Raw genomic sequence first — 65,175 nt, 5'->3', positions numbered from 1 at the left:
GCTCAGCACTGTCCCCATGACTTGTCCTACCTGCCTATCTTCTTTTCCACCTATCCACTCCACCCTCCTCCCTGACCTATCACCTTCATCCCCTCCCCCACTCACCTATTGTACTCTGTGCTACTTTCTCCCCAACCCCACCCTCCTCTAGCTTATCTCTCCACGCTTCAAGCTCTCTGCCTGTATTCCTGATGAAGGGCTTTTACCCGAAACGTCGATTTTACTGCTCCTTGGATGCTGCCTGAACTGCTGTGCTCTTCCAGCACCACTAATCCAGAATCACCAACTTGAAGGGCATTTAAATGGTCATTGGATAGACATCTGGATGAAAATGGAATAATATAGGTTAGATGGGCTTCAGGTTGGTTTCACAGGTCAGTGCAACATCGAGGGCTGAAGGGCCTGTACTGTGCTGTAATGTTCTATGTTTTATGGACATAGAGTCATTGAGTCACAGTCATACAGCATGGAAACAGACCCTTTGATCCAACCAACCCATGCTGAACATAATCCCAAACTAAACTAATCCCACCTGCCTATTTCCTGGCCCATATCCCTCCAAACCTTTCCTATTCATGCACTTATCCGAATGTCTTTTAATCATTGTAATTGCACCCACACCCACTACCTCCTCAGGAGGTTCATTCCACACGTGAACCACCCTCTGTGTAAAAAATTTGCCACTTGTGTCTTTTTAAAATCTCTCTCCTCTCACCTTAAAAATGTTCAGACTTGTCTTGAAATCCCCATCCGAGGGGAAAGAAACATACCATTAACCCTATCTATACCCCTCATGATTTTATGAACTTCTATAAGGTTACCTCTTAACCTCCTATTCTCCAATGAAAAAAGTTCCAACCTATCCAGCCTTTCTTTATGCGAAATTTCCTTAGCCTTCTGAGGAAGTTATTCATGGATAGAAAAACTGGGAAAGCAGTTCAGTGGCTCCTGTTCACAAGGATTACTGAGATTATTCTTATGATTCTTGTGCTGGTCAGAACACTGCTTCACCATCGTCCTTCTCTGGTTGCTTCCATTACTTTCTAAGAGTCATGGGATGGTTGGTTCTCATAAAATGTTTCTAATTTATCAATTAAAAGTCACAACATACAGTAACTGTTGATGGAAGGATAAACTGATCTTCTTCAGGCTTAAAGTGGCATTTATTGTAGAAAACAGAGAGGGTTTCTGAGCTGTTGGAGATCTAAAAAGCTTTTCTTTTTCTTGTTCACAGCCCCAAGCTGATCAGCTACCTGAGAACTAATCAAATAGTTGTTGGAAAATGGAAGGCCATTGTCATTGAAAACTGGTAACAAGTCCACAAACCAATCAGCTACTTGTATTAACCACAGCTCTATCTGTACACACTTCAGCTCCAGTTTGTCTGCAACCACACTTCAACCACTGCTCAAATATGCAGCTGTATAAATGATGCTTGCATTGAGTGCCTGGTTACTTGCTTTCAAAAAAGAATCAAACCGTTCAAAAACAGTTCTTTTCTCACTTTAGTCCTCAATTAGAAATACAGGAAAAATATAAAAAGATGTGGTCTTTACTGAAGTTTTGAGTATATGCTGCACTGTTAGAGGTGCAGTCGTGTGAATTAGATAAATGGTACCATGTGGCCTTGCAGGTGGATGCAATGGACCAGATGGTACTATTTATTTTGAAGAAAAATTGGGGTAGAGTTCTTCCCACTCTTCAGGGCAATATTTATTTCTCAACCGATGCTACAAATGTTGTAAAAGGGTGTAACAACCTAAAGGGTTAATATGAAGGAGTGCCTTAAATACCACCCACAATTATGATGTTATGTGGACTTGATGAGGTCACAGCTTATGATCTTGAATGATTAAGACTTACCGTTTAGCTTCTCCTCATAGTTTCTGCAACAATGTCTGTCATCGCAGTGTAATGTGTAATTAGTTGCTATCATGCAACAAACTACATCATGTTTAAGACAAGAGCATCTTCTCATTAGACCAGGAAATACCTTTCTTCTACCTTGCCTGTAAATCTATGCCCAGAAAGAAGATGGTGGCAGGAAAGTGAACCAATGAGCAATAGTGCAGATGGCCTCATACAACATGCTGATCTGCAATGAGGATTGCTCATACTAAATGGTCAACCCTCATGTTGTTTTTGGGAGCTTGTTGTGCGCAAATTGCTGCTATGTTTCCTCAACCGTAACTAGACTTCATAAGTACTTCATTGGCTTTAAATCATTGGAATTGGGATGGGTGGAATGGCAGGATCTTGTGAAAATAACAGAAGTGTGAAGTTACAGGAAACAGGAGATGAAAGTAATGGTCAGAATAAGATCAGAAACAATGTGAACATAAATGGTCAGGGAACAAAAACATTTATAAAACTGAGCTGCCTAAGGAATGCTAAAAATTAAGTCAAAGTAGCAAAATATGCTGTCTTTCCAGCAATTTAGACAGCATTGGAAATAAAATTTGGGGAACTGGAGGCAATAATTTGCACCAAGAAACCAAAAACATGAAACGTGTCTACATGAAAAGTAGGGCTGACAATAAAATATTAAAATAAAATATGAAATAATCAGAAATGATGAAGAAGAGGGATTAGTAGCTGTACGAATCAGAGGTAAACTCACGGCAATAGAAAAAATGAATGCCACTGACAGAAGCTCAAACAGAATCGACATGAATTGAATTAGAAGGTGATAACAAATTGATCTCACCCTCAGAGGCATACTACATGATGCCCAATCCTGACAACTTGATCTTGTCAAGTTTTGTGCACCCTCGTATGGTTACAAATGTCATTGCAATATGTAAAAAGCAATTCTTGATAAAATATACTTTTTTGTTGAATGTTTAAATATCTCGTGCATTTTTTGACGAATTAAATGTAAATAACATTTTTAAACATCTCCAGCAAGGAAATTTTGATAAGTTTACTTTGAATCCCCCTTTATCAACCCCTTGCTTAGGAGATAAGTTGATTCCCTTTGTAACCAGGCTGCTTAACCTTTAGAGTCATAGAGACGTACAGCATGGAAACAGACACTTCTGTCCAACTTGTCCATGCCAACCAGATATCTTAACCTAATGTAGTCCCATTTCTTCTTTCATGAGTCCTAAATTGCTCAGGAGCTGAGCAACCTCTTCCTGGACCGAGGTTACCAAGCCATCTATGTTTATTGTTGAGTTTTTTTTGTATTTTATAATAATTCCAATACAGCATGTTTCTGTTCTTATATTATGTCTTTTACTCTACCTTTGATTTTCTTTCTCTTTTCTCCCACATATTTTCTCAGAATGTGAGCCTTGGACACTGAGATTAGTCTGCACATTAGCTCAAAGAGCTGTATTTCTACTATTTAAGAAAATGTAGATTTAAGATGATTTGACCAAGATCTATAAAATGACTGTGCTTGCACAGACAAATTGTTTCAACTGGCAAGTTTGAAAAGACCAGGTCCTCTCAGTTTCCAGTTATGTAAGAGTAGAATTAAGTTGGATGTTGAGTAATTATTTGCTTGGTCATTTATCACATTGCTGTGTATGGAACTTAATGTGTGCAAATATATGTCATATTTCTTTACATTACAACAGTGACTACTCTTCCAAAAGAAGAACTGTAAAGCATTTGGGAAGTTCTGAGGTCATGAACGGTGTAAGACTTTATTTTTTAATTATGAATCATTTTTATGTAGAATTCTGGTTTGTGATCATTGTGCACAGGAACTCTGTGTAAACCACAGACTGAAAACCCCAATGTTAGTAAATCCTCTTTCCAGGGACAGTGCAGGTGAAGCTCTGATCTACCCACAAGAGGAAGCAAGAGTCTATTGTCCTACTCTGACTCATCTAATTAGAGAAATAATTTTCCTTCAGGCCATGATGCAGTAATTTTGATTTAATCATAAAATTACACATGATTATACGTGTTGAGTTGGCTACTTAAAGACCTCAGTTGACCCATGTGTGGGCATACCACTGCTAGTAAAATTGTAGTGTGGGTGGACAAGGTAGTTGCAGGGAACAAAGTACATGGAAATGGCACCCAATTCCAAAGCCTCCACTATCTGCCAATTCTCCTTCGTGTGTGGAGCATTTATCCCCATACCTTAATTTGGGGCCTAATATCTGTTGTAGTAGCCCTCACGGGAATTGGTTTGGCCTAGGTCGATCCAGATGCCAGGCCTAATGTATTTAGAACTTCCAAGCATGAATGCAGTTGCCATAAAATAAATGCTATCACACTTCAATAACCTCTCCAATCAACTGCATGGCGCTCCTGAGGGCCATTGCTAGCTCTGATTGGTCCCCTTACTGTTGTCTGCCCTCCAGCCTTAAAGCATCTACCTGGTTGCAACTGACAGTGAGGCAAACAGTCCAAAATTTGTTTTGGAGCCTAGACATTCTTTTGTATTTAAACATTATCTTAAAATGGACAGTCAGAGGAATCTCTCATCCCAGCTATCTATGCTGGACTCAAACCCAGTTTCTGGAAGTAAAAGGACAAGTTGTTAATCCTATGTACCATTCTGCACCTTTTCTACTCAACTGAACCCATTATTAGACTCAGACAACTTCATTTGGTATGATGACCCTTCCAGTTCTTTATCAGATACTTGACAGATGATGTGTAAGGTGAGCTTTATTACAGTTTGTTCACTACAAAGTTTCAAATGTTAAAGGAACTTAATGAAGAAAGTAAAAAATGCACATGCTTTGCAGCTGTGAGATTAATATATGGAAAGTGTCATATTTCCAGAGGTCAAAGCAAAATTTCTTGCAGATTTTTAAAAACCTTTTAATTAATTACCTTCCAAAATCAAACTAATAAGTTAGAAAACAGTGAGGACAAAAACATTTTTTTGACAAGGTGATGAAGCTGAACTATTCCAGAACAACCCGTAGAAATCCCTTTTGATTTAGAAATCTAAAATCCTTTAGCTATTGTGATAGTCACTAGCATTGGTGTAACACCACTTCATTTTATCCAGCCAAGCCTCAAACCACTTTTTCATAAAACTTCCACCTCTCAAAAACATTAATCTCTGGAATTATCTTCTGAAGATAATAACAATTTTCTGGAATGTCCATCAACTCTCTGAACTATACCCCACAATCCCCAGTGTTCTGATGTTCCGAAGGGTTTCCTGAAGGATGTCCAAAGACACGAGCCACCAGAGATGAGAAGGACTGAAATCTCTCAAGTGTTCTAAACAATGTACAGTTCAGCTCCCAATCTCTGATCTTGTGTATCTTGACAGGCCTATTATCCGCAGCAACTCTGTCTATGGTCCTGTCATCTGCGCTGCTGTCCGAGTTCTAAAAAATAACAAGTACTGAACATTAACAAGACAGCAAAAATTACCCCAGTAGCACAGCTAATGTGATATTTTGCACAATTTGAATTACATCACACAGTAAATATCATGGATGATTTAGCCATTTGGAAACTGGATGGTGCAGTTGGGCTAGATGCTCCACTTTCACCTCGGGGATGTGGGTTTAGATCAATTCAGGGTGAAGTGATGAAGTATCTCCTCTCTGTTTGTTGAAAGGGTTCTCTATTTGGCCAGCGTGTGGAGGTCACAGTACAAAAATTAATAAAAAATAACTGACATTACAAATGGTTCTTGTTAGTATTCAACCTCCTTCCTCTTCTGGTTCATAGCACATATTTTGAATATGAGACACTTGATTAAGAAGTATATGGAATAGAATTTATTAATATCAAGTTTAAGTGAAAGGCTTAACTAGACACAGAGTGTGGCTTTCAGTTTCTGTATCATTCAGCTCTTCAAAGGTCTTATAAATACCAAGCTTCTCTGTGCATCACATTTTTCCGATATTAAAAGTACAAATCACTGAAAAGAGCTCATGCCGTGTTTTCCCAAATGCTTTCTGAACAACCTATTCATGTCGTAGTTGTCTACTTCAAAGCTACTTCCGTCAAACAAGACATCCTGCCCAACCTTTTCTTAATCTTGCCGAATGAAGAATAGATTTTATAAACCATTGTCAATGGATCTCTAATATGTTTAATACATCAGCCGCTAAAGTTTGACGTCCGTCTCTCATGGCTGATTTCATTACTCTCACACTTTCTTGCACAAGCATTTTTCTAACGGAACATTGAGATGCTAAAAGCAGAAGGTGAGCTACGGTTTCTTTTCACCACATTTGAAAGTCATTCTGTTTATATGTATTAGAACGTTCGTTGCTCCAAGATACAAAGGATTTTGATTATTAACCTCTAATTACGCAAGATGTCTAACATACAAACGTCCAACAGTTACTCTTCGAACGACTGTTCTCCATTCCTTTCAAGCCTGCCGTCATCACTCCCCTCTTCAGAAAACGCACCGGCAATATTTCCTTTAAAATATGTTGTGGGTGATAGTTTTATTTTTAGTGCATGGTCCATTTAAACTTTGTGCGTGGCTACGCACACATACATCACAGCACAAGGCCAGCGTAGTACCCTGCAGGCAGCTTAGTGGCCGCGCACATATGCAGCAGCAGCAACATTGCCTTCCAACCTCCTAAATGATAGAAAATAACATTACCTTGATTGACTTGAGGAGATCCAAGATGATTTTAGAAAGATTATACGCAAATTTCCGCATGTCGCTGTTGTGCATTGACTCTTCCACGTTTCCAAGTTGGCTGAACTGATTGCGGTAATATGACAGGCCTTCTTTAATTTTCTTAAGGCACGCCTGAAAGAGTCAGAGGGTAAAGATACTTTGGTGATACCAATCTTCGTGCTGTAAGCGTTTGTCTGTAGTGATATACATTTCTACTCAAGTCCCGTTATCCACAGTAGTTTGGCCCATGAACTTTTCCATAGTTGGCATTTATCATGCCGCGCTCTGATGGTTTAGCAACACTAAGATGACATGGATGAATGTCAAGATCTCTGAAATTGCTGGAAAAGCTCAGCAGCTCTGGCACCACCTGTGAAGAGAAATCAGAGTTAACGTTTCGGGTCCGGTGACCCTTCCTCAGAACCAATTTTTATTTTTGTTTCTGATTTACAGCATCCTCAGTTCTTTCGGGTTTTATTGGTCGGTCACATGGCTGAACAGCATCACAACCACAACACCTAACGTTGCCTTCATCTAACATTCATCAGAGCACACTACACAAGCCTACCGGTGTGGCCCGGTGCTTTAGTGATTGGGACTACTGCCTCACAGCGCCAGGGATCTTCGGCGATTGTCCGCGTGAAGTTTGCACGTACTCCCCGTGTCTGTGTGGGTTTCTTCCCACAGTCGAAAAATGTCACTCATGGGAAGTGTCATTTATTATAGGGTGGGGGGGGATGGTGCGGTGGGTCTGTAAATTAAGAGAAGTTTCCTTTCATAAAGCATATTGAGTTTAAGGACAATCCAACAGTCACTTTTACTGATACCAGCTTTTTAAAAGTTCTCAAACTGCCAAAGCGGGTTTTGATGACACTTTCTGATGCATTATTCATCCAGCAACAGAACCACTGAGTTGCCATACATTGTCAGCGACTGCTTACCTCTGGAACTGTCCTGAGTGTGATGGGGTCACAGTTATCACTGACTTCGATACGTGGGATGTCCTCACTGTCATTCAATTTAAAATTTCTCGGGCAATGCTCCTGTACAGAAAATCATGGTCGGATCATTATATAAATAGCTTTAACACATTATCATATTTTAACTTCACCAATTTTCGTTTGACAGCCATTTTATGCCATACTGCGGTGTCTTGATGCCCTCGTTACTCATTCCCAAAAAATCTGTCCACCGCTGCAATCCTGATCCTATTGATACAGGTGCCGCGTTCCCCTATTTTTTCTTACTAGACTACACGCAGCATTCCCAGCAGAACACAACCCCAGCAGAATTCAGCACATGCCAAAGTTTGAACCGGGAACTTCCCTATGTTCGCCAGGCGCATCCTCCAGCCGATTGAAATTGGACGCTGGATGTATAAAGCCAGGAACAGGTATCACATGATCAACTATGGCACAGCAAAGGTTTAAGTGCCATGCTAGTCTGTGACAGTCAACTGTTGCGAAAGGTAAAAACAATGACTGCAGATGCTGGAAACCAGATTCTGGATCAATGGTGCTGGAAGAGCACAGCAGTTCAGGCAGCATCGAGGAGCTTCAGCAAAATCGACGTTTCGGGCAAAAGCCCTTCATCAGGAATAAAGGCAGAGAGCCTGAAGCGTGGAGAGATAAGCTAGAGGAGGGTGGGGGTGGGGAGAAAGTAGCATAGAGTACAATGGGTGAGTGGGGGAGGAGATGAAGGTGATAGGTCAGGGAGGAGAGGGTGTGTTGCTAAAGACCAAGAGAACATGAGGTGGAATTTTTTTTTTAAATTACGATCATTGACGTGTCTCATTTCCTGTTGTGCAAACACATGTTGATGCAATGCATTCGACCCCATTTACCTGCGCCTTCTGTACAAACTGTATTTTGTTTCTGCATTCTCCGGGACAGTAATAGGTTCAATAGTTGACATTTGTGGAAAATAATCCTTTCACAATTGAATTGTGAAATTTATTTTTATAAAGATGAATGTCTCTGTGAAGTTCTGACTTTTTTTTACAACTGGAAGTTTGACTGTGCAATGTTCGTGTGCCAGGTTCGCCTTCGTGACAGTTACCACCTCATTAAACAACTTTAGCTGACGCAACACAAGAACTTGTCGCCTGTTAAATTCCGGCCAAACACGATGACCCACGGTTTATTTCTCCATTGGCCTGTGTGTTTGTGGACAGTGCGCTCGAGCCAGCATTTGGGATTCGGGGAATGGTGTGGATGGGTGAGAGTATGGAACTATTAAACGGTGTACTTCTAACAGTCGTTTGTAGAATGTAAATTATCGCCAACAGTTATTCAATTTGAGGGAGGGGATGACAACAACTGCACAGAATATTTCTTTCTAACCAACTCCTTTCATGAGAAGTCCAGAGATGCCTCTTTACTATTACAGCGAATAATTATTCACCAAGAGGCAGTACTCCTTTTGGCATTTCCTCAGCGTCCCTGCAGTTAGGCGATGAGACGACTTTAAATCTTGCGGGCCTGTTGACGGAATTCAATTTCTCATTCACTTTAACGTGAGTCAAGGTGATGTGAAAGGAAATACGAACAAAAAAGGCGGAGATAATGATGATGAAATACCATCGACCCAAAACGTTTATTCTATTTTTTTTCCACAGGCGCGACCTGATCTGCCAACTCTTACTAACCTCTCTAGGTAGCTAAAATTTATTCAATTTCCCATCCCGCACAGGATTCCAAAAATTAAGGATTTCCTCATCCGTGGTTCTTAGTTAAACATCACACAACACCAGGTTATAGTCGAACAGGTTTATTTGAAAGTACTAGCTTTCGGAGCGCTGCTCCCTCATCAGGTAGTTGTCGTGATTTTTAACTTTGCCCATCCCGGTCCAACGTCGGCACCTCCACATCATGGTTCTTAGTGTAATTGTACACGGGGCTAAATTAATTCTAACCTATATCTTTAAAAGGACGCGACATTGAATTGAAAATAGAGCAAAGAACTGCGGATTTTGGAGATCTAAAACAAAAACAGAAATGGCTAGAGGAACTCAGCAGGTCTGGCAGCATCTATGGAGGGAAAGCAGAGTTAATGTTTCGGTTCCGGTGACTCTTTATCAGTCCTGCTGAGTTTCTCCAGTAACTTCTGTATTAAATTGAAAATGTTCGGCTGAGTTGTGCCACTACTACCTGGAAGTAAGTGTCACAACATCGGATACCGGCTAACTCAGTCCAGGATGATGGGGGAATCTAGGTGCTTCCTGGTAAATCCAGGACTCGGTACCAAACTACTGGTACACTTATCCATGGAACCAATCATTCGAAGATTCAAGAATTAGGATGTGAAATTGTTTGGCCCAATACTTGATCATTATTTTCTGATGTGTACTTTTATATTAATTATACATTACTAAAACTTACACTACTGAGCATAATTGTAGCTGGAATTTGATACAAAAGAGTCAGGGTTTGTGCTTACCAGAAAATATTTCTGAAAATATGAATTATTTTGAATCGTACAGTTACCACCTGTAAGAAACGGCTTATTCTATACTATCGGAGGAACATGTTTCCCTAATTCTCCCATTAATAATCTTGTCTACTGGATATTTAATATAAGAATTTTGCTGAAAAGAAAGACACGTTGCCAAAGCTTTTCGAAAAGGGTGCTGATCGGTTGATAAGCCCTCTGACAGACCAAGACTTTGCCGTGTCTCCTATTGTGTACTGTATTTGGTGTGATGGTCTGAAATGTGGCAGTCTTGCCTGTAACCAGAGAAGTGCGCGACGAGCTTTGCAACATGTCTGTCTTTCAGAAATATTCAAATTCGAATTTTCTTGGCTCCCTCCTCACATGCAAAAGTCTATACACAGGGAATCCCAGCCTCAGCTCTACTGTAAATGAAGGTTTTCGTGAATCACTATCGACTCCTTTATGCAATATCCATAATTCAAAGGTTTGAGAGCCTTTATACTTCTGTTGGTTCTCATTTTCTTCAAACTGCACTTAGAGCTTCAACCTGCTTTTATTTTGATGTTTGTCCAACATTTCGTTAATATTCGCTCTAATATAAATTACTACTCACAAACTAAAGATATAAAGAAACTAGATTGCGTTAAAATAATGATAAAATATTTGCACCGAATTATTTACAGAATGTGATCTTTTTATAGATTCAGTCCCTGTCCAAAACAATTCGGCTTTTCAAAATGCTGTGTAGATTTCTTTTACAAGCTAATTTTACAATATTTAATTCTTATAATGTCAATACTTTACTTGGAGCTACCTGCCTTAGAATAAAAGGCATTTGCAGAGTTCATAGCTTTTTTTTAATCATTGGATTACAGTTAAATAAACTGGGAAAGTTTTAAAATAAACTTTTGCAGTGACTTACCCATCCATGCATGTAGTTAAAAGCCTTGGAAGTGAGGTTCCTGGAAAGAATTCGACAGGATGTCCAACTGGACAGTTGATCGGGGACTGAGCTCGTGATCCCAGCCACATTGAGCAGCAAGATGAGCGTCAGCAACTCGCCACATTTTTTCATGGCTCACTGAAAATGTAGCAGCTCAGCACTGATGTACAGCAGACTGTCAAGCACAATCGACTACAAGACACAACAAGTCATGCCTTTATAGGGTTTGGTGTTAGAGCGGGATTTCCCACTTAAAATCCGAAGAGAGGAAGAGTGATTCAATGCAAATACCTCGGCCAGATTACCTGTCCAACCAGAATACTGGACATAGGGTAAGGCTCGTTTTTCGCATACATAAAACAGTTTCCACTACGGAATCCTCGATTCGAAAGGAACCAGATAGTTTCACCTCGGTGGCGGAAAAGCTTTTATCAAACATAATTTGGGACAAAGTTAACTGTCACCCGGGCAAATGTGGATTAATTAAGACCATGAGGTAACAGAAAAAGTTGGTAGGGTAATTCGTTTGATTTGCCTACATGGACTTCCAACAAGTGTTTGATAAAGTGCCACACAACAGGTTTATCAACAAACTTGAATCCCCTAAATAAATGTAACAACGACACCATGCATATACATGAATGACAAGAATACGCTGCAGACAAGAATGCCCTGAGGAATGGTACATTGGTGAGACTGAACAGAGGGTCTGGCAATGGGTGAATGGACACCGCACAACAATCACCTGACAGGAGTGTTCCCTCCCAGGTGGGGAACACTTCAGTGGTCCGGGACATTCGACCTCAGGACTTCAGGTGACCATCCTCCAAGGCAGACTTCGGGACAAGCAACAACACAAAGTGGCCGAGCAGAGGCTGATAGGCAAGTTCAGTACCCATAGGGATGGCCTTAACCGGGACCTTGGGTTCATGTCACACTACAGGTAACCCCACTGCACTACACACGCTCTCTCTCACACACGCTCTCTCTCTCACACACACTCATACAGACCCATACACTCACACAGACCCTCTCATACACAAGCTCTCTCTTTAAGTTTGTGGGGTGAATTTGTACTTGCAGAATTACATTTTATTTTGCTCAAAAACTACATGAATCAATGTAAGATTCTGTAAATCTTTTTTTTGGAAATAGAATCAGTCTGAACATGGGCGCAGCTAGCCTCACACAGGGCTCATCACACCTTCAATGCATTATCTGAACTGACATGGCATCAATTGTTAAAGTTCACTTGAGAGTGTAACTTTAAAAAAAAAGTTCTGGGATTTATATATGAAAGACCTGAAACCAACATGGTCATTCTAAAAGATGAGAGACTTAACACACAATCCAGCTCTTTTTCAATATATAATTTCAGTAAACTTCTGCTATGAATTCTGTGTCTTATGATCTTATACTCCACAACCACCTGATGAAGGAGCAGGGCTCTGAAAGCTAGTGCTTCCAAATAAACCTGTTGGACTATAACTGGGTATTGTGTGATTTTTAACTTTGTATACCCCAGTCTAACACTGGCACCTCCAAATCAAGAGTGCAGGACACTTTCAAAATCTGGAACTGACTCAAAACATGGAGTATTATGAACTGTGAGAAGGATAGTGATAGAATTCAAGAGGATAGAGGTTGGTGGAATGGGCACACCTGTGGCAGATTAAATTTAATGCATAGAAACGTGAAGTAATTAATTTTGCTGGGAAGAATGAGGAGAGGCAATATCATATAAAGGATACAATTCTAAATGGAGTACTCTTGAGGTGCAGTGCTATTGTCTCTACCTCTGGGCCAGAAGGTTTGCATTCAAATTCCACCTACCCCAGACCTGTGTCACATGACTGACCAAACTGATAAAAATATATGCAATTCTAATAGATGTGCAGGAACAAAAAGACCTAGGGATAAATATCCACAAACCGTTAAAGGTTGCAGGTCAGAAGGCATTGTGACCTTTACAAATAGAGACATAGGAGAATTGTATGGAGTTTAATGGTTTTTGTCCTCTGGCAGGAGAGGTGTGAAGAGGCTCGCATTGCCCCCTTTGGGGTAGGCCCACGGAATTACAAGCCACTAGTGGGTTTCCACAGAATCAGGACTCCAGGGGAAGAATGTCCCACCTACCAAGAGCTACTGGCCAATTTGCTCAGCAGCATCATTGGGAGAATGGTGACTGCTAAAGAATGACAGCAGAGACCCAGGGTCAAGAAAGTGATGACAGGAGGGGTTTCATAGGGTGGGGATCACAGGGGGAGGAGTTTATAGGGGTCAGCAGCAAGAGAAGGGGGGTTGATGGTCTCCCTTGCCAATGTTGCATCCCTTAATACTGAGTGCCTTTGAACAAGGGATCTCTCCCTCCTCCCCTCCAGGCAGAAACTCAAGCAACTCACACAGGTTTACATGTTACGCATCCCACATGGCAACAGGCCATATGCTGGGTTAATACCAGTGGTGGGAAGAGGCCATTAATTGGGCATGAGTTGCTTCACATGTCAACAGCTCCCTCTGCACAATTAAATGAAATCACTGCCTCCAAACACACAGGGGGGGTTGCAAAAAAAGGAACTGTATAAGATTATAAAGAGTATAAATAGGGTGGATAGAAAGACATATTCTCCATTAGTATAGGGGTAAATAACTAAGAGGCATAGATTTAAGAGAAGAGGTAAATTTGAGGAGTTTATTTTTCACTCAGAGGGTGGTAGAAGTCTGGAATTCACCGCCTGAAAAGGTGGTTGAGTCAGAAATTCTTGTAACATTTCAGCAATATGTAGAGATTCACTTCTGTTGCCATAACCTCGAGGGTTATGGTCCAAAAGCTGAAAAATGGTATTAGTGTAGGCAGACCTTTGTTAATCAGTGCCAACATGATGGGGCTGATGATCTTTTTCAGTGTGTACGTGTCTATGAGTCGATGAGCCTGGGTTATGATGAACCTTTATATTGCAAGTTGTAAGAATTCTGCAGTTGACAATCTGACAAATAGATGTTAAGGAATCATGGGATCATAAAGATGAACAGCATGGAAACAGACCCTTTGGTCCAACCTGTCCACGCCGACCAGATGTCCTAACCTAATCTAGTTCCATTTGCCAGCTTCAAACCCTCCCTATTCATATAGCCATCCAGATGCCTTTTAAATGCTGGAATTGTACCAGCCTCCACCACTTCCTCTGGCAGCTCATTCCACACATGCACCACCCTCTGCATGAAAAAGGTGCCCCTTAGGCCCCTTTTATATCTTTCCCCCCTCACCCTAAACCTATGCCCTCTAGTTTTGGACTCCCCCACCCCATAGAGAGTGAGGGTGTAGCTCCCTAGAATGCAAACAGGTTAGCAACATGACATAATCCAATTTTGTCTATCCTATCCATGCCCCTCACGATTTTATAAACCTCAATAAGGTCACCCCTGAGCCTCCGATGCTCCAGGGAAAACAGCCTATTCAGCCTCTCCCTATAGCTCAAATCCTCCAAAACTGGCAACATTCTTGCAAATTTCTTCTGAACCCTTTCAAGTTTCACAACATCCTTCTGATAGGAAGGAGATCAGAACTGCATGCAATATTCCAAAAGTGGCCTAACCAATGTCCTGCACAGCCACAACATGACCTCCCAATTCCTATACTCAATGCTCTGACCAATAAAGGAAAACATACCATACACCTTCTTCACTATCCTGTCTACCTGCGACTCTACTTTCAAGGAGCTATGAACCTGCATTCCAAGGTCTATTTGTTCAGTAACACTCCTTAGCACCTCACCATTAAGTGTATAAGTCCTGCTCTGCTTTGCTTTTCCAAAATGCAGCAACTCACATTTATCTAAATTAAAAGCGTCTGCCAGTCCTGAGTCCATTGACCCATCTGATCAAGATCCCACTGTGCACTACATCTCCAATTTTGGTGTCCTCTGCAAACTTATGAACTATACCTCCTATGCTCACATCTAAATCATTTATATAAATGACAGAAAGTAGTGGACCCAGCACCGATCCTTGTAGCCCTCCACTGGTCACAGGCCTCCAGTCTGAAAAACAACCCTCCACCACCACCCCCCTGTCTTCTATGGCAAATCCTTAACCCTTTCACAGTAATTCACATAGAAACTGTGGGGCTTATAGGTCAATCTACATCTTGGAGATAATGATGCTGAGTTTGACCTTGCCAAATCCTCTTGCACCACTCACCATGGGTAGAAGTAACCATTACCAAAGCAATCATGCATAAATTAGGACGAGTGATTGATTGAATTAATAAATCAGTTTTTTTAACTAGATAATAGCAAGAGAAGTTATATAAATCACTGCATTAACAATTATTTATTAAATTCAAAAGTATGATTAGCAATATTTAAACTTAAATATTCAACATGTAAACTGCTGTTAATTGATATTATTGTAGACAGGGTTAACTAATAAAATGAACTAAAAAGCTTATACATGTAGTGATTCAACCTTAAATGAGTTGATCTTGTTATACATTATTGTTATTATTTATTATTGAGATCTAGGTACATGAAATTTCACAAATTAATGTATGATTTGAAAGATTAATTAAGGGTGTAGCTCTCTAGAATGCAAACAGGTTAGCAACATGACATAATCAGACTTTAATTTATCCAATTAATCTAATACTGTATACTAATGGTTTGCAATTTTTATAACTTATACAACTTTGTTTTTTTTGAGCTAAGCTATTGAGTTGTGTATTTGCCACCTTTGTATGTCCATATTAACTTTTGGTATGTGGGAGTGATGAACTTTATTCTGTAGGTGTGTTATCTGTAATTCTCCGAAATTCTGCTCTGATTAATTCCACATTACATATTAATATCTGTGTCTGGACTGTTGGCTTTCAAAGTTCATGATAAAATTTGTGATCCTTGTGAAATGCTGACAATCTAACAAATGGGTTGTCAAGCTGATGGCTAGGGTCTATGGGGGAGGATTTTCTTTGGTCTGCATTTTCCTTTCCTCTGAGTATTTGCCTTCCTCTTTATTTCTGAAAAAAAATCTTTATCAATTTTCAAACAATGTGTCTGGGGCATCACCGCTAAATATTGTCATCCTGTCAATGCAAATGAAAATGAGGATGGATATATAACAGACTGATACTGCATCTATTGCTCTAAATCAAAATTAACTGGGTGAAAATCATAACATCAGGTGAAAATGGCTGTGTACTGTTCTAGTCTGATTTCTCCACCAATTAAACCCATGTCTCTTCACCAATTAGCAGTTCAGGAAGTAAGAGTTCTTTTGGTATGAGTTGAATATCAGAGAGTTTCTGCATTGCTCATGGTCAATACTGTATATCTCCCTAAAGGAACTGAAGCAAAATAGATTGATTGCTCATTTATTTCATTTACTGTTCATGGGATCATGCTATGTACAAATTGGTTGCCACGTTTGCCAACAGTCACCATACTTTAAAAGCTTTCAATTGGGTGTGAAGCTTTTTCAGACATCCTGGAGATGTGAAAAGTGTTATTTAAATACATGTTAGCACTTTCTGTCCTTCATCAATGAGATAAATCATATCAATTCACTTACAGAAGAAACAGAAATGATACAAGGATATGTTAATCAATCCCATACTGCTTTTATCAAAGGGACTGAATCAAAAATTTGTGCTGAAATGTCATGGCTCCACTGCAAACATGAGCAGTCTTTGAACACTGCTCTCACTGGAGCCCAGGTCTGTTCAGTATACCCTACACTATTTGTCAGATCCCAATCAAAATAAAGTTTGCCAGCTACTTTTATCAGGAAGACACTGCCCCCCCTTTAAATATGATGTGGAGGTGCCGGTGTTGGAATGGGGTGGACAAAGTTAAAAATCACACAACACCAGGTGAGAGTCCAACAGGTTTATTTGGGAGTACGAGCTTTCAGAGCGCTGCTCCCTCATCAGGTAGCTTTGGAAGAGGATCATAAGACACAATTGAAAGCAAAAGATTACAGTGTCATGCAACTGAAGAGATATATTGAACAAACGTAGATTGCTGTAAAGTCTTTCATCTTTTAGAATGGGTTGAAGGTTTTGGTTCATTAATATGTAAATCCCAGAACTTCTTTTAAGTCACATTCTCGAGATAACTTAAAGTTTTATTTAAAAAAAGAGACATCTCAGCACAGACAATGCATTAAAGGTGTGTGGTTAGAGTCTGTCTGTAGCCCAATCTTGAGTCAGACTTGTTCTATTTCCAAAGTAGGAATTTATAAAATATTACATGGATTGACTGCCTGCATTGACTGTCAGCAGACTGTGTGCTTTTTGAGCAAAATAGATTGTATCTGAAAATATAATTCTGCAAATGCAAATTCACCCCAGAGACTTATATGTGTGCGTGGCTGCATGAGAAAGAGAGAGAGTGAGTGTGTGCATGAGTGTCAGTACGCATGAGAAAGTGTGTGTTACCATGTGTGTATGCTTGGTAAACTGTGTGTGTGATGGAATATGCACCTGTGAGAGGGTGTGTGCGTTGGTGTGAGTGTGGGGGGGGGGGGGTGTATGTGTGTGTGTAATAGAGTCAGAGAGAGATATAGAGATGTACAGCATGGAAACAGACCCTTCTGTTCAACTCATCCATGCCAACCAGATATCCCAACCTAATATTTGCCAGCACTTGGCCCATACCCCTCTAAACCCTTCCTATTCATATACCCATCCAGATGCCTTCACCACTTTCTCTGGCAGGTCATTTCAGACATTCACCACCCTCTGTGTGAAAAAGTTGCCCCTTAGGTCCCTTTTATATCTTTCCCCTCTCACTCTAAACCTATGCCCTCTATCTCTGGACTCCATCACCCCAGGGAAAAGACATTGTCTATTTATCTTATCCATGCCCCTCATGATTTTATAAACTTCTATAAGGTCACCCCTGAGCCTCCGATGCTCCAGGGAAAACAGCCCCAGCCTATTCAGCCTCTCTCTATAGCTCAAATCCTCCAGCCCTGGCAACGTCCTTGTAAATCTTTTCTGAATCATTTCAAGTTTCATAACATCTTTCCAATTGGATAGACTAGAACTATTCCACAATAATTCCACAATATTCCACAAGTGGCCTAACCAAATTCCTGAACAGCCGCAATATGACTTCCAACTCCTGTACTCAATACCAATAAAGGAAAGCATGCCAAACGCCTTCTTCACTATCCTATCTACCTGAGACTCTACTTTCAATGAACTATGAACCTGCACTCCAAGGTCTCTTTATTCAGCAACACTCCCTAGGACCTTACCATTACGTGTATACGTCCTGCTCTGATTTGCTTTTCCAAAATGCAGCACCTCACATTTATCTAAATTAAACTCCATCTGCCACTTCTCAGCCCATTGGCCCATCAGATCAAGATCCCATTGTACTCTGAGATAACCTTCTTCGCTGTGAACGACACCTCCAATGTTGGTGTCATCTGCAAATTTACTAACTATACATCCTATGTTCACATCCAAATCATTTATATAAATGACGAAAAGTATTGGACCTAGTATCAATCCTTGTGGCACACCACCGGTCACAGGCATCCAGTTTGAAAAACAACCCTCCACCACCACCCTCTGTCTTCTACCTTCGAGCCAGTTCTGTGTCCAAATGGCTAGTTCTCCCAGTATTCCATGAGATCTAACCTTGCTAACCAGTCTCCCATGGGGAATCTTGTCTAATGCCTTACTGAAATCCATATAGATCACGTCCACTGCTCTGCCCTCATCAATCTTCCTTCTTACTTCTTCAAAAAACTCAATCAAGTTTGTGAGATATGATTTCCCATGCACAAAGCTATGGTGATTATCCCTAATCAGTCCTTGTGCTTCCAAATACATGTACATCCTGTCCCTCAGGATTCCCTCCAACAACTTGCCCACCACCAACATCAGGCTCACTTGTCTATAGTTCCCTGGCTTATCCTTACCACCTTTCTTAAATAGTGGCACCACGTTAGCCAACCTCCAGTCTTCCGGCACCTCACCTATGACTATCAGTGATACAAATATCTCATCAAGGGGCTCAGCTTCCCACAGAGTTCTAGGGTACATGTGATCAGGTCCTGGGGATTCATCCACTTTTATGCATTTCAAGACATCCAGCACCTCCTCCTCTGAAATATTAACATTTTTCAAGATGTCATCATCTATTTCCCCACATTCTATATCTTCCCTGTCTTTCTCCACAGTAAACACTGATGCAAAGTACTTGTTTAGTATCTCCCCCATCTCCACACAAAGGCCACTTTGCTGATCTTTGAGGAGCCCTATTCTCTCCCTAGTTACCCTTTTGTCCTTAATTTATTTATAAAATCCCTTTGGATTCTCCTTAACTCTATTTGCCAAAGCTGCCTCATTTCCCCTTTTTGCCCTCCTGACTTCCCTCTTAAGTGCACTCCTACTGCCTTTATACTCTTCGAAGGATTCACTCGATCTATCCTGTCTATGCCTGACATATGCTTCCTTCTTTTTCTGAACCAAACCCTCAATTTCTTTGGTCATTCAGCATTCCCTACACCTATCAGCCTTTCCTTTCACCCTAACAGGAATATACTTTCTCTGGACTCTCGTTATCTCATTTTTTGAAGGCTTCCCATTTTCCAGCTGTCCCTAGACATTCGAACATCTGCCCCCAATCAGCTTTTAAAGTTCTTGCGCAATACTGTCAAAATTAGCCTTCCTCCAATTTAGAACTTTAACGTTTAGACCCTGTCTATCCCTGTCCATCATGATTTGGAGATGCCGGTGTTGGACTGTCACAATCACCTGATGAAGGAGCATCGCTCCGAAAGCTAGTGCTTCCAATTAAACCTGTTGGACTATAACCTGGTGTTGTGTGATTTTTAACCCTGTTCATCACTATTTTAAAACTAATAGAATTATGGTTGCTGGCCCCAAAGTGCTCCCCCACTGACACCTCAGTCACCTGCCCTGCCTTATTTCCCAAGAGTAGGTCAAGTTTTGCACCTTCTCTCATAGGTACATTCACATACTGAATCAGAAAATTTTCTTGTACATACTTAACAAATTCCTCTCCATCTAAACCCTTAACACTATGGCAGTCCCAGTCTATGTTTGGAAAGTTAAGATCCCCGACCATTATCACCCTAATATTCTTACAGATAACTGAGATCTCCTTACAAATTTGTTTCTCAATTTCCTGCTATTAGGAATACAATCCTAATAAGGCCTTTCTTACTTCTCAGTTCCACTCAAATAACTTCCCTGGATATATTCCCAGGAATATCCTCCCTAAGTACAGCAGTAATGCTATCCCTTATCAAAAACGTCACTCCCCCTCCTCTCTTGCCACCCTTTCTATCCTTCCTATAGCATTTTTATCCGAGAACATTAAGCTCCCAGTTCTGTCCATCCCTGAGCCATGTTTCTGTAATTGCTATGATATCCCAGCCCCATGTTCCTAACCATACCCTGAGTTCATCTGCCTTCGCTGTTCGGCCTCTTGCATTGAAGTAAGTGCAGTTTAATTTATCAGTCCTACCTTGTTCTCTGCTTTGTTCCTTCCTGCCCTGTTTGACTCATTCCCTTTCCCACCTGTACCAGTCTCAGATTGACCTCTTTCCTCACTATCTCCCTGGGTTCCTCCCCCCCGCCCCCCCCTTACTAGTTTAAATCCTCCGAGTAGCTCTAGCAAATCTCCCTGCTAGTATATTAGTCCCCTTCCAATTCAGGTGCAATCCGTCCTTCTTGTACAGGACACTTCTACCCCAGAATAGATTCCAATGATCCAAAAATGTGAAACCTTCTCCCGGCACCAGCTCCTCAGCCACGCATTCATTTGCTAGATCCTCCTATTCCTACCCTCACTAACTTGTAGCACTGAGAGTAATCCAGATATTACTACCCCCAAGGACCTCTTTTTTAAATTCCTGCCTAACCTTCTATATTCTCCCTTCAGAATCTCATCCTTTTCCCTTCCTATGTCGTTGGTTCTAATGTGTACAATGACCTCCTGCTGGTCCTCTCCCCTTTGACAACATTCTGCACCCTCTCTGAGACATCCTAGATCCTGGCACCAGGGAGGCAACACACCATTCTGATTTTTCGCTGCTAGCTGCAGAAATGTCTGTCCGTGCCTCTGACTAGAGAGTCCCCTATCACAATCAATCGCTTGGATCCCAATGTACCCTTCATTACATTAGAGCCAGTCTCGATACCAGAAACTTGGATTATTGTGCTACATTCCTCTGAGAGTCCATCAACCCCCTCCATTTTCCAAAACAGCATACTTGTTTGAAATGGGAATAGACACAGAAAACTCCTGCACTACCTGCCTACCCTTCCTACCTTTCCTAGAGATAACCCATCTATCTCACTGTATCTGTGGCTTTTTGCCCTTCCTATAACTGCCATCTATCACATCTCCTAGCTCTTGTAAACTCCTTATTTCTTCTAACTGTCGCTCCAACCAATCCATGCGATCTGATAGGACTCGCAACCAAAGACACCTCCTGCAGACATAATCATCAGTAACATGAAAACTCTCCCTAAACTCCCACATCCGACAAGAAGATCATATCACGTTACTAAAGGCCATCTTTGATCCTTTCCAATCTACAGACCCAGAAAATAGCACTGTCTTTTTGCTCTAAAAAACAGTGCTCCAGGCTAACTTAGTACTTATGGTTTATATTTTTTAAATTTAATCAAGAGACAGATTTCAATAAAACACGTAATCAAGAAAGAACCCACTCTACTCACTACTGCAGACTTACAGCCAGGTTACACATTAAAAGCTATGTACTTATTTGTTCCTGTGCTGTGAGCTCTTCCACACAGGTTCCTTCAAGGTCAGCTGTGAATTTCGCTGCTTGTTAATTTTTCCTTGATGCATTCTGACGTCCAGCAATATATGAACTCAAACACAAAGGCAGTAACTGTGCAGATTCACTGCTGTGTCAGTTAGCAGTGTTGGTTTCTTTTTAACTCACCCTCATTGACCATGTTCTCACTGCCTTTTGTCTGTTTTTCTCCCTTTTAAAAGTGCCATTGTTTTGACTTGCTTTAAATTCTGTGTCTTATGATCCTCTTCCAAAGCTACCTGATGAAGAAGCAGCCCTCTGAAAGCTAGTACTCCCAAATAAACCTGTTGGACTATAGCCTGGTGTTGTGGGATTTTTAACTTTGCCCCTTTAAATAGATATGCTAAGCGGACAGGTCAGCAAGAAAGGAGGAATGGACAGTTTGAATTGCTGCTCATAAAAAGGAATTGATGACAACTGATAGACCCTTCCGCAAGTGTTAAGAGAGTAACAATAGGAACTGTGGGTTTATCCAAGAGGAAGTCATGTTTGAAAGTGGCAGGAGAATAGGATGGCTGAAGAGTAGTGATGAGGTAGGGTTTGTCAGGAGGAGTTTTGGGGACAGACTGTGTGGTTGGAAGTTAAAGGGACTGAAGAGGGGAGAAGTGAAAGATGTCACAACTGGGCAACAGGAAGGGAAGGAGAAAGGAGTGAATGGTTCAAAAATTGTGAACAAGAAAAAAGGAGATAGAAATTTAAGGCTAAAATCTGAAACCAAAATATGCATGTGAATGAGCAATGATTAGGTAAATCAGTTATTTAAGATACAAACATTGACATTTTTACATTGTTAGCAGCAGTTAATGAAGCTTAACTCAAACGCAAACTTCCTTGGCAATTGTCCACACTTACTTCAATTAGATCAAGAAGGGTGATATTGATTAATCTAGTGTCACCGGGTCAGAACTTGACACTACTCATGCCCCTCAGTCATAAACATGTATTAGCTCATACTCATCATTTTAATCTCCATTTTGCCAGTGAATTAAGATAAAAGGTTTTCTAACGATCTTCCGTTCTCTTTTGTGCTTTTCATTAATTCTGTTTTTTATTCTTATTATCTCTTGTTTGAAGCTCTTTTTTCTTCCTCTCTTAGTTTTCTCTCTCAATACCTTTATTTTCTCTCTTCAATGCTCTCCACTTATGTTCCATTGCTTATAGAATCCCTACAGTACAGAAAGAGCCCATTGAGGTTGCATTGACCCTCTGAAGGGTATCCACCCAGACCTACCATGGCTAACCCACATAAACTGGACACTAAAAGGCAACGTTTGGCATGGCAATTACCCTAACTTGTACATCTTTGGACTGTGGGACATATCTGGAGCACCCAGAGGAAACCCACGCAGACACGGGAGAATGTGCAAACTCCACAGAGACAATCACCCAAGGCTTGAATGGAATCCGGGTCCCTGGTACTGTGAGGCAGCAGTGCTAACCACTGTGCCACTGTGCAGCCCTGCTGTCCTGCTTAAGCCATCTGACTGTGATGTGAAACAGAGAAAATTTAGTAAGCGAGAGAAAGGAGTGGTATTATCTTGCTTCTTCTATCGATGTTCAATATCTTTTCTGGACAACCCACAAAACATGAGTAACATGTTTCAGGACATTATCTGTTATGTATAACTTCTGAAAATTAAACTTAGTAATCTGACAACTTCTAGGTAGAACAGATAATTTCCTTTAAGTTTGTTTAACTCAGATTTACAATGTATTGTAAGATCGTTTCTCTGATTGTCATACCAAATGTTGCCTCATCTGGTTGGCCCATAGAGATCTAATATCTTGTAGATTACAGTGTGACTGGTAAAAAAACATACTCAAACAGCACACATAGATACATATATTTTAAATATTCAACATTCCATGAATTCTATGTTCCCCAATTATGGCCTCTTGTGTATCACCCGTACCCTTGCCCCATACATTGATGGCTGAGCCTTCAACTGTCTGGGACCTAAGTTGTGAAATTCTCTATTTAAACCTCTCCACACCATTCTCTCTTGCCTCAAGATCCTCCTTAAAATGTCGTTTTTGACCAAGCTTTTGGTCACTTATCATGATATATTCTCATGTGGCTTAATTGGTGTCGAATATTGGCTGATTACATTATTGTGAAGCACCCTTGAGGAGGTTTTAGTGAGTTAAAGATCTAGGAGCAGTAATAGTCAAAGAGACTATTTAGTTATCGAGTCATTTAGTTATAGAGTCACACAGCATGGGAACAGACCCTTTGGTCCAACCAGTCCATGCCGACCATAATCCCACCTGCCTGCACTTGGCCCATATCCCTCCTAACATTTCTTATTCCTGTACTTATCCAAATGTCTTTCAAATGTTGTAAATGTACCCGCATCCATCATTTCTCTGGAAGTTCATTCCAGACACAAACCACTCTCTGTGTAAAAAAAATTGCCTCCATGTCTTTTTTAAATCTTTCTCCTCTCACCTTAAAAATATGCCCCCAGTCTTAAAATCCCCCACTCCAGGGAGAAGACACATGCCACTCACCTTATCCATACCCCTTATGATTTTATAAACCTCTATAAGATCACCTTTGAACCTCCTGCATTACAGTGAATAAAGTCCCAGGCTCTCCTTATATCTCAAGCACCCCATTCCTGGTAAATCTCTTCTGAATCCTCTCCAGCTTAATAACATCATTCCTATAACATGAAGACCAGAACCGGACACAGTACTCTGAAAGCGGTCTCAGTAATGTACCATATAACCTCAACATTGTGTCCCAACTCTTATACTCAAAGATCTGACTAATGAAGGCAAGCATGCTCAACACCTTCTTAACCATCCTATCTATATGTGATGCAAAGTTCAAAGAATTCTGTACCTGAACCCCGAGGTCTCTCTGTTCTATAACACTGCCCAAGGCCTACTTTTTGTTGTAGAAGTCTTGTCTTTGTTTGTTTTGCCAAAATGCAATACCTTGCATTTATCCAAATTAAACTCCATTTGCCACTTTTCAGCCCATTGACCCAATTGATCATGATTTCTTTGTAATCGTAGATAACCTTCTTCATGGTTCACTTTACCACCAATCCTGGTGTCATTTGCAAGCTTATTAAGTTTCTGTATTCTGTATTCATGCTTTCTGTATGGCCTTAGGAGAGGACAAATTTCCAGCTTTTCTTAATTTTTAAAAATATAATTCATTCGTGGATGTCTCTGGCTGGACCAGCACTTATTGCCCATCTCTATTTGCCCAGAGGGCAGTTAAGAGTCAACCATGTTGCTATGGGTCTGGAGTCACATGGAGGCCTGCAGAGTTCCTTCCCTAAAGGCCATTAGTAACAAGATGAGTTTTTCCTGACAATGGTTTCATGGTCATCGTTAGACTCTTATTTCCAGATTATTATTGAATTCAAATTCCACTATGGTAGGATTTGAACCCAGGTCCCCAGAACATTATCTGGGCCTCTGGATCAATTGGCTTGTGATAATAACACTAGGCCATCACCTACCTCCATATTACCTGAGGGGGGGAAGACAGGACTTTATTTTAATATCTCATCTGAAACAAAGAACTAACTACAACTGAGCTCAGTTCTGTCCTTAAATGACATGTGTGTCAATACAATTCACTTTCCAATAGTGCTAATTGGGGAGAGTAATATAATTTTCCTGATAAGCTGGAAATTCCTCTTGATTCTGCACACTTTTCTTTAATCACAGAAAAATTGAAGTTTAAATTGCATATGTTGGTTCCTGGTTCCCACACACTTAAGGACATAAGAAAGTAGACAAGGGCTGTATCTGACCAAATATTCATGGCCAGTTTTTGGGGAAGTGGTTGCTAACACTGAGTTAGCTGGAAATAAATTTCAATAATACGATAAAGAGGCCATGCTGATGAATGAGCTCATTCCCCTTTGTACTAAACTCTCAACAAAGTTATTTTCTCTGACGTAAAGACTAAATGCACAATTTTCCAAATGACATAATTAATGTGATGTTTTAGCCCATGCTACACTGTACCCACAATGTCCGCATACACCATGCGGACTCCAGTGGTTAAAGAAGGGGCTCGCCAACTTCTCAAGGGCAATTAGTGGTGTGCAATAAATGCTGAACTTGCCAATGATGCTCACATCTCATGAACAAATGATAAAAATATAAGGAATTAGCTCAGCTCTATGAACTGAGGATCAGGCTTCTCGTCATTTGAAATTTGTCACAATTTGACAGCCCAGGATAATCCCACAAATTTCTACACTTATCATGGAAATCCAAGTTTGCTCCTCACATACCACAGTTTTGCAAGAAGATACCCTAACACATTGAAAGCATTGGGCCAGGATTCTCAATTGTCCATCAGGTAAGATTGATGTGAGTGCACTTTGAAAAGCACACCTGGATGGCATGGCAAAATTCCAACACTTCTGGACATGTTGGAATTTTGAAAATGATGGAGGTAGGAGAAGTTGGGAATGCACTTGCCTCCAACTAATGGCATAGAAGCTCCATGGTGAGCTTGTTAATGGGCTGGAAGATGATTTTTGAATTGCAGATTGGTAAAATTGAACAGTCTATATTTTTCTTATATTTTTCTAAAGTTGAACAGTCTATTGCATGTTGGTGTATAGCTGTCAGTTTCAGTGTTGGGACCAATTAAGTTTTCTTTTGTGATGAAACATTTTTACCATAAGGGATTTTGTTTTCTTGCAATGCTGCTCAGTTGGCCATTTGGCTAATTTTGTGTATGGTGAAACTACTTGCTCTCCAGTGTGTTGCCTCCTGTTCTCTGCAAGATAGCAGCAGGCAGGCATCATCATGGCTGCCGTCTCCCTTTAAGCTTAGTGCTTTGCAGGTAGAACTCAGTGCTGCTAACTGGGCATTGAACTTGGCATAACCCAATTAGGACATAGCGAGTTTTGAGAAGATTTGTAGCTCAGGTTGAGGTTCTGGATGTAGGTTTGCTCACTGAGCTGGAAGGTTTGTTTTTCAGATGTTTCATCACCATACTAGGTAACATCATCAGTGAGCCTCCAGATGAAGCCTCGTGGACATTTATATTTGAAGGTTGTGTCACATAACCAACAGTTGGGATCTGGGAAGTTATTACCCTAGATTGAAAGTTAAGTTTCTGGTATCTCTGGTAGTGAATAATTTTCCACACGTGTTAATTTTTCAAAATATTTATTCACGTCATCTGGATGTTGTTGGCTCGGCTGTTCTGAGTTGCCTACAGGGCAGTTAAGAGTCAACTGCATTTCAGTGGATCTAGAGTCACATGTAAGTCAGACCAGGTGAGGACAGCAGACTTCCTTCCCTATAGGACATTAGCGGACCCAGATGTTTTTTTATGACAATTGATAGTTGTTACATGGTCACCATTAGGTCAGCTCTCTGTTCCACATTTTTTATTGAATTCAAATTTCTCCATTTGCCATGGTGGGATTTGAACCAATTTCTCTCAAAGGAAAAGCTAGGACTGATTTGTTCGATTATACATGAAGAAATGCTCATCTTTGATTTTGTTATGCAGAGAAACTATTAAACTGGAGGTAGAAATTTGGAGCTGGGAATTATAGAGAAGTAATTTGCCCCCTTCACACTTATTCCAGTGCTAGTTCTTCAGATGAATCTGTCTACTCTGATCCCAATTCCCCCATCATTTATATGGTTTTACAAATACATTTCCAAACCCCTTTTAACTTATGTTAGAATTTCAGTCACGAGAATGGTAATGTAGTGATTACCTTACTGGGCTAGTAGGCTGAAGTTCTGAAGAAAAGTCATGTTGGACTTCAGATGTTAACTCTGTTTCTCTCTCCACAGATGCTGCCAGACCTGCTAAATTTCTCCAGCACTTCCTGTGTTATTTCAGATTTCCAGCATCTGCAATATTTTGTTGTTATTATAGGCTTGAACTAATAATCTAGTCAGAACATGAGGTCACACCCTCCCAATCAGGTCCACACAGCCAGGGTAGCTAAATAATGACCAGGAACAGAAATCGTGATTAATTACTTCAAATATTGTGAAGCATTACTGAACAGTGGAATTCCCTGATAATCTACATGTATCAGAGTACACACAATTAATAAATGAGCCTTGTGTGTAGGAATATTCTGACTGAGATCACCCAAATGCCTATATGTGAAGGAAAGGGTTTACAAGTGACCCTCGGCTGTGTTTAGACTGCTGCTGCTTTGGGTTTGAACAATTATCACATCAGACTTAGGTTCAAAGGTTTATGACAAATATGCAATCGAAGTTGTAAGGGCCTTTAATAAGGTAAATGGGAAAAACAAATTATCCCCATTGGTTGGTGAGTCAGTTATGAGAGAACATAGGCTAAAGATTGTCAGCAAAAAAAAGGGAGAAGAAAGGGGATTTGTTTTTGATGCTTAATATTTTGAGAATGTGGGAAGCTCATCCAGAAACAGTGAAGAAAGCAGAATCTATAGTAACTTTTAAAAGGGAAGTGGGTAAATAATTTTAAAATTCTTTTGAAAGGTATTTTAATTGCATAACCATAATGCTTATTCAAGCCTAATCTTGATGATGGAAAAATGTGCATTTATTCTGTGCCTTTTTATCACAGAGTGCTTTATGCCCAACAAAGTACTTTTATAGTGCAGTCATGCTGGTCATGTAGAAAAACAGAAACTAATTTTCAGATACCACGCTTCTGCATTGGAACAATAAGTTTGGCAAACTAGTTTTAGGCGTTGATTGAGAGATAAATATTGGTCAGGGCATGACAAAGAATTCTAGTCCTCATTTTTAAATAGTTCCTTTGGATCTTTTATGTCCATCTGAGAGAATAGGTTTAATAGCTCATCCAAAAGACAGTATTTCAAACAGTGCAATGATGCCTCAGTGACTGAATTTTGTGCTCAAGTCTCTGGAATGGGATTTGAACCCACAATATCCTGACTCAGACAAGTCAGAGTTATTCATCATCAAGGCTCAAACATAAGGAATAATGACAGGGGAAAAGGTGATGGTGGAGTACAAGATATAGTTGGTGCCAGTAAACCTAAATTGCAGCAAATGATCAGGCACCTTCAGAAGAGAAGGGGTAGATTGGGGCAGCAGCAAAATATTACAAAAAGAGAAATCAAAGTTAAAATGTAACAAAGCAATAAGCAATTCTCACCAAGTCCTTCCAAGTTTGCATCACAGATTCCCAAGTGGTTGCACAATTCACTGATAGACACAGGTGTCTCAATTATTTCCGTGTCTTTTCCAAATGTCATAGTTAAGTGTTCAGAGTGATCATTGCCAGTAATTTTCCATCAGATGAGAGACAAGTTATGTCATGAAAATTTTTTCTGGGGGCTACTTCTGTTTGTGACGCATTTCCAAGAACTGGATCGTATTTAGCTGTACTTATTTTTGCAAATTGCCACAGGGCATAAATGCTTGTAAGATAGGTCAGCTCATCTTCCTTCATTGCCAAAATAATTTGTAAGTAAATAGCATCTTATTTCACTTCTCAGAAACATCTAATGCACTGAATTATTTTGAAGTGCTATGAGTGTTATGTAGGAAAGTGCAGCTGCCAAGATACCAAACACAACAAATTATGTGATTGACCCATGAATCCACTTTTGTAGGAAGAGCTAATTGTGAGATGAATGCTGACCAAAATACTGCTTTTCTTCAAATAGTGGCGTGGGATCTTTAACATCTACCTGAAGAACAGAATTACAAAGAAAACTTCAGCAGTGAGCAAAACAAGTTTCATCATTAACTCTGATTTACTGTCCCGTGTTATGGAACTGTGTTTGACTTTATGGACCTAACCTAGGGATGGCAAAAACCAACCAGGACTCTGTTCCAGTGACTACTGCTGGAAAATGTGTATGTAGATGCCAGAGAAGGACAGAATCAAATTTGCACATATAATTTCTCCATCTTCACCTGCTTATGTTTACTGCCAGGACTATTAAGTGAAGAATGTGTTGTTTGGTGAGGCAGTGAAGGGTGCTAGTGCTATAGATAAACATTTCCAGAAGAAATAATCAGAAAATAAAAATTATGTCACATATTCAGCTTTTTCTTTATTTCTCCAGAAGAATTTGTTTTACATTTTAATACAAATTTTCTCTCCTCCAAAGGCATTAATAGGATACAATTCTATAGGGACCATGTGGTCACAAATGACACATTCATTCGTGATATGGTAGTCAGATTTTCCACCATAGTGAGGCTTAGCAACATGGAAATGTCTGGACAAAAAAGATCACAAACCTTTGCCAAAAATAATTGCACACCAGAGTACTCCGATTTGCATGTATTAATGAAGTCCCTATAAATTTATCATTGCTACTTACAGGATATTTCAAGTGAAGAGTGGCTGTCACATTTCCTCACAAAGTAGTCATTGAACTTCAAATAAACTGCAAGCAATGTGTTTTGAGATATTTTGATGCATGTAGCTCTATAAGTACATCCACCATCATTTCACCAGTGTCCCCCTTTATTTGAAAAGGGTAGGAGGTCATTTCACTAATTCCTAGAATGAAGGACTTATCTTATGAAGTAAGATTTAATAGGTTAAACCTTTACCTATTGGAGTTTAGAAGAATGAGTACTGATCTTATTGAAACATATAGAATCCTGAGGTGACATGGTAGGGTGGATACTGAAGGAGACTAGAATGAGAGGACACAATTTAAAAATAATAGGTCACCAAAGTTTGGGTGAAGATTTGTAACTCGGGTGCTCGTTGTTGTGGTTCTGTTTGCTGAGCTGGAAATTTTTGTTGCAAACATTTCGTCCCCTGTCTAGGTGACATCCTCAGTGCTTGGGAGCCTCCTGTGAAGCGCTTCTGTGGTGTTTCCTCCGGCATTTATAGTGGCCTGTCCCTCCGGCATTTATAGTGGACAACCGGAAGCAGCATGGACAGGCCACTATAAATGCCGGAGGAAACACCACAGAAGCGCTTCACAGGAGGCTCCCAAGCACTGAAGATGTCACCTAGACAGGGGACGAAACGTTTGCAACAAAAATTTCCAGCTTGGCGAACAGAACCACAACATAATAGGTCATCCTTTCAAGATGGAGATGAGGATTTTTTGTTTCTCAGAGGGTTAATAATGGTTTGTGGAATTCTCTTTTCCAGAAAGCAGTGGAGGCTGTAGTTATTGAATTTGTTCAAGGCTGAGTTAGATAGATTGCTGATCAAGTTGGGAATCAAGGGTTGTGGGGGACAGACAGAAAAGTGGATTTGAGACCACAATCAGGTCAGCCATGGTCTTATTGAGTGGTGGAGAAGGCTTGAAGGGCCGAATGGCCTACTCTTGCTCCAAAGTGCTTTGCTCTCCGCTGTGATTTTTTTCCTTTTCCTGTACAGCCATGTCTAGTCTCAACTCATTGCTTTGATCTCATGATCAGGCTTAGATCAAGAATTTATCAAAGCAAGGAATATCCTTGGCACAAATATACATTATACATTCAGAAGTACAGTTTATCATTGTTCTACCACATTCTTCTGTATCATTATGTATGCATGTTTTCAATGAATCATTCTGCTGTGTTAACTAAAATTAATGGGGTGATTTTAACTCACCCTCACTTCATAATAATCAGATAGCTGAATAGTCATAATCATGGCTGAAAACTTACTTAACTGTTTCCATTGCTGCCACCTTTAACTGAGCCCTTTTGTTGAGGCAGACTGGAGCCTCATCAGTACACACAAATCTGAGTCCTTAGGAGCCCAATAATATTTTAATTGTTTACTGATTAGAGTGCCCAGAGACCTAGTCTGCAGGAAGATCTGTAGGTAATTATTAAACTTTACTTTATGGAGTCATAAATATCTACATACATGCATGTAAATCAGGAACAGATATTGGCCATTCAGCTCCTCAAAGCTGCTCTGCCATGAAACAAGATGATGACTGATCTGTTTGTGTTTCGAATTTTGCATTCACATCTATTGCCAATAATGATTACCTGAACCACCTCCAACACATTTACATCCTTCTCTAAATCAAGAGACCAAAATTGACACAGTACTTGAGCTGCAATGCCCCATTTATCTGAGTTCTAAGTTCAATTCTTCTTGTCATAACAGCCCATTAGTCTTCTTAATTACTTGATGTACCTGCATACTAACTTTTTTGACTCATGCACTAGAACATCTCGATCCCTGTGCACCTCAGAATTCTACAGACACTTTCCATTTAAATCTACTCTGCATTTTCATTCTTCCTGTCAGAGTGAACAATTTCACATTATCCACACTATACTCCATCTGCCAGATGTTTCCGCACTCACTCAACCTAACTATATCCATCTACCACCTCCTTATGTCTTCTCCACAACATGCTTTACTACCAATTTTTGTGCCATCTGCAGGTTTAGCTGCCATGCTTCACTCTCCTCATCTAAGTAATTAATATAGATTGTAAAACGTTGATGCCTCAGCACAGACCTCTATGGGACCACATTCATCACTTCCTGCCAATCAGAAAAAGACCCATTTATGCATACTCTGTGTTTTCTGCCAGTCAGTTAATCTTCTATCCATGCTAGTATGTTACACCCTACACCACGTGCTTAGTAATCTTTTATGATTAGATTACTTACAGTGTGAAAACAGGCCCTTTGGCCCAACAATTCCACACCGACCCTCCAAAGAGCAACCCACCCAGACCCATTCCCCTATATTTATCCTTTTACCTAACACTACAGGCAATTTAGCATGGCCAATTCACCTAACTGCACATTTTTGGACTGTGGGAGGAAACCGGAGCACCCAGAGGAAATCCACACAGAGAATGTGCAAACTCCATACAGACAGTTGCCTGAGATGGGAATTGAACCCAGGTCTCTGGCACTGTGAGACAGCAGTGCTAACCACTGTGCCACTGTGCCATCCAGCTTATCAAATACCTTTTGGAAATTCAAGCACAACACATCAATGAGCTTTCTATTATCCACAGTGTATGTTACTCCTTCAGAGAACTCCAATAAATTGGTTAAACATGATTTCCCTTTCACAAAACCACATGACTCTTCCTGCTTACTTTGAATTTTTCTAAGTGCCCAGTTATAACCTTAACAATAGATCCTAACACCTTCTCCATGACCTACATCAAGCTAATGCCTATAGTTTCCTGTTTTCTACCTCCTCCTTTTTAAATAGAGAGAATATGTGTGCTATTTTCCAGTCTGATGGAAGCTTTACAGAATCTAGGGTACTTTAGAAAATCAAGACCAACGCATTTACTAAATAAAACATGAAAGAATTGCGGATACTGTAAATCAGAAACAAAAATAGAAATTGCTGGAAAAGCTCAGCAGGTCTGACAGCATCTGTGGAGAGAAATCGCAGTTAACATTTCAGGTCAAGTGACCCTTCCCTAGAACTGCATTTACTACCTCACTAGCTCCCTTTAAAATCCTAGGATGAAGTCTGTCAGGACCCAGAGACTTGTCATCCCACTACTCAATCAGTTTGCTCAGTACTGATCCCTTGGTAATTGTAATTTCACCAAGTTCCTCTCTTTCTTCCACCTCCTAATTTACAGCTATTACTGGAATGTTTTTTTTCTGCTATAGTGAAGACAGGTCAAAATATTTGTTAATTTCATCCACCATTTCTTTATTATTGATTTTTTAACACCTCAAGTACCAACAGTTATTTTACCTCTCATTTTACATAGAATCCCTTCAGTGTGGAAGCAGGCCATTTAGCCTATTGAGCCCACACTGATTCTCTGAAGAGCATCCCACCCACCCCACCCCTATAATCCTACATTTCCCATGGCTAATCCACTCGCCTGCACATCCCAGGACACTATGGGCAGTTTAGCATGGCCAATCCACCTAACCTGCACACCTTTGGACTGTGGGTGGAAACCCATACAGACACGGGGAGAATATGCAAACTCCGCACAGACAGTTGCCCAAAGCTGGAATCAAACCCAGGCCGCTGGCGCTGTGAGGCACCAGTGCTAACCGCTGAGGCACCATGCCACCCTTTTTAAATACCTATATCAGCTCTTGTTACCCATCTTTTACATTTCTAGCTATTTTCCTCTTATATTGTAATTACTTTTTCCTGATTAACGTTTTAATAATTCTCTGCCATTCTTTATGTACTGATCTATAATCTGACATGCCATTGTTGCAATTTTAAGCATTTTCCTTAAGTGTGATGATTTCCTTAATTTCTTTAGTTAACCACAGATGGTGGATCCTCCCCTTGGCACTTTTCTCTATAGTAGGAATATACTTATTCTGAGTATCCTGAAATATTCTCTTGAATGTTTACCGTCGTTTCTTTATTGAGCTTTCTCCTAACTTAGTGTCCCAGTTCACATCAGCTTTTATGCCCACATTGTTGCCTTGACTTAGTTTCCCTTAAAATATTAGTGGAGAAAGTGAGGACTACAGATGCTGGAGATCAGAGCTGAAAATGTGTTGCTGGAAAAGCGCAGCAGGTCAGGCAGCATCCAAGGAGCAGGAGAATCGACGTTTCGGGCATAAGCCCGAAGAAGGGCTGAAGAAGGGCTTATGCCCGAAACATCAATTCTCCTGCTCCTTGGATGCTGCCTGACCTGCTGCGCTTTTCCAGCAACACATTTTCAGCTCTTAAAATGTTAGTGTTAGACTTACTCTTCTCCCTTTCAAATTGGATGTAAAACTCACTCGCGGTTGCTACTCCCTTTGAAGTTCCTTTACTTTGAGGTAATTAATTAATCCTATCAGAAGGAATAGGAATACAGATTCTAGTCTAACAGGGAAAATCTTGCCCTTTAACTATGTGACAAACATTTGAATTAAATTTTGGGTGATGAGGTGATGGTTTGCATGGACAATGGTTTGTGATACTAGCGTGTGCCTGCATGTCAGTGCTTTTTGAAGAAGCATGTGTCAAAGCATGAATTGCTTCTCAACTTTGCTTTTCATTTAGAGTACCTGTCCTGGGCTGGCATAGTGCTACATGCTCTTCTACAAAGCATGATGTACTTCCTCCATTGGAATTTATTCTGACAACAGCCTAGCCCCTGAAGCTATAACCTGTTAAAGTGAGATTCCAGGAGTGTTTATACTTCAGCCTTCCAGGTACTGACTTTATGATAGTTTTGTCCCATTACTCAGTGAACTTCCTTCACTAAAAATTTCTGAAGTTCCTCTCCTGTTTGCATTGAATCATAAAAAAAACCCACTTACAGGCTTTACTGACTGGCTTTAGCACCCTGGAACTCCTGGTTTACCCCACACTGTAACTATAGTATTGAGTAGGATAGTTTGGAACAGGTTTACATTTTTTAATGAAAATTAGATGATGGAAGAATTTCACCTTCTTTGTAGTGGTATTATTTTATTCAAGTTGTATTTCTAAATAAGTATTCCAAAGCCATTCATACTCTTCCCCTTGCTCTCTGCCTGTAATTTCCTTGAAATACACAACTCATATTACAGAAGTGGGCATATACAACAATAATATATGCTTTAATTTTTTAAGATTCCTTTGACGTTTGTTCCTGTTACAGCGCCCCTTTAAGTGGCTATTGATATTTATATTTATACACTGCCTTTAATGTAATAAAACATGGAGAAAGTGAGGACTGCAGATGCTGGAGATCAGAGCTGAAAAGTGTGTTGCTGGAAAAGCGCAGCAGGTCAGGCAGCATCAAAGGAGCAGGAGTATCGACGTTTTGGGCATAAGCCCTTCTTCCTGAAGAAGGAAGAAGGGCTTATGCCCAAAACGTCGATTCTCCTGCTCCTTTGATGCTGCCTGACCTGCTGCGCTTTTCCATGTAATAAAACATCCCAAGGTGCTTCAAAGGAGCATTATAAAACAAAATACAACACGGAACCATACAATGAAATATGGTCGGATGACCAAAGGTTTGGTCAAAAACCTAGGTTTTAAAGAGTGTCTTATAAGAGGAAAGTGAGGAAGAGAGGAGGCCGAGATCTAGGTAGAGTATTCCAGAGCTAAAGGCTTAGGCAACTGAAAGAGTAGCCAGCAATGGTGGAGTGATTAAAATCAGAGATGCTTGAGAGGCCAGAATTAGAGCAGCTTAGATATCTTGAAGGATTGTGGGGCAAGAAGAGATTAAAAAGATCGGGAGAAGGGAGAGGTGAGGAAATGGGGGGATTTGAAAACAAGGAGGAGAATTTTAAAATCAAGACTTGTCTGACTGGAAGCCAGTACAATTCAGCAAGCACAGTCATACAATAGAGGCTCTTCAACCCATTGAGTTTATGTCGACAAATAAAAGCCTATTTACACGAATCCAACTTTCAAGTACTTGGCCCATTGCCTTAAATGTTACAACATTTCAAATTAGAGAGAAAAAAACTGCAGATGCTGGAATCCAAGGTAGACGAGGAGGAAGCTGGAAGAACACAGCAAGCCAGGCAGCATCAGGAGCTGGAGAAGTCAACGTTTCGGGTGTAACCCTTGTTCAGGGCAGTCCAGTCCTGACATTTCAAGTGCTCATCCAAGTACTTTTAAAAGGTTGTGAAGTTTCCGCCTCTACTAACCCCCCCAGGCAATGCATTCCAGATTCCCAGAACCCACTCAATGAAAAAATATTTTCTCTAATCCCCTCTAAATCTCCTGTCCTTCACCATAAGGGGAACAGCTGCTTTCTATCCATCTTGCCCCTCATAGTCTTATATACCTCAGACAGGTTCCCCCTTGAAGAAAACAACGAGTTTATGCAGTCTCTCTTCATAGCTAAAGCAGTCAACACCAGGTAACATTCTGGTGAATTTCTTCTGCATCCCATTCAGTGCAATCATATCCTTCCTATAGTGAGACGACCAGAACTAACCAAAGTTTTGTATTGCTCCAACATAACCTCCCTGCTCTTATAATCTGTGCAACGACTGATAAAGGCACATGTTACATATGCCTTCCTAACTACCCTATTTTCCTGCCGAGCTGCCTTTAGGGATCTGTGGGCAAACATCCCAAATCCCTATGTTTGTCTGAGCTTCCTAGTGTTCTCCCATTTAATAAGTACTCCCTTGTCTTGTACTCCTTCCAAAGTGCATCACTCCACAGTTTTCAGGGTTAAATACCTAAGACCTTCTTACTCACTATTAACCACTTGGCCAATTGGTGTGTCATCTACAAACTTAATTATCCTCTCTCCACCCCCACATTCTAATCTATTATCGTTTATATATATCACGAAAAATAAGGGACCCAATGCTGATCCCTGTGGTATGCCACTGGACACTGGCCTCCAGTCACATAAACAGCCTTCGACCACCACCCTCTGTCTCCTACTACTAATCCAATTTTGGATCTAACTTGCCCAATTACCCTGGATTCCATCATCAGAAATTGCTGGAAAAACTCAGCAGGTCTGGTAGTATCTGTGAAGAGAAAGTTAAATGTTTCAGGTCCAGTGACCCTTTGTCAGAACTGATTGTGGCTAGGAAAAGGTTAGAGGAGGCATGAGGCCTAAATAGAGAGAAAAACAGTTGGGCAGACAGAGCTTGGGAGAATGAATAGCTGCTACTGGGGACTGTTCGGGCTGACAATGGGTTGTTTGTGGTAGCAAACCATGTGATGACAGGGCCAGGTGTATGGGGTTTGGAGTAAGGAGATAGGAGGTGCTCAGTCCCTAAAATTATTGAACTTGATATTGAATTCAGAAGTTTGCGGAGTTCCCAAGCAGAATATGAGGTGTTGTTCTTCCAGCTTGTGCTAAGCTTGCTCCACCACTGTGTTTCCTGGCCAACATCTCTGTCTTGGGCTTGCTACAATGCTCTAGCAAGGCTCAGCTCCCCCTCTCCCATCCCTTTTCTAATATATATATATCAACCTTTTCCTAGCTACAATCAATTCTAAACAAGGGTCACTTGACCCAAAACATTAACTGCTTTCTCTCCACTGATGCTGCCCAGAAAAGCTGAGTTTTCCCAGCAATTTCTGATTTTGTTTCCAGTGTCTGCAGTTCTTTGGTTTTTTTGCTTCGTGTTTAACTCACTGCCACATCTCTTCCAGGTATGCTCACCTTGAAGAAGTTCTGCTCCTATCTCCAACAGAATTTCTGTTCTCGTCTTTTTTCTTGTTCGCAGTCTTTACTTTTATTGTCGCTCCCAAGTGTTTGGCAAGGTATTTACCAAAACTTCTTTCCACAACTACATCACATTCCTCAGTGACTGCCTCAGGCTCAGACTCTCAGATCCAATGCTGACTTTATAATTAAGCCAGTCGACAAGGGTGGGGCTGTTGTCTGGCAGACTGACCTCTCCATTGTGGAGACTGAGTGCCAGCTCTCAGATATCTCCCCCTGGACCATGACCCCACCAAGGAACACAAGACCATTGTGACCACAATAGTCATTAATTTCATTTCATTTGGTGATCTCCCCCTACTAACTGCCTCCAAGCTCATACTCGCCCAACCCTGCAAAGTCCGCTTCTACTTTCTTCTACCTACAGGACTGCCTGGACAGACCCATCGTTTCTGCCTGCTTCTGCCTCCCAGAACTCATCTCATCCAACTTCGACTCAATTTTTTTCTATGCTTGTCCAGTCCCTTTCCAATTACATCCACAATTCTTCTAATGTTTTCTGTCAGTTTCAGAAATCCCAGTTCACAGGGTCCTGCCACATCTTCTTCATTATGGACGTGCAATCACTTTACGCGGTCTCATCAGCATGGTCTCAGGGCTCTCTGCTTCTTCTTAGAGAAAAGGCCTGAACTGTCCCTGTCCACCACCACCCTCCTCCACCTGACTGAGCTTGTCCTCATTTTGAACATGTTCTCCTTTAACTGCTCCCATTTTCTTCAGGTCCAAGGGATCGCCACAGGTACTCACATGGGCCCCAGATATACCTGTATCTTTGTGGGGTATGTGGAACATTCCTTATTCTAATCCTGCTCTAGTCCTCACCCACAACTCTTTCTCTGGTACATCAATGACATCATTGGTGTTGTTTCCTCTCTCATCCAGAATTTGAAAAATTCCACAATTTTGCTTCCAATTTCCACCCCACTCTCACCTTCATCTGGTTCATCTCTGACTCCTCCCTTCCTTTCCTTGACATCTCTATTTCCATTTCTGGGGATAGGCTGGCCACCAACATCCACTACAAACTCACCCACACCCACAGTTACCTTAACTATACATTCTCACACCCTGCTACCATTCTCCAGTTCCTCTGTCTCTGTTGCACCTGATTTGATGATGCCAACTTTGACAAGGGGCCTTGAAATAAGAAGGGCTTATGCCCGAAACGTCGATTCTCCTGCTCCTTGGATGCTGTCTGACCTGCTGCGCTTTTCCAGCAACACATTTTCAGCTCTGATCTCCAGCATCTGCAGTCCTCACTTTCTCCTTGAAATATCCACCTTCTTCTTCAACCAAGTATTCCCCAGAACCATAATTGATAGCGCCCTCAGCTGGGTCCTACTCATTTCCTGCACCTCAGCCCTCACCCCTATCTTCCCTATGTCTATTCCAATTAATGTTGGGAAGTTGAGATCCCATAATTACCCTATTATTATTATTATTTGTATACTTCAATGAATTGTCTACATGTCTGTTCCTCTATTGTTCTTTTCCTCTCATTTAATATGACTTAAGACATAGGCAATAGAATTTCTGATTAGCTGAGGTATAAGGGGGGATAGAATGTAGGAGACCAGCTAAGAGAGCTTTAGAATAGTCAAGTCTAGAGATAAGAAAGGCATAGATGACTGATTCAGCATGAGAGCTGAGAAAGGGGCAAAATTGGGCATGTCAAGAGATGGAAAAAGGCAATTTTGGTGACTGTGTGAGTATGAAGTTGGAAGCTCATCTTGGGGTCAAATGTGACATGAAGGCTGTGAACATCTTGACTTCCTCTCAAACTGTTATCAAGGAGAGGGGGAGAGTTGGTACCAAGGGAACAGAATTTGGACTTCTTGTGTATACATTCTTATCAAACCAGAGAGGAGCTACACCTGGAGTAAAAAGCCATTTTTTCTTTTTATTCTAAATTAATCATGGGAAATCCAACTAATTCTAGTCAATGTTATTTTATTTTAGTTTTTTTACACCAACATTGGAAGGGGAGGTTTACCTTCAAATGAGCCAGTTCCTCTTTATCCCCCATTGGTGAGTCTCCATTTATGGATTATTTACTTTTAATAAACAGGATTTCTGGAGGAGATATGAAACCTAACATGTGTAATGCATTTCACACATCAACTAATATCTAAAAGTACAACAAAATAATAAGTTCATCCATAATAGTAACACTTAAAGGTTTTTAGCACATGACTGATGCTGGTGTGGCCAAATTTATTGCTTTCCTCTAATTCCAAGCCACTCACCATCCTGACTTGGAAATATATTTCCGTTCCTTCAGTGTCACTTGGTCAAAATCCTGGAATTCCTTTTCTAAGAATCTACCTACAGCAGATGGACTGCAGCGGTTCAAGGTGGCAGCTCACCATCACCTTCTCAAGTGGCAACCAGGGACAGGCAATAAACTGCTGGCCAGACAGTGATGTCCATGGCAAAAGCGGGTACTGCAGATGCTGGAGATTACAGTCAATATTTGAGTGGTGCTGGAAAAGCACAGCAGGTCAGGCAACATCCAAGGAGCAGGAAAATCGATGTTTTGGGCAAAAGCTCTTAATCAGGAATGATGTCTATGTCCCATAAGTGAATTTAAAAAACTGTCATATTGAGAGCCAACCAGGTAGTGTGAGACTGGCGTCCCAAGTAGCATGGACCACGTAAGGTTGACAGGTTTTCTTCTTTGAAGGGATAAGAAATTTTCCTGGCACCTTTCTAGTCATGCCAACCTGCAAATTACCAGACTTTTTAATGATGTGGAGGTGCCGGTGTTGGACGAGAGTGGACGAAGTTAAAAATCACACAACACCAGGTTATAGTCCAACAGGTTTATTTGGAAATACTAGGTTTCGGAGTGCTGCTCCCTCATAAGGAAGCTGTAGAGCAGGATCATAAGATACAGACTTTATAGCAAAAGGTTATAGTGTCATGCAACTGATATGATATATTGAACAAACCTAGATTGCTGTTAAGTCTTTCATCTTTTAGAATGGGTTGCAGGTTTAGGTTCATTGATATGTTTAATTAAAGCAGTCCTATTAGTGGAGATGTTGGCCTTCCAAAGCTGTAGGTTCTCTGCTTAGGCCTGCAGCCTTGGGAATCTGCCCACCATAGACTGTTGTGGTCAAGCCCTTTTATTTATTCACTCATGGGATGTGGGCATCACTGGCTGAGCCAGCATGTATTGCCTCTTCCTACTTGCCCATTTATCTCCAATGGAGAATATTTTCAAGGTGGGAAGATTCTGCCCAGTGTCTCCAGAAATTAGAATGGCAATGGTGATTGACTGTGAGAGAGTAGTTGTTCAACTAACTTTTGGAAAACAATGTTCAAGTTGGTTTATTGAAAATCCCAATGTTATTCCCCCACCCACACCACCTTTTGGATTAAAAATCCACTAAGACCACTACAAATGTGAAGAGCCAGAATGGATCATCTTTAAAACTGACAATTTCATAGGGGACGTTTCAGAGCCCCGAAATGCAGGACCTATTTTGTATATTCAAAATTTGAAATCCCCTTCAAGTTTTCATATACTTAAAGAGTTTTGTATATAATTTGACACAACATCAGACACAACATCACTTTGACACAACATCATTTGTGTCATTTGACACAAATGACACAACATCATTTGACACAACATCAGAACCTGACACAACATCAGAATATTCTAGGGTGCTTGACAACCAATTACGTACTTTTGGAAATGCTGCCACTATATAAAGTAGGAAAAAATATATAAAGTAGGAAACATGGCAATCAATTTGTTCAAAAGGAAGCTCTCACTTACATCAGGGAGGTAATAATCTAATCATGTGATGCTGATTGAGGAATAAATGTTGCTCAGGATACCAGGAGAACTCTCCTCTCTTCTTGAAATAGTCTACTTGATCAGGTAGCTGGAGCTTTGATGGAACACTCATCTGAAAGGTCGTAGCTTAAAACTGCAGCAAGGTGTCAGCCAGAATTATTTCCAATTTACATTTTCTTTTTCTACAAGTAAAGGAATGACTACACTTATAGCATAAATTATGTCCAATTGCTTTGTGTCATAGGTTTATAATCTGGGCTATTTTTGAGTTTGCTTTTTATCTGGGGATAAGTCAAGAACACAAGAAATAGGAGCACAAGCAGGCCTTCAAGCCTGCTCCACCATTCAATAAGATCAAGGCTGATTTGATTGTGGTCTCCACCTACCTGTTTGTCCCCCTTAACTCCTCGGTCAACCAGAAATCTATCTAACCCAGTCTTAAATATACTTAATGACCCAGCTACTACTGTGGAAAAGCCACTCTCTATGGAAGAGAATTCCACAGACCAATGATCTTCTGTAAAAATTATGATTAATTTCAATTTTAAATGGGAAACTCCTAATTTTTAAACTGTGTCCACTAGTTCTAGACTCTCCTGAGAAGGGGCAACATCCTCTCAGCATCCAACCTATGAGCAGTTAGCAAATTTATGATACAGAATGATGACAACAGCATGAGTTCAATTCCCACACTGGCTGCAGTTATCAAGGACTCTCATTCACAACCTCTCCCCTTGCCTTGGGTGTGGTGACCTTCAGGTTAAACCACCACTAGTTGTCTCTCTCTTGAATGACAGTGGTACTATGGCAACTTTACCTCCTGACGTAGCGGTGGCATCAGCAAATATAGTAACCATGCATTCTGTCCCTTCATCCAAATGATACAGATTGTAAATAGTTGGGACCCCCACTTATCTCTGTCGCACCCCACAAATCATTGCTTATCAACCTGAAAATAAGCCATTTATGCTTCCTGTTTACTAACCATTCCTCTCTCCATTTTGCTCAGGAGAGTGCAACCACAGCAAAGTTGGAAGCAGTGTAAGCTCAGGTATATGGGATGGGAGGGAGAGAGAAATAGAGAATAGAAGAGCAATAGTGAGAGGGGATTCCACTATTAAGGAATGAGACTGGAGTTTCTGCAGCCAATGATATGACTAGAGGACAGTATGTTGCCTTCCAAGTGCCAAAGTAAAGGATGCTACAAAGTGACTGCAGGGGAGGGTGAGGTCATGCACATTGATATCAATGACTTATACAGGAATAGGGATGAGGTCCTGAAAGTGGATTTCAGGGAGATATGTAAGAGACTGAAAGGCAGGTGGTCTCAGGATTGCTGCCAGTCCCATATGCCGGTGAACATACAAATATGAGAATTAAGAGGGATTAGATTATGTAGTTGGTTTATTCAGCTAGTAGGGACATACTGGATTGAATGTCCTCTTTCAGTGTTTCTATGTAAGCACCAGAGACCCGGGTTCAATTTCGGCTTGGGTGGCTGTGTGGAGTTTGCACATTCTCCCCATGTCTGCGTGGGTTTCCACTGGGTGCTCCAGTTTCCTCCCACAGTCCAAAGATGTGCAGGTTAGGTGGATTGGCCATGCTAAATTGTTCATAGTGTCCGGGGATGTGCAGGCTTTGGTGGGTTAGCTATGGGAAACGTGGGCTTACAGGGAGTGTAGGCCTGGGTGTGATGCTCTTTGGAGGGTTGGTGCAGTTTCAATGGGCTGAATGGCCTCTTTCTGCACTGTAGGGCTTCTATGATTCAGTGTTATCCCCTATGCTATTAGACCTTATTGTGTGTAGCAACCTTTGATGTGGTACCTTATTAAATGCTCCTTTGGAAATCCAAGTATATCAGATCTGGAGTTTCCCATAAGAACATAAGACATAGGAGCAGAAATAGACCATTCAGCCTATTGAGTCATGCTCCATTAGATTATGGCTGATCTGATAACCCTGAACTCCACTTTCATGCTTTTTCCCCAATACTCTTGATTCTCTTACTGATTACAAATCTGTCTACTCCAGCAGTGAATTTACTTGATGAACCAGCTACTACAGCTATTTGTAGTAAAGAATTCCACTAGATTCACTACTCTCTGGCTAGATGTGGTGATGTAGTAGCTCTGTTGCTGAGCATGCAAACCTTGAGCTTTGGGTTCAAATTCTGGTGCAAAATCCAATCTGAGGATTAAATGAGATACTTAAGGAGGTGCCTTGGCTTAGTGGTGCCTTGTAACCATGAGATTCTGAATTTGAATTTCAGTGGTATCTTTTAGTCCAAAGGGTCTTAACCTGATGTGTTAACCTCTGAGCCAGGAGGCCTAAGTTCAAGTCCCACTTGTTCCAGAACCAGGTAATAGCATCTCTAAACAGGTTGATTAGGACAAAAATATTAACTACCCTCAAAGAAGAAATTCCTCCTAATTTCTACCCTAAAGGCGTGATCCATTACTCCCTCTGGTCCTAGACTCTTCCACAAAAGGAAATAACCTTTTGATATCTACTCTGTCAAACTCCCCTAAGAATCTTGTATGTTTCAATAAAATTGCTTCTTATGTGTCTTAATTCCAATGAATACTGACCTAACCTAATTCGCCTCATAAGAAAATCCCCCCTTGCCTGGGACCAACCTAATATGCCTCTTCTAGTCTGTCTCCAATGCCAACAAGTCATTGTCTCCATTGTCCACTTTTTTTTACTTCTTCGAAGAATTCTGATAAAATTAATCAAACGTTTATGAGCTTTAAGTTGTGACACATTTGCTTTAGCCAAGTCCAAAATGAGATTCAGCATTTGAAAGATGGATAGGGTTATGAAATAGTCTATATGCAATAATGGAACTGCCCTTTCATTCAAACGAAAAACAGAAATTGCGAGATAAATTCAGCAGATCTGGCAGCATCTGTGGAAAGAAAACAGAGTTAATGTTTTGAGTCCAGGATGACTTCTTCAGCCCTTTCAATCATCCATCTGTCAAATACCAGATTTTATGACATACTGTGTGTATTGCTTTTACATTTGTAACCGCTTCACATTTATGCATACTGTTTTGTTAAAATTCACCTTTGCAAAACACCAAGCTGCTTTAAAATTGTACCTCTAAACTGTGCCTAGTATTGCGAGCTCTGGCTGTATATAGTACTGGATAAAAACAATGACTGCAGATGCTGGAAACCAGATTCTGGATCAGTGGTGCTACCACGTGATACTTGACCCTAAGTAACTTCCATAAACTGCCTTTTTCACTCAGTTTCTCCAAAATAATTGAAAATGTTCAATTTTTTAAAGCTATGTTTTATTCCGAACAGGAATTCATCTTTAATTCCTGGAGATATAGCAACAATACTCATACCCATCATGAACCAGGCTGAGGAGCAAAACTACTGCGGTTGTACCTCAAAAACGAATTTAACTACAAAGATTCGCATACCAATGATAAGAATTTACATCAAGTTTCCGCAACCTTCTTGTACTGCTTCCCTCGCGCGTTATGCTCTTCTGGATCTACTTTCGATTTTTACTTTGCTTGAGGAACCAAGCAGCATCCGTACACAGCCGGGCTTGAAACCCCGCCTCCAACGATTATAGATTGGGTGGAACGCTTGCCCATCAGAATAATATGGCTGTTGCAGTGGATTGTGGGTAGTATTGTTGTTGGGCTTTTTTGAGCTTTGTTTTAATGGTAGTTGGTTATGTTTTTGTGTGTAATGTGAAACGATAAATGATAAAAAGGAAGTGCTGGTAGGTTCAATATTAATGCGTGATAAGTGAGCCATGTAATAAGAATTTAATGTGAAGTAACTGGAAAAGGCAATCAGCATGTTGGCTGGGCCTGGCTGACGTTTTTTTTCAAATCCCTGTTTTAACCATCGCCTATGGCTGTTGAATATCGTCGAAATGACAGCCTGACGATAATTGTTTGAGATTACGAGTTTAAAAAATGGAAAACAGCACAAATTATAGCAAACTAACTCAGTCAATTTTCGCCAAGGGGACTACCTTCCACCTGCGCCAGTTCTGTGTGAAATACTAGAATGGCTAGAAGACTTCATAAAAACGTTAACGATCAGTGAAAAGTTTGATTGCTAGGTTAAAGTTTATTTTGTCTTTTATGGTGTTGGTTCCCCTTTTCTTTCCCCATGGTATGTGTTACTCGGGAGTCTGCTTTTAGGAAATACACAAAATAGCCTAGTTTGCTGCACACTCTCTTATTTTGTTACTTCTTGGTTTTTGGATTTATATGTTCTATCTTCCTAATACCATGCCATGAATTATCATTTGATTCATTCCACATAAATACATCGGGAATGTAGGGGTCCTGGATAGCAGATACATCATTTAATTTGTGACTTCCTGTCCACAAAAACTGTCCTCTACTTGGCCTGCCATAAAGTTTCGTTTTGGCATTTGAAAATTGACATGAGTTTTTGCTTCAGCGAGTTTCCTTTAATCTGTTTTGTACTTTGAACATCTAATTCCTGCATTGCAATATTGATGAAATTGCTACCAAGAGAAAGTATTGTTAAATACATTGGGGCAGCATTAAGTTTTAGTTACAATTTTGGTAATACGCATTTGTGAAAGAGAACAACTCCTGAGTCTGTGTCATGTAATCTCAACCAACAATTTTATGTCCTATATGAGATTTGAATTTCCAGTAACTTCTATGTTGTTGATCATCTATCAACATTAAAAAGAGAAAAGTTGGTCAGGATTCTCACTGCTGTTCACTATCCAGTTATAATTGTTGGAAGTAGGTTGTGATGTCCTGCAGGATTAAGTTGCTTGTCAGCATTTACTATTCCAAAATGAATGGTGTTCACTTGGATTAGGGGCCATCATGTGCCCAGCAAGGGATCAATGTCTTTTGAAAAAGAAGTTTTATAGGATTTGTGTTTTACTGTAACATTGGAGAAATCCTCCTTGTTTAGTTTGGAAAAGTACTTCTACCAAAGTGGTTTGGATATGACTAATTAAAAATGGGTGATAATTTGAAATTATGTTTTCTTTGCATTATTTGTAGCTTTGATATTGTCATAATTGGAAAATTGGATTTTAGAAATCATTGGTAAGTGTAAGCCGAATGTTTTGTGTGTTATGTTTAGTTTGATAATTGGATAACAGTACTAGAATCACCTACAAAAAGGCAGGTTATTGTGTGCTCAGATTATGTTGATATTTGAGGTCTGTTATGGACCAGACCAGATCCCCTCAAAATATTTTTAAGAAGGTAGCCTAGATCATAGCTTTTTCTTATTTTAAAGACAGATGTGAAGTGGGTGTTCCAGGTATGATGCGACTCATCAAACCACTCAGCTTAAACAAAACAATTTACTTAAACACAAACAAAAGAAAGCAGAATTTAGAATAACTTAATTATTGGCAAACTTAACTAACCCAATACAGTAACTGTTACCAATTAACTGTTCCAGTACAGTAACATCCCATAAACACACCCCTTGGCAAAACGACAAATTCAAACACCGATTCTTACTGGCAGGAGGGAATAGCATCATGAGAGAAATCTTAGAAGAAAGTCAGAGGTTCATTGTTAAACGAGACTTTGTTATTTGTTTGTTTGGCACCTCTGCCTTTATGACCTCTCTTCAAAAAAAACAAGGACAAGAAAACCTTTTTAAAATGACAGCATTATCACGGGTTTGGTTGAATCCCATCTGCCTTGTCCTAGAGGCACTGGCCTGTCATTTTATGTACTACATCACTGGAGTTTGGAAGGCGTTTTGTGATTTTCTAATTTTAATCTGAGTATCTTTCATTATGAACTTCCGGCTTCCGTGTTCTGCAGTATAATTGTGTATTAATTTCGAATTTTGTTGAATGTTTTCTGCACATTGTATGGTGGCTAGCAACCATTTGTAGTCATATAAGACTTTTTGAAGTATTTCCAGCTCTCTGGCACAGGCTTGACGAATGTAACCTTTCTACTACATGGTGTAGTAACAAGAGAAGACAGGATGTTTTCAGTTGGGGGAATAAAGTGGAAATGATATTTGTTTTGCATACATGTTTTGGCTAAGATGGGTTTAAATAACTGCCACATAAATTGGAACTTATTTCTCTCCCAAGTACTTCTATTCTTTTCATCCCTAGAATAAACCATGAATTTTGATGGTCTTGATTCTGGCCTTGGGGAATACTCACCATCCCTGCATCCTGGCATTGACCCTTCCCTGGACAATTCAATTGAGCATTCCCTGGACCCACGGCTTGACCCCAACTTACTGCAGAATGTGGAACTGGAAGCAGATGGTGTCCAGCTGGATGGCATGCCGGTCTCAGTATCTGAATCTGTACACCTTGTGGAGGGAATGTATTCAGCGCTGCACAGGGTTGTTGCAGAAGTCGGAGTCCCTGTAACTGCATCACATTTTGACCTTCAAGATGAATTGCTCTGGGTGGGAAATCATGGGGTAAGTGTAGTACATTAACCTCCAATCAAGTAAAGTAATGGGTCTCAGTTCTAGGATAGAGGCCTTTGGGTATACCAGTGGATAATTGATTGGTATGTTGTATTTGTACAGCTTACAGGTCACTTGATATAACAGGGATGGTCCAGAATCTGCTGATGAGTCCTAACCCACTGAGTTGCAATTTGACTTGTAAAATTTAAAAGTATGATAAAAAGATTGATTTTGAAGTTAGTTGTCGGGTGTATCTGTTTAAAATAATCCGACTATAATCAGATAAAGACCTATTTTTCCTAATTGGCCTATTCAGAGATGTTATTACACACCTCTGGAGCTGGTGGAACTTCGAACCTGTCTCTCAGTTCAGGGGTAGGGATACTACCACTGCACCACAAAAGGACCCTTATAATCAGACACAGATTATGATAAATTATTATCACCTGTTCCGAGAGTTTCTCTTTTTAAGTTAATGATTTATGCAGTTGAGTCAAAACAAATAGTACTGATCAATTTGCAAATATAGCATAAGCATTCAGAATTCTTTTTTAAAAAAAGTTGCATTTTGAATGCTCATAATTGTGTTGATGGTTGATGTGGGATTGGAATCTGTCCGCTTTCCAGGATTCTGCAATGTTGATGCAAAAATGGCTCCTGGGCGATCGCTAGAAAATCTACTTTTCCTTCACACACTCCCTTACCTTGTGAAGAAATCCCAAAAGGCCACCTGGCTGGTCCTTACTATCAGCTTGGGTGAGATGAGGAAGTTTTCAGTTCTGCTCAGGTGACTTGATACAAAATCACAAGCTGTCAGTCACAGAGAAATATGTTGATTCAGTGTCATCCCACACAGTATAGTTTTGCTGCATATACATGTTATTTCCTTGCATTCTTTTTCTGTTAAATTAACACGATGCACAATAAATATTTGAAAAGTCTGTTTTATTCATTTTTTAAAATTGAAAGTTTTGTTTTCCCAAGACTTATCAACATAGAGCTGTCTAAGCATGCTGCCTTTTTAATGTTGACAGCTTAATTTTGATGTAGACCTGTGTAGTGTTAATTATTGTACACCACAGATCTGAGGGGTGATCCTGCATGTGGTGAACAGAACCTTCCAAATTACTTGTAATTTTTAATTGTTAAAAAATTGTGTTTTGGAAATAGGATTCAAAATCCTTTTGCATTGTCATTAGTAAAAGAAAATAATGGTTTTTGATAAATAGTTTATGTTTGTTGCTGCTCTTGCTATGTAATACTTTTGGGAATCTTTGAGTTTGCTTTGGATTGGTGTGGTGCTTGACTCCTTTGTCTCAGAAGAATGCGACTAAATTCGTCTTTGAAATTTTTCTGTCTAGGGCCATGCAACCTCCTTCTTTGGTCCCACTATGGAACGCTACTCATCCTTTCAAGTTAACGCCACTGATGACATACGTCACATCCAAAGCATAGACAGTGGAGTGCTCTTTTTAAATAAGAATAACCTCAAGTGCTTTACTCGAGGAGGACTTATAATGTTTGATTATGCGTAAGTTTTTAAGTTTAGACCCTGTAACCTAAAGGCAGGGCATTAAAAGTAGATGAACAGATGAGTTGAAGAGGTAAAGAGTATTGGAGTTTTTTTTTCCCCCTTCCTGTTTGGAATGTGAGCATTGCTGGTCGGGCCAGCATTTAATACCCATCCCTAATTAAACTTGAGAAGATGATGGTGAGTTGCCTTATTGAATTACTGCAGCTTACATGACGGAGGTACTTTTAGAATAAGGGAGTAAGCTCCCATGCATTTGCTGTTCTTCTAAGTGGTAGAATTTGCAGGTTTGGAAAGTGCTGTTGAAGGGACCTTGGTGAGTTGCTGTGGTGCATCTTGTAGATAGTACATGCTGCTGCCACTGTGTATGGGTGGTGGAGGGAATGAATTATTAAATTTAGCAGCTGGGATAACCGATCAAGTGGGTTACTTTGTCTTGGATAATGTTGAATGTCATGGGTGTGCTTGGAGTTGTGTTCATCCAGACAAGTGGGGAGTATTCCATAAATCTCCTGAATTGTGCCTTGTAGATGGTAAACAGGTTTTTGGGAAATCAGGAGGTGAGTTAGCCACTGCAAAATTCCTAAACTCTAACTTTGTTTAATCATACGATTAAGTTGTTATGTTGACACACCTACAGTTTTATTCCTCTCTTTCTTTCTTCCCCAGACCCCCAATTTTCACCTCTCTTGTGATGATGTTGATTGGGCTGTATGTTTCCACGATGCTGACCGGCCATGTGTAACTTGAGTGGCTATTCTTGTGTCACTTCAACTGTTGCTTCGCCCAGTGTCACTCTTTGGCTAGTTGTATATATTAATGTTTGGTGAGAATCTGGCCGGATGTGGCTGTAAGGTTTCACTTCGATTGATGGTGAAGAATGCGGCATTAGTCAGTGTTATAGGTTATGTGAGCAATAGCAACTTTGCAAAATTTCAAGAGGGCTGTTGCAACTTTTGGAATTGCATTTCAGAATGGGGCAGCACTTTCTGAAGAAAGAAAAATGGAAGATAAAGATTGTACCTTGGGAATTCTGGTCTGTCATGTTAATTATTGTCCAAAGATGTGCAGGTCAGGTGAATTGGCCATGCTAAATTGCCCGTAGTGTTAGGTAAGGGGCAAATGTAGGGGTATGGGTGGGTTGCGCTTCGGCGGGTCGGTGTGGACTTGTTGTGCCGAAGGGCCTGTTTCCACACTGTAAGTAATCTAATCTAATTAGTCTTTGTGATGTTATTTGGCGAGGCTACAGAGGGAGCCTCTCATTTTATAAAATCCATGCAATTCAAATGCTTATAAGTTTGAGTAATTATGAAAAGTTACTTTAGATAACCCTTAGCTGAGAGTAAATGCTTCCTGGCTCCCTGTGTGAATTTGGTTTATGTGATTTCTACTCAAATACATACAATTTGAACACAGTAATTAATCTATGTAAAAGTCAGAAATAGATTTGTCATTATAACAGTCACACTAAATTCGTCACCTGAAGCACAAATCTTAGATCAAACATTTAATTCTGTTGTTCTCTGGCTTTTTAAACTTAGTTTAACTTTTATTTTGCTTTTCCTTAATATGCTGTTGTTGATTTTAGTCTTCATTTTATGTTTATAATTTTTTTTAAAAATTGTTACTTCAATCTGAAATTTTGGAGGTTTGTGCAACTTTAAAAAAAAAAATCTGTTCTTTGATTGAGAAACTCCAAATTGATAATTCATCTGTGAACATGAAAGCAGAGTGTTTGTCATCAGGCACAGAGTTACAATCACTTTCCTGCAGTCATCTTTTCTCTTAAATATATCCAAAAGAACAATGACGTAAATGTCCTGGTGAAGAAGCAGGGTAGTTTTAAAAATGTTTTGCTATCAAATGGACATTGAACATGAGTTAAATCTGTAGTGCGTGAGAGCTGTGGGATTCAAGATTGTTTGATCTGTTAAATAGTAAAGCTCCCAATTCTGTCTCACATATTGAATGGCTCCTGTATGTCTTCAGGTCAAGCAAAATGGTAATTTGGAGGTTTACAATATTGCATTGAATGATGTGGGAACAGTGAGCATTCTATACACTTCTGACTTTATATATGCTCACCTTCACTCTGTGAAAGATTGGAGTCACTTTGTGACATCATATTAGTGGAAAAATACAACCTAATTGAGATACTAGTTAACTTAGTTACAATGTTTTGTTTAATAATGTTTCATGCTAAGTAGTAAATGGTGACATAGAGTTTTGAATTGTCTTATTTCATTGAAGCAACAAATAGTGTTTTATCCAATGTGTGTTGGCACAGTGCTAAACATGAATATGTAGTGTTTGACTGTATTCCTTATTCTTGTCTATGCAATTACTTACACTACATTTTTCAAAATTTCTAGTATGGATGAAGTTGAGGACATGCACAGTCTTCTTCTCACTGACAACAACTCTGTTCTCTTGGGGGGCCTTCAAAATCATGTCATAGAAGTAGACTTAAATGCAGTGCAAGAAAGTGAAAAGGTAAAGTCCTGAGCTATAATATTACATTTTATTAGTTTTAAATAATTTGATTCATGATTTTAATCCTGCTCTTCCCATAGTTACTGTGGTGGTATGATTCAGAGATTCTTGGACTAGGGTCCATGAAATATTGTGAAGAAAACCTCTTGCAGGATAAGTGTGTGCAGATGGTTACTCAATGTTACAAATGCTGCACTCCAGGCAACCTGTCAGCAATATTCAACACAGGCTGGAAGGTAGCACAGAAGGAAGCGGGAAAGAAAACCTGAAACACTTCACAGCTGTGCAGTGAATTGGTAGGCAATAGAGAGTTATCTTGAAGTGGTCCCAATGTTCCCTAAAGGAACTACTAAGCCTTTTGCCATTCCAGGAAGAGCAGGGAAATGATGTGATGTGACGCAAGCATGTTGTTGAACCTTTCAACTGAGAGAAATGCTTGAGAGGATCCATTAAGATCAGCTGTGAGTAGCTGTTTTAATCCATGTAGATACATGATCAGTATTACTTGGCAATGATTCTATTTCTAATAATTTGAAGGGAGATTTTAAATGAACATATCAGTTTTTACTTAGCATCTTTAGGTAATGCTGACTAATTTGAGATAAGAAAATAGGACTTATGTGCAGGAGTGGGCCAGTCACCCTTTGAGCCTACGATGTCATTTGATAAGATCATAGCTGATTCTAGTTGTGGTTTTCATTCCATTTTCCTGTCTGTTTTGTGACATAACGATCTATGTCCTTTGTCCATTAAAAATCTTATCTAATTCCACTTTGAATAAATTCAATGACAGTCTCCTGCTTTCTGGAGATGAGAATTCCAAATTAATGACCCGTTGAGGAAAAAAAAAATCTTAATCTCCTTTTTAAAAGGGAGACCTCTTATTTTTAAATTATCTAGTCACCCCCACAAGAGGAATCATCTTCCCAGTATCCACCTGATCAAGTTCCCTCAAGATCTTATTTGTTTTGATAAGATCGCCTCACTGTTCTAAACTCTATTGGGTATTGGCCCAGCTTGTTTAACTTTTCTTTACAAGGTGGGTGCTTTATCTAAGAGTAACTCGTGAACCTACTCTGAAATGCTTCTAAAACAATTATATCCTTTTGCAAATAGGAACCAAATCTATACACAGTACTCAAGATGAGGTTTCACAAAAGCCTGTATAGAGGCAGTAAAATGTCTCTGTTTATATTCCATTCTCCTGGCAATAAATGCTAAAGCGAACCGTTGCCAACTGTCTTGCTGTAACTTTGACTTGTTCTTTCTCTGTTGCCTCAACCAATCTTTGAGGGTCAATATGTGCTTCTTTTTGCTTCCCATTTTCTAAACCCATCATGCTTTGTGATTTTTGTGAGGTGTTTTAGGCACACAACTAGTAGGACTTGGGTTGAGATTATCCAAGCGTTTATGGTTCCTTGAAAAATAGACCTTCAGTGTAGTCTGGGCTACATTTCAAGGCAGGTTAAAGGTTAGTATGACTAACCACTGCTGCACCTTTTGCCATCTGTTATTTCCTTCATAGTAAAAATTCCTTTTTGGCTCAAACACAAGTTGTGAGAGCCTTTGAAAGATTAATGAAGAATATTTCATCTTAATATACACTACTTGATTTTTGTTTCTCTTCCCAGTACACAGTTGAAGTTCCAGGAGTTACAATCATGCGACAGTCCAACCGCTTCTTCTTTTGTGGCCATACATCAGGAAAGGTATTTATACTGGATGTATTGAACTTAATACAATAATTTGTCGCAATAGACTAAGGACCTGGATAATTTGGGCTCATTCTGGGGTAGGTGGGACCTCTACAAACGGGATGATCTGCACCTGAACCAGAGGGGTGCCAATATCCTGGGGGGAATATTTGCTAATGCTCTTCGGGAGGGTTTAAAATAATTTAGCGGGGGATGGAAACCTGAATTGTAGCTCCAGTGTATAGGAAGTTGAGAGTAGCGAGGTCATAAGTAAGGTTTCAAGGTCGCAAGAGTGTACTGGCGGGCAGGAATGTGGTTTGAAGTGTGTCTGCTTCAACGCCAGGGCCATCTGGTACCTGGGACTTCAATGTTGTGGCCATTTTGGAGACATGGATAGAGGAGAGAGAGGAATGGTTGTTGCAGGTTCCTGGGTTTCGATGTTTCAGTAAGAACAAGGAAGGTGGTAAAAGAGGGGGAGGTGTGGCATTGTTAGTCAAGGACAGTATTACGGTGGCAGAAAGGACGTCTGATGATGACCTGTCTACTGAGGTTAGAAAGAGGAAAGGAAAGGTCACCCTGTTGGGAGTTTTCTATAGGCCTCCAAATAGTTCCAGAGATGTAGAAAGGTGATTCTGAATAGGAGTGAAGCTGACAGGGTAGTTGTTATGGGGGTCTTTAACTTTGCAAATATTGACTGGAAATACTATAGTTCGAATACTTTAGATGGGTCAGATTTTGTCCAATGTGTGCAGGATAGTTTCCTGATACAGTATATAGACAAGCCAACAAGAAGTGAGGCCACGTTGGATTTGGTACTGGGTAATGAACCAGGCCAGATTTGGAGGTAAGTGAGCACTTTGGTGATAGTGATTATAATTTGGTTACAGTTACTTTAGTGATGGAAAGGGCCAGGTATGTACCGCAGGGCAAGAGTTATAGCTGGGGGAAAGGCAATTATGATGTAATTAAGTGAGATTTAGGATGCATGGGTTGGGGAAGGAAACTGCAGGGGATGGGCACAATTGAAATGTGGAGCTTATTCAAGGAACAGCTACTGCATGTCCTTGTTAAGTATGTACCGGTCAGGCAGGGAGGAAGTGGTTAAGTGAGGGAACCGTGGTTTACTAAAGAACTTGAATTTCTTGTCAAGAAGAAGAAGGAGGGTCATGTAAAGATGAGATGTAAAGGCTCAGTTAGGGCACTTGAGAGTTACAACTTTGCCAGGGAGAGCCCAAAGAAACAGCGAAGAAGAGCCAGGAGGGAACATGAGAAGTCGTTGGCAGGTAGGATCAAGAAAACCCGAAAGCTTTCTATAGGTATATCAGGAATAAAAGAATGACTAGGGCAAGATGAGGGCCAGTCAAGGACAGTAGTGAAAAATTGTGTATGGAGTCCGAGAAGATAGGAGAGGTGCTAAATGAATATTTTCCGTCAGTATTCACATGAAAAAAGACAATGCTGTCGAGGAGAATACTGAGATACAAACTACTAAACTAGACAGGATTGAGGTTCATAGGAGGTAGTGTGAGCAATTCTGGAAAGTGTGAAAATAGATAAGTCCCCTGAGCTGGATGGTATTTATCCTAGGATTCTCTGGGATGCTAAGGAGCAGTTTGCAGAGCCTTTGGCTTTGATCTTTGTCACCATTGTCTACAGGAATAGTGTTAGAAGACTGGAGGATAGCAAATGTTCCCTTGTTCAAGAAAGGGAATAGAGACAACCCTGGTAATTATAGACCAGTGAGCTTTACTTTGATTGTGGGTAAAGTGTTGGAAAAGGGTTATAAGTATAGGATTTATAATCATCTAGAGAGAGGAATAATTTGATTAGGGATAGTCAACATAGCTTTGTGAAGGGTAGGTCGTGCCTCACTAACCTTATTGAGTTCTTTTGAGAAGGTGACCAAACAGGTGGATTAGGATAAAGCAGTTGATGTGGTGTATACAGATTTCAGTCAAGTGTTTGATAAGGTTCCCCATGGTAGGTTATTGCAGAAAATAGAGGCATAGGATTAAGGGCAATTTAGCAGTTTGGATATGTAATTGGCTAGTTGTAAGAAGGCAGAGTGTGGTGGTTGATGGGAAATGTTCATCCTGGAGTTCATTTACTAGTCGTTTACCACAAGGATCTTTTTTGGGGCCATTGCTGTTTGTCATTTTTATAAATGACCTGGATGAGGGCATAGAAGATGGTTTAGTAAATTTGCGGATGACACTAAAGTCGGTGGAGTTGTGGACAGTGTGGAAGGATGTTGCAGATTGCAGAGGGACAAAGATAAGCTACAGAGATGGGCCGAGAGGTGGCAAATGAAGTTAAATGCGGGGAACTGTGAGGTGATTCACTTTGGACGGAGTAACAGGAATGCAGAGTACTGGGCTAATGGTAAGATTCTTGGTAGTGTGGATGAACAGAGAGATCTCTGTGTCCATGTACATAGATCCCTGAAAGTTGCCGCCCTGGTTGATAGTGTTGTTAAGAAGGTGTATGGTGTGTTAGCCTTTATTGGCAGAGGAATTGAGTTTCGGAGCCACGAGGTCATGTTGCAGCTGTACAAAACTCTGGTGCTGCCACACTTGGAGTATTGTGTACAGGTCTGGTGGCCGTGTTATAGGAAGTGTGTGGAAACATTGGAAAGGGTGCAGAAGAGATTTACCAGGATGTTGCCTGGTATGAAGGGAAGGTCTTACTAGGAAAGCCTGAGGGACTTGAAGCTGTCTTCATTACGGAGAAGAAGATTGAGCGGCGACTTAATAGACAAATACAAGTTGATCAGAGGTTTCGATAGGTTGGACATTGAGAGCCAATTTCCTCAGATGGTGATGGCTAGCACGAAGGGACATAGCTTTAAATTGAGGGATGATAGATGTAGGACACATGTCAGAGGTAGTTTCTTTACTCAGTAGTAAGGGTGGAGAACGAACTGTCTGCAACAGTAGTAGACTTGCCAACTTTAAGGGCATTTAAATGGTCATTGGATAAACATGTGGATGAAAATTGAATAGTGAGAGTTAGATGGGCTTCAGATTGGTTTCACATGTCAACACAACATGGAGGGGGTGGTGGAGGATGGAGGGGAGGGGAGGGGAGGAGGAGGGCCTGTACTGCGCTGTAATGTTCTATGATGCTAGGCCAAACACACATTATTCCCATCATTTCGGTATATCCCGCAATCCCTTTTCACTCCATTAATAAATTCAACTTGTTGAAGCTATATGTTTCAGTGGCCTTTGTTAGTAATTAATTTCAGAGCCCTCTGTCCACATGAGCATAGAACAATACAGCGCAGAACAGGCCCTTTGGCCCTCGATGTTGCGCCGACCTGTGAACTAGTCTAAGCCCACCCATGTGCTTATCGAAGGATTGTTAAATCTCCCTAATGTGGCTGAGTTAACTACATTGGCAGGTAGGGCATTCCATGCCCTTACCACTCTGAGTAAAGAACCTGCCTCTGACATCTGTCTTAAATCTATCACCTCTCAATTTGCAGCTATGCCCCCTCGTACAAGCTGACGTCATCATCCTCGGAAAAAGTGTTTCACTGTCTACCCTATCTAATTCTCTGATCATCTTGTATGTCTCTATCAAATCCCTTCTTAGCCTTCTTGTCTTCAATGAGAACAGACCCAAGTCCCTCAGCCTTTCCTCATAAGACCTTTGCTCCAGACCAGGCAAAATTCTGGTAAATCTCCTCTGTACCTTTTCCAATGCTTCCACATCCTTCCTGTAATGGGGCGACCAGAACTGTACGCAATATTTGAAGTGAGGCGCACTAACGTTTGTACAGTTGCAGCATGACATCGCTGATCTGGAACTCGATCCCTCTACCAATAAAACCAAACATGTTGTATGCTGCCTTAACAGCACTAGGAACCTGGGTGGCAACTTTCAGGGATCTATGTACATGGGCACCAAGATCCTCTGCACATCCACACTACCAAGAATCTTTCCATTGACCCAGTAGACTGCCTTCCTGTTATTCTTCCCAAAGTGAATCACGTCACATTTATCTGCACTGAACTCCATTTGCCACACCTCAGCCCAATTCTGCAGTTTACCTAAGTCCAAATTTTAGTTTGGATCCGGCAATCAGTAGCGTGGGGATTACCTACGAATATTGAGTTGTTCAGGAAGTTCTGCTGAACTAAATCAGACGTGAGCTGTCAGAGTCACAGAGATGTACAACATAGAAACAGATCCTTTGGTCCAATTCGTCCATGCTGACCAGATATCCTAAATTAATCCAACCCCATTTGCCAGCACTTGGCCCTTATCCCTCGAAGCTCTTCCTATTCTGTGGGCAGCACGGTGGCACAGTGGTTAGCACTGCTGCCTCACAGCGCCAGAGACCCGGGTTCAATACCCGCCTCAGGCGACTGACTGTGTGGAGTTTGCACATTCTCCCTGTGTCTGCGTGGGTTTCCTCCGGGTGCTCCGGTTTCCTCCCACAGTCCAAAGATGTGCAGGTCAGGTGAATTGGCCATGCTAAATTGCCCGTAGTGTTAGGTAAGGGGTAAATGTAGGGGTATGGGTGGGTTGCGCTTCGGCGGGTCGGTGTGGACTTGTTGGGCTGAAGGGCCTGTTTCCACACTGTAAGTAATCTAATCTAATCTATTCTTTTACCCATCCAGATGCCTTTTAAATGTTGTTATTGTTCCAGCCTCCACTATTTCCTCTGACAGCTCTGTGTGGAAAAAGTTGTCCCTTAGGTCCCTTTTGTATCTTTCCTCTCTCACCCTAAACCTATGTCCTCTAGTTCTGGACTCTCCCATCCTAGGGAAAGACCTTGTCTATTTACCCTATCTGTGCCCCTCATGATTTTATAAACTTCTATAAGGCCACCCGTCAGCCTGACGCTCTAGGGAAAACAGCCCCAGCCTATTCAGTCTCTCCCTGGAGCTCAAATCCTCCAACCCAGGCAATATCCTTGTAAATCTTTGCTGAAGCCTTTCAAGTTTCACAACATCCTTCCTATAGGAGGGAATACAGAATTGAACACACTATTCCAAAAGTGGCCTAACCAATGTCCTGTACAGCCGCAATATGACTTCCCAACTCATATACTCAATGCTCTGACCAATAAAGGCCGCCTTCACTATCCTATCTACCTGTGACTCCACTTTCAAGCAACTATGAACCTGCAGTCCAAGGTCTCTTTGTTCAGCAACATTCCCCAGGACCTTACCATTAAATGTATAAGTCCTGCTCTGATTCACCTTTCCAAAATGTGGCACCTCACATTTATCTAAATTAAACTCCATGTGCCACTCCTCAGCCCATTGTACACTGTGGTAACTTCTTTGCTGTCCACTACATCTCCAATTTTGGTGTCACCTGCAAACTTACTAACTATACATCGAAATCATTTATATAAATGATGAAAAGCAGTGGACCCAGCACCGATCCTTGTGGCACACCACTGGTTACTGGTCTCCAGTCTGAAAAGCAATCCTCCACCACCATACTCTGTCTTCTAAGTTCAAGCCAGTTCTGTATCCAAATGGCTAGTTCTCCCTGTATTCCATGTGATTTAACCTTGCTAACCAGTCTGCCATAAGAAACCTTCCTCGGATAACTTCGATGTAAATTTTATTGGAAAGTCAAAAAGATTGCTCTGTTTAAGTATTGAACAAATTTGTGTTTTTACCTAGGAAAGCATTTAGCTGTCTTGCTATTGCTGTTCTTTCTCAGCGAATTCAACACTCACCAAGAATTGAATTTGGAAAATTGGGAAGTGGATAATGCTGTTGATTCATCACTAGTCTTTTACCTTTTGGGTTCTGGGTTTAAAACCAGCCCAGTTTCAGAATACGGTCGTTTTTGCTGGCTTTAAGGGTACTGCCTAACCAGTTTGGATAGAGTCGGTCCAATTCCTAATGGCAATAAGACTATGGATGTTGCACAATATTTGGCATCTCAAGCAGAGACCACAGGATTGCTTGTCTGCGATATGAAAAATTTACATTGGTTCAATCAGGAGCACAGTTCTTGGTTTGGGGCTGAATAGAGGAAGACTTACTCTGATCTGGCTGCATTATCCCTGAACTGTTAATGCTTGTTGCCTGAAATGGAAAGAATTCCCCAGTACTGACATATTCCTCTTTGAACACACAAATTTAACTAAAAACAAAATTTGTGTCCCTCCGTAATGGCCAGAATGCTAATTAAAGCACTATTGGGGTATGTTATGAGTCTCCATCTTGTGCTTGTTTGCTTGAAAGTACATTAAAAGACTTTTTCTAATCTGCCTCCCATTATGCTTCTTAATTAGTGAAGGGGGCATTGCAACTGATCCGATGCACATCTTACATCGAAATGAATGGAAAATCCCTGCTGGATTCATCTCCACCCTATCCCCCCTCCCTCAGTGCTCGTTTGAAACACTTTTCGGAAGCAAATGTAACTTTAGTATTTTTTGAGTTGAGTCTCATTTAATTTTGTGATTTTATAATTTGAAATAATTGAGTGAGGTAGCAGCTCCAAAATCACGTAAACATTCAGGGCAAGTGGTTATAGCCACCAATGGAGAAGTGAGACTTTTTTAGAATTTTACAGCAGAAGCAGAACTGAAATAGTTGTAAGAAAATAGGAAGAACAAATTAGTGGTGTCAACTGTTGGAATTGATAGCTAATCTCCCACAAAGACCATAATGGTTGATCAAGTTTAACTTGTTTTCTTCCCAAATTTCCCCTCTTTCTCCCCTTCTCAAGGTGGTTTAAGGATGTGGTCACCCCACCTGTGGCCATTCTTCTGTTTGAGCTGAAGTCCTGAGTGTTAGCAGATTGATGGGAAGGAAGCATTACAGCTGAGTCTAATTCTGTGTTCCAGTTTCAACAATATGTGCATACTTCGAGTAGAGATTATTGGATAGTGGTTAGGGTGCCCTAGATATATTATTTCCCCACTCCCACCTTTCCCCCGGCAACCCACAAATGGTGAGACTAATTTGGAGTATCCCTCCTGCTCTGTGGCAAGAATTGAACATGGAATTTTCCTAGATTATGATAGTACCATAGTGGCAGCGGGTTTATTCGATGAATCATTGAGGTAAACAATGCAACTTGCTTTTTGTGCGTTGTAATTATCCTTGTCTTTTAGGTATCCCTCCGAGATTTGAGAAGTTTTAAAATGGAGCATGAATTTGATGCTTACTCTGGAAGCCTCTCTGATTTTGATGTACATGGAAACCTATTGGTAACATGTGGCTTTTCAAATCGAATGAATGGCTTGTCATGTGACAGATTCTTGATGGTGTATGATCTCCGTATGATGCGGGCAATCAGCCCGTTGCAGGTTCACGTGGATCCTCTGTTCCTGAGATTTATTCCTACATACACATCAAGACTGGCCATCATCTCTCAATCAGGTACAACTCAAAAGGCCAGCGTTTTTACAGAGCATTTATGTCTATAAACTTTATTAACAGATATGATAATGCTTGTGGTGTGTTGGACAATATGCTGTCCCAAAATGACAGGATTATTATGCCATGTAAGGTCCTGGACATTAATCTACTGCTGCAGGATCAGCTCGAGGTTAATTGTTAGGGAAAATTTGTTTTGGTTTGCAAACCTTGTACTTCCCCAGTTTTTCCCCAAAATGAAGAAATCAGCAGGAAAGGAATTCATTATTCGCTTCAAAAAAAGTATGACATAAATTTGCATGCATGATGGATTCATGCCAGAGTTTTTACATGTTATTTCAAACTATTACTTCAGTTACTGCAAATAATTAAACACAGCCATAAATGACTGAAGCCTCGCTCCAAACAGTTTTTAATGTTTACTACATGTTTTATTTTCATTTAGCCAGTGCTATGTTTTTCTGTTGAATTCTATTTTTAGTAAAAATTTGTTTCTGCTCGTCTAGCTCTGTGTGGGATTAATTTAAAATAAAATTCAGATACTTGATGAAATTGAGATCGATAATAGCGATGATGTGGCAATGTTAAAAGAAAGATAACCACAATAAACCAGCAGCAAAAATCACAAAAGTATGAAAGGGTGAAATGTTAACATTTGAAGTTGTTTGTGCTGTAACCTAGAAAATCTTTGGGAATGTATTAAAGGCTTCAACATACTTGATATTTATGGTAGACTAGAGCACTACTGTTTAGATTTGATATGGTGAATGTCTTGCAATGTGCTGTCTGGAATCTGACAAGCTTCCAGATTTCCTCTTTAATCCTAAAGCTGACTGTGTCCTAACACAAACCACTTCTGGCAAATGCCACTGTTGTAGAAACTATTCGTGAGTTATGTAGTATATGGAGTGTGGACTTAAAACAGCCAGCATGCTAGTATGTCTGGCAAAAGATCTTGTTCAAGCCAGTTTGTTCTAGTTATCTTTGTTCTCCATTTGTTCTTTTCCAGGGCAATGCCAATTTTGTGAACCAACAGGCCTTGCAAGCCCAGCAGATATTTTCCACATTAACACTGTAGGACAATTAGTCATGACATTTGATGTATCTTCTAGCAAGCAAGCTTTGGTGTTTGGAGACTCTGGAGGATGTGTACATCTATGGGCAGACTCACCAGATGCTACGTTTAATGCCTATTCTCGTGAGACTGAGTTTCCAATGCCATGTATGGTAGATACTCTACCACATCTAGATTGGAACGATGATCTTTTGCCTTTATCGCTCATTCCTGTCCCTCTTATTACTGAATCTCTATTGTCTGACTGGCCAACAGCAAACTGTAGTGTTACACCCAGGTAACTGAAAGTTTATCGCTGGACACTTGTAAAATGCGCACTGAAGCACACGAATGCAAGTTTTCTCAAACCAATTAGATGTTTTTAACAGCAAAAGTACATTCAATGCATTGCTATTTTTCCACCACATTTAACTTTGGATGCTCACTTCCCTTATGTTAACTTCTCAGCAATCCCTCATGTTAATAACTTCCAACTAAAGTCCCATTCCTTTCATTGATAATATTCTTTATTTCTCTAAGTGGATGCCACTAGTGCGATTTGACACTAATCATTTGACTCCTCTCTCCTACATTTGCTTCTATTTCTCGTGTTTTATCTATTTACAGGCGATACCAGTCTCCTCAATTTAGATAGTAACATCGGAGACCGTCACATATAATGAATAATTCTCAAATTGACTTACTTGCATGACTTTCTTAACCAACAACATGCACTAAATTCTTTGTTGTCCCTCTAAGTGTTAGTCACTGGTATTACCTGATAGATCATGAATTGAGGTAATGTTGAACAGCATACATTGATTTCTTATTCTAATTGTGCTTACCATTCCTTTTTGGGTATTTTCAACCATATGTCAAGAGTGTGGTGCTGGAAAAGCACAGCAGGTCAGGCAGCATCTAAGAAGCAGGAGGATCAACGTTTCGGGCATAAGCCCTTCATCAGAAATCGGGAAGCTTGTGCCCAAAATGTCGATTCTGCTGTTCCTTGGATGCTGCCCGATCTGCTGTGCTTTTCCAGCACCACACTCTCAACTCTGATCTCCAGCATCTGCAGTCCTCACTTTCTCCTATTTTCAACCATGTGCCTTATTCTTAAAGAACAGCCTGGCACTAATTTACTCTTAGTCTCCATTGTTATGTAACCCATAATTAGGAAATATGAGAGTACACTTTTGTGAATTCCCTGCTTGTGATCAAGAAAAGTTGATAACATTACCCTCACCTCTCCTTGACCTGTTAGATCAGAAATACAGCTGCAGAATTGTGGATGAAGCTGTAGTCTGTCACAGTGGAAAAACTTGTTTGTACCCAAACGTGCAGGGCCGTGAAGAGATATGTTCAATCTCTTCTTAAATTTGATACCGAATGTTGGAATTGCGTGAGGGAATGAAGTATCTTAGAATTGATTTGGTTCTGATAATGCAGTCTTACTGTGGTTTATGCGAATGCTATTATAAAGTTACACACAAGACCTGGATTTCCCATTTGCAACACTCAAATCTTACGGTGTGGCCAATGCTGTATCAGATCATCTTATTTGACTCCTATTATTTCCTGGTTACTTGTTCATGTTTTACATTTGGATGAGCATAATGATAGGGGAAGTTAAACTATTTGCATATTCTTTGTGACATGAAATTGCTACAGTACAGTAGATATACAATTTATGATTATATAATTTCTGGAAAGAAGAATAAAGCAAGCAGAAATATATTAATAGTCTGGTATTACAGAATGTCCCAATGTACTCAATCTTCTTTGAGAGACATAGTTCACTTTTGGAGGTCTTGCAATTCTCCAGTAACTAAAAATGACCCTTTAATCTGTTTTAGATTAATTACCCTTGTGATTATTTTGTTTCAGACGAGCTCCACCTGTCGATCTTGAGATACTGCGTACTATGAAGAAAGTTGGGTTTATTGGATATGCGCCGAATCCCAAAACAAAACTGAGAAATCAGGTAAAAACAAATCTGTACCTGTAATTAAATAGTGCGTTTACTTGTGACCTTAAATGAATAAATGTTTTGGTATAGGATGGAACACACATCATGCTGGAAGTTATTATTGTTTAGTACCTTTATTTGGAAAGATGTTGCTAGATGAACTTCTTTTATTTAAAAAATAAATCTACTTTTTGGGAAGAATATTAATCAGCTTCCCTGATGATCCACTCAGTAAAGGCAATGTTAGTGAGCCGAACATGAGAAACAGGAACAGGAGTAGGTCTTTCGGCCCCTCAAGCCTGCCCCACCATTCTATAAGCTCGTGGCTGATCTGTCTAGACCTCAACTCTTCCATGCCAGCTCCTCATAGCCCTCATCTCCCCAATATTTTAAAAATGCATCTATCTCCTGTAAATTATTTCAGTGATCTAGCCTCCACAACTCTTTTGGGGTAGACAAGTCCGCATTCTCACTACCCTCTAGGAGAAGAAATTACTTTGCAAATCAGCTTTAAATAAACATACTGTTATTCTATAACTGTCATCTTGTTTGAGATTGCCTCACTAGTGGAAACTTAGAACAGTACAGTACAGCACAGGAACAGGCCCTTCGGCTCACCACGAGTGTGCCACCATAATGCCATTCTAAATTAATTCCATCTGTTCATTCTCTGTTCGTGTGTCTGTTTAAAAGTCTCTTAATGTTGCTATTGTATCTGCTTCAACCAACTTTCCTGGCAGCGTGTTCCAAGCACCTACCACTCTCTTAAAAATAAACATTCCTTGCACATGACCTTTTTCCCCCCTCACCTCAAACCTATGCCCCCACGTATTTGACATTTCTACCCTGAGAAAAAGACTGTTCATCCCAACCATGCCTCTCAGAATTTTATATATTTCTATCAGGTTGCTCCTTAATGATGCTCTGTTGAAAACAATCCAAATCTTGTCCAATCTCTCTTTCTAGCTGATAGACTCCAATCCAGACAACATCTTGGTAAACCTCTTTTGCGCCCTCTCTAAGGCCTCTGCATCGT

At 40.4% G+C, this 65,175-nt stretch overlaps 2 protein-coding genes across 8 annotated transcripts in view; one reads left to right on the top strand and one right to left on the bottom strand.

The window, feature by feature from the left end:
* Window positions 1–4,614: 4,614 nt before the first annotated feature.
* LOC122543417 (interleukin-23 subunit alpha-like) lies at window positions 4,615–11,114 on the bottom strand. 3 transcript variants are annotated; one of them, XR_006310016.1, is made up of 4 exons: window positions 7,822–8,113; window positions 7,516–7,617; window positions 6,554–6,706; window positions 4,615–5,309 (listed from the first exon to the last, which is right to left on the bottom strand). XR_006310016.1 is itself a non-coding variant. In XM_043682130.1 (4 exons), the coding sequence occupies exons 1-4, from the start codon at window positions 11,079–11,081 to the stop codon at window positions 5,094–5,096; spliced, it is 624 nt and encodes a 207-aa protein (XP_043538065.1). In that variant the 5' UTR covers window positions 11,082–11,114; the 3' UTR covers window positions 4,615–5,093. The 3 variants fall into 3 exon arrangements, 2 of the variants coding, with proteins under 2 accessions (XP_043538065.1, XP_043538066.1); XM_043682130.1 differs by lacking the exon at window positions 7,822–8,113 and adding an exon at window positions 10,929–11,114; XM_043682131.1 differs by having other exon boundaries at window positions 7,878–8,113.
* Window positions 11,115–45,217: 34,103 nt separating this feature from the next.
* Window positions 45,218–65,175, top strand: part of pan2 (poly(A) specific ribonuclease subunit PAN2) — a 90,404-nt gene continuing 70,446 nt past the window's right edge. For 2 of the 5 annotated variants that reach the window (XR_006309973.1, XM_043681741.1), the window contains exons 1-9: window positions 45,263–45,359; window positions 46,642–46,686; window positions 47,730–48,049; window positions 49,402–49,571; window positions 51,944–52,064; window positions 53,696–53,773; window positions 60,855–61,122; window positions 62,129–62,471; window positions 64,058–64,154. Coding sequence is in view for 4 of the 5 variants with exons in the window: in XM_043681741.1 (XP_043537676.1) it covers window positions 47,738–48,049; window positions 49,402–49,571; window positions 51,944–52,064; window positions 53,696–53,773; window positions 60,855–61,122; window positions 62,129–62,471; window positions 64,058–64,154 (1,389 nt within the window). In the remaining variant the exon portion in view is untranslated. Of the gene's footprint in view, window positions 45,360–46,641; window positions 46,687–47,729; window positions 48,050–49,401; window positions 49,572–51,943; window positions 52,065–53,695; window positions 53,774–60,854; window positions 61,123–62,128; window positions 62,472–64,057; window positions 64,155–65,175 lie in introns of all 5 variants that reach the window. The other 3 variants (XM_043681739.1, XM_043681740.1, XM_043681736.1) reach the window with 3 other exon arrangements.

Source organism: Chiloscyllium plagiosum, chromosome 43, assembly GCF_004010195.1.
Source record: "Chiloscyllium plagiosum isolate BGI_BamShark_2017 chromosome 43, ASM401019v2, whole genome shotgun sequence".
In the NCBI taxonomy this organism is placed as follows: Eukaryota; Metazoa; Chordata; class Chondrichthyes; order Orectolobiformes; family Hemiscylliidae; genus Chiloscyllium; species Chiloscyllium plagiosum.
Note: the sequence above shows the minus strand (reverse complement) of the source record. Positions and strands in the feature narration are given on the sequence as shown.

Excerpts from the sequence above, each read along its gene's own strand:
- LOC122543417 (XM_043682130.1), bottom strand. The coding sequence starts at position 11,081 with ATGAAAAAATGTGGCGAGTTGCTGACGCTCATCTTGCTGCTCAATGTG. Across the intron at positions 6,707-7,515 it reads CACTCAGGACAGTTCCAGAG|GCGTGCCTTAAGAAAATTAA; the intron begins GTAAGCAGTCGC and ends TGACTCTTTCAG. Across the intron at positions 5,310-6,553 it reads ATCTCCTCAAGTCAATCAAG|AACTCGGACAGCAGCGCAGA; the intron begins GTAATGTTATTT and ends GTTATTTTTTAG.